Source organism: Lissotriton helveticus, chromosome 9, assembly GCF_964261635.1.
Source record: "Lissotriton helveticus chromosome 9, aLisHel1.1, whole genome shotgun sequence".
NCBI classification, from domain to species: domain Eukaryota; kingdom Metazoa; phylum Chordata; class Amphibia; order Caudata; family Salamandridae; genus Lissotriton; species Lissotriton helveticus.
The window spans coordinates 63,676,891-63,748,979 of record NC_136070.1 but is presented as its reverse complement, the minus strand read 5'-3'; the positions used below and the strand labels follow the sequence as shown (position 1 = coordinate 63,748,979).

General features: G+C 46.5%; 2 protein-coding genes across 5 annotated transcripts; both read right to left on the bottom strand.

Moving 5' to 3' along the window:
* Nucleotides 1–24,653: 24,653 nt before the first annotated feature.
* On the bottom strand, nucleotides 24,654–54,282 carry ERH (ERH mRNA splicing and mitosis factor). 4 transcript variants are annotated; one of them, XM_078659455.1, is made up of 4 exons: nucleotides 54,067–54,282; nucleotides 30,902–30,989; nucleotides 28,070–28,190; nucleotides 24,654–25,181 (listed from the first exon to the last, which is right to left on the bottom strand). In XM_078659455.1, exons 1-4 carry the CDS (start codon nucleotides 54,250–54,252, stop codon nucleotides 25,079–25,081), a joined length of 498 nt encoding a protein of 165 aa, XP_078515581.1. In that variant the 5' UTR covers nucleotides 54,253–54,282; the 3' UTR covers nucleotides 24,654–25,078. The 4 variants fall into 4 exon arrangements, with proteins under 4 accessions (XP_078515581.1, XP_078515583.1, XP_078515582.1 ...); XM_078659457.1 differs by lacking the exon at nucleotides 54,067–54,282 and adding an exon at nucleotides 41,636–41,734; XM_078659456.1 differs by lacking the exon at nucleotides 54,067–54,282 and adding an exon at nucleotides 40,242–40,402.
* Nucleotides 54,283–59,050: 4,768 nt separating this feature from the next.
* LOC144782624 (uncharacterized) lies at nucleotides 59,051–65,062 on the bottom strand. Its single transcript, XM_078661984.1, has 2 exons — nucleotides 63,020–65,062; nucleotides 59,051–59,835 (listed from the first exon to the last, which is right to left on the bottom strand). The coding sequence occupies exons 1-2, from the start codon at nucleotides 64,055–64,057 to the stop codon at nucleotides 59,629–59,631; spliced, it is 1,245 nt and encodes a 414-aa protein (XP_078518110.1). The 5' UTR covers nucleotides 64,058–65,062; the 3' UTR covers nucleotides 59,051–59,628.
* Between the last annotated feature and the right edge of the window lie 7,027 nt (nucleotides 65,063–72,089).

The window sequence follows — 72,089 nt, the reverse complement described above, 5'->3', positions numbered from 1 at the left end:
TAATTGCCGGTGCATCGTGCATTTAGTTGGAAAGGCCCACCACTGGAATATACCTGTGTGCTTGTTATCACTCGATGCTGAAAAAGCATTTGAACGGGTGGATTGGGCCTTCCTCCAGGCAGTCCTGCATAAGATAGGACTGGGACCCCAAATGATTGCCAGGATTATGGCTCCCTACCTCTCCCCCCAAGCCCAGGTCCGAGTCAATGGTCAACTTACGGGCCCGTTTTCTATTCATAGAGGCACCCGATAGGTGTGTCCTCTATCCCCTCTGTTGTTTGCCCTCATTGTTGAGCCCCTAGCCATCATGATACGTCAGTCCCCTGACATCACAGGCATAGTTCACGGAGGTGTGGACCATAAAATTGCACTGTTCGCAGATGACCTCCTCCTTACAATCTCTAACCCACACTCCTCATTACCTGCTCTCCATGGGCTGCTTCAGTCTTTCGAATGGACCTCTGGCCTCAAAATCAACCACGCTAAATCCTGGGCCTTGAATCTCACAATCCCTGACTCTGAGCTCAACGTACTTCAATCCCTGGTCCCGTACCAATGGGCGTCTCACTCCATTCGGTACCTAGGTCTCAACTTGACCCCTACCCTCAACACGTGGTCGCAAGCCAATTGACAAGACTGTAAAAAGGCCGATATAGAGGAGTTGCGAACGTGTAAATCCCTCCCTCTTTTATGGCTGGGCCGCCTGAATGCGGTTAAAATGTCGGTGCTCCCAAAAAGCCTACATTTACTTCAAACTCTGCCCACGCCCATACCACAGCATCAGATCCGGAATCTCCAGCGCAAACTTACCAACTTCATATGGGGGGTGGAGTTGGGAGGGGGGGGCGGAGGGACAACAGCCCGCTTCTACAATAAAATACTTATGCTCCCGAGGGACGGGGGGGTTGGCATGCCCTAATTTGATAGAATACTACTGGGCCTCCCACCTTCGATCTATATCAGAATGACCTGCATGGGAAAGTGAGAAGGTTTGGTTCCACATGGATAGGGCGGTGGCCTGCAGATTCATATGGGATCTCGCCTGGCTTTCGTGGGAGGCTCGGCCTCGCAGTGCCTATATGGCCATCCCAACAAAAACCGTGCTGGGCATTTGGGACAAGCTCGCACTGTCCAGGGATCTTCCCTCTTTCCCTTCCCCTCACACATCTATAACACACAACCCACACTTCACGCCTGCCCTGCATTCACACGGATTTTCGGCCTGGCCGGAGGGGGGATGCCGGACACTCCGGGACCTTTTTCAGGGGGATATATTCAAATCCTTTGAACAATGTAAAAAAGACTTTAATCTTCCAGAGGGAACTAGGCTTCAATATCTCCAACTCTAATACTGGGTACAGGCGCCATCGTCCATACAGGCAGCCACTCGTCCTTTTACCCCCTTTGAACGGCAGGTGCGCTCTTTCGATGACTCCAGGGGCCTGATTTCTCGCAAGCCGCAGGTGCTCCAACACGTCCCCCCTGTTACCCCACACACCTAGCAGTCACGATGGCAATCCGACACCTCCACAGACATTATGCCTTAAAAATTGTACCACCTGTGGCATGACATCCTGAGGGTCTTCGGTAGCATCTCTCAGAGGGAAACTGTGTACAAGGTCTTGACGCAATGGTACTACACCCCCCACAAGCCGCACAAAATGTTTCCCAGATCTTCCCCTACCTGTTTGCGCTGCACGAGCGCCAATGGGGGCTTTCTTCATATTTGGTGGCACTGTCAGCTCTTGTCCACGTACTGGAAAGAAGTTCTTAGCCATATTAAACAGGTGCTTGGTTACCCATTGCCCGCAGCCCCGTCCACGGTCGTCCTAGGCCTCAGGCCAGTGAACTTACTCGCCATGACACGCAGGGATTGGCATCTAAGCCTATCCATGCTCGGCACTGCTAAACAGACCATCACATTATATTGAAAGAAGGCTGTTTGGTTCATTCAACAGTGGCATATCATGGCCATGGAGTTACTCATTACACGATTACAGCTTCGTAATATCAAATTTACTAAAAATTGGCAACCATTGATCGATTATTTTAACAAACTTGCACATGCCCATCTCTTCGGGCTTTACACCTATTTGAAGACAACGTACTCCACGCTGACCCGGACAGTCTCTGGGGGCCCAATAGAAATGCTGACTAATGCCTATACTACATGGGGCTTTCCTTCTAAGATCTCACACCTCTTCCCACATATGCTCACTCCACTTCGCAGGGGGTTGTATCATGGTCCCGGGATGTCTGGTCCCTCGCACCTACACGTCACATAACCCCCCTCCCCTGGGGGGCGCTGCACCATCCAAGTGCCTCACACAAGCGGGTCAACAACTCTCCCTCATTACGGCAATTTTCTTAAACAATGATAGCCTTATAAGGCACCACTGCTTTGATTTGGATGTATTTATTCGCGATCCTCTGGAATGTTTTCTGATGTGCTAATCTTCCTCCTCTTCTCCTCCCTTGGTCTCTTCCTCCTTTTTCTCCTCCTTCTCTTTTACTATCCTTTATTATCTTGATTTTTGTACTGTTTTTGTTTTGATTTGTATGCTCTATAAACAGATAAAAAAACAGACCTCTGTATTTGAATGCACAGCAAATATGACAATATAAGAGCAAGATTTACAGGCCTGTTTACAACAGAGCTCTGTAAACCACAAGCATTGGTTTCCAGTGCTCCAGCTTTGAGAAAGAAATAGTGCTTACAAACTCTGAGTAACAACACATGTAACAGGGGAGTCCTTGAAAATGGGAGGAGCTTTTAAAGCCCATATCCTGAATACAGCATGTCTCGCAGAGACAGCGCAAGCGCTGCATAGGCGAGACCTAAAAAGAGGGAGGGAGAAGGGTGCACAATAGGCAAGTGTAAAAGAAATGTGGAAGGGAGAAAGAAGAGTGTGAGAGAGAAGAGTGTGAGATGAATGAGCTTTAGAGATGATTGTGCAAGGGAAAGGATGGTCTGTGGGAGGTGAAGGTGGTAATCGTGAGATCATGTTAGAGAGGAGGTGTGGCGAGTGCAAGAGAGAGGGTGGGTAAGAGGAAACCGAGTGGAAGGAGGGTGGGAATATGTCTGTAACAGAACGGAGAATATGAAAAAAGTTGTCAACTAGATGTTAGAGCAAGTTAGGAGGCAGTCACAGTGGGTTAAGATAATTACAGTAAAAAGGGGAAGAGGTTGAGTGAGAGGAATGTAGCCACACAGGTGGAAGAGTGGAGAGTGTGACAGAGGCTTGTGTTTGGAAGATGAAGGTGTAAGAGAAAAGGATCTAGAGAGTGTGTAGGGTACAGGTATGAGAGAAGTGGGTCAGTGAGAAAGAGAAAGATGCAGGTGAAGATATCAGAGAAGGGACATCTGACAGACGAACGTGTGCTAGACTCAGAGTGCGAAAAAGGACAATGAATAAACACCTGTTGCGACACAGGGATGTATGTGAAAGGACTGTGTGGGAGTGGAAGACACAAGAAAAGGACAGGAAGAGATGAGGAGGTAAAATATTTGATAATTTAGTAAATATTTAAGTAAAGGTCACACGTGTCATGGCGGAGTGAGAGACATGTTTCTTGATAGAGGTGTTATTGGTCGGAAGCTCTTCCTCAGGTACTTTAAAGTCACTTTGAATTCAATAAAATGGGCTCAATTCAGAAAGAAATGTGAACATCTACACTATGTAGTTTACAACTATATTGGGGTGCTCCTTTTTCAATTTTTGGAACTCTAGAATGTTGCACGGGTAGGTCAGGGAAGTTGAGGCAGTCACAGATTCCCATGAGTACTCTAGAAATATTTTTGAGAAACCAGTTTTTGTTAATTCGTTACCACATAACTTATAGGGCACCTTTTATTCTTGATTCTTCAGGGGGAAAATATATTATTTGTGCACAACTCCATTGCCTTACACCATCATCAATGTTGTGGGTGTTCCTTGGCCACTCTCTCCCCACCCAAAAAAAAAACCATTTATTATCCCTTCCCTTGACAGGAGTAATGCTCCAACCATTCCCAGGACAGGAATGCTCTGAGAAAAGTAGATCAGTAACACAAACTTAACAAGTGTGTGGGTGAGCACCAACTTTCCGTTGTTCCGTTGCATCCTTGTCGAACACCCACTCCCCACATAAGTAAGTAGATATATGCCCATGTCATATTACAGTATAATGCAGTGATATTACATACATAAATAGATTTACAAGTGTACATTCACATTACCCATGTTGCCTTAGTTACTAGGTGCAGTAAACACCTTCTCTTCCAAGTAAGATAGATAGGAATGAGGCATAACATGTCTCCTGGATGAAGCCTGGCAGAAATGTGTGAAGACAATTTTCAATTGTGAAAAACACTTTCCCCTTGCATAAGCCCTTTCTCTTTGCTGCCAATGAAACATATCGCATGTAAATACTTTTTTCTTTCTCTCCATGAAAAGACCTATTCGAACGCAGAAATAACCTTCAAAATACTTGCAAATACCTTTAAATGTTGGTTTGTGGGTGTTCACCAGCTGTTTCATGACAACCGGGAATGATACCTCTGTTCCCACTTCTTCAAACAATACTGTATCTCACATTGTATATACCTCTCTTGTTTATGTACAGAGTACCACAGCCCCTCGCTGGGTTCATGTTATATAAAAACACATGCAAGGGCTGCTCAGAGGTTTACCCCAGTGGACAATCCGCCAACCTGGCAAATTGACCACAGGAGTAGATCTGATCTGTGGATGGAAATGTCAGCTGATTCGGATTCTGTGATTTATTAATAGTGAATGCCCACATGCAAGCCACGGTTTTGCACATGTAAAATCATCTTACATGCACAGAAACTCTTTGTGAACCCGATCCTTTGCATCAGAGATGTTTAAGCAGCGGCGGATCCTCCGTTAAGACGGAGGAGCGTCTCTCCACTGCTCTCTGAGCAGTGCAAAAAGAAAATTATAATAAAACAATGTTATTATCATTTAATTTTTCAGTACTGAGACAGTTTAGGGTGGGGCTGGGCTGTTGTCACGTAGGGAGGAGGAGTGGTGGGCACCATAAGAGCGTATGACCATTTGGCTGGCTGTCGTAGGAGGGCCAAGCCAACATGAGCACTTCGCATTTCTCTACCCGGCTGTGTTGCACACAGTACAGTGGAGTACAGTCCCAGGCTCACAGGCACTGTCCGAGTGGCAAATCAGGCCACTCAGACCAATCACGACGCTGCGGTCATACTGGTAATTCTATTGCCAGCATAACAGCAGCGTTGTGATTGGCTTAGGGGAGCATGTGTGCTGCTGGAAGTCCGGAACAGAAGAGGATGAAGGAGAGACAGCGGCCAGCAGGTAAGTGATCTTCATTTTTTTCTCCCCCAGACCTACCACCCCTTGCTGCCCCACATCTTCTGTTCATTTGCAGCTGCCATAGGCAAAGCAGACAATTTCCAAGGGGTACCTGGGAAAGAACTTTTTCTCTTACTTCAGACTAATTCTCTAGATCAGCCTTTAACCTATAATTCAATATTATGTGGCATAATGGGGCTTGACCAAGCTGGCTCCGGCCAGACCATACGCATCTATGGAGTATAGCTTGCTGGGGTTGGGCCCTACTGAAAAGAAAAAAAGCGTAGCAACACGATTTGCCGATCTGGCACTGCTGCTTGCCAAGAGAACCATAACTATGCGGTGGAAGTCGGCTAGGCCCCCAGACCCAGATGTGTGGCGGGGAGAAGTAGTGCGATGGGGGAAGGCAGAGGGTACGGCGCTGCAGCGTGAAGAGCGTAGAGGCCTCAGGAGGGCTCCGATATCCCTAGATTGGAATGCTATGGTTGGGGCTTTTGAATCCGGTAACGATGATAGTATGTCTTTGTCCTCTATGGGCGATTAGAATGGGGGTCTACGTGGCTAGCGAGAGGGGAATGCTCGTTCACTACACGATACCCCATGTACCACGGAGCGAGCACGGATCCAGGTTTGGATGAGTATGTTCGATACATATTGGACGTAGAACTGTGGATGAAGATGGCAGAGTGATGTCTGGGGGACAGACATGGACTAATGGGATCACGTACCAAGTGTAAATGAAATGTTAAAGTGCTAAGGCGGAAGCGGTGGGGGGGGGGAGTTAGTGTGGGAGTAGTTGATAAGATACCGGAAAACTTGAAAATGCCAATATATGTAATATTATATGTGATATATATGGACTTTCTGTATAAGAATAATACGATATGCAATGAACCCATTTGTATACGTCCATGTTTAATGCTGATAATAAAAAGATTTTCACACAAAAAATGTGGCATAATGGGGCTTATATTAGCTGAAAATGTAAAGTTGTTCCGACCAGGGATGCCCAATATACTTTTTGCCTTGTGTACCCAAAACCCTTACGGCAATACTGCTTTGGATGGCTGTGGTGTATCAGCAAGCTAGGACGCAAGACTTTTTGCCACCTATCCTTATACGGTATTTAAAGAAACTGACTGCTGGTATGGATGTGGGATTAGACATAACTTCAAGGTATGTTGTGTTGTAATTCAACAAATCCTTCACAAATGAGGCAGTTTATCCCAGGTATGCAGAGAATATTTTTCTATCCTTAAGAATAAAGGTCAGCTCGCCGCAGAGGAATTTTCAGCAATTCTATTAAAAAAAGAATTAAACTTTGAATCCTAGCCTACAGGTGCAGCTGCCCTTAGGATGTCTCTTTCCCTGCCGCATGTGCTTTTGGAAGATTCAGGAGGAAAATGGCATGCAGCGAGTCATAAAATATTTCCAGGCAGTGGCCTCATTTAACCAAAATTATAGGGCTTGTAAAAGTAAAATCCCATGCCCTTTCACACCAATGACATTTTAGGAAAGGACTTCACGTGCCATTTGACCCAGAAAACATCTGAGGAAGTGACATCACTTAACAGCTAACCCACAATAGCATTAGAGCTTTTTTTCAAACACTGGTTTACAATGATTAAGGATCCCGTCTCATGTTTAAAACAGGTGTACCAAAGCTAGCAAAACGAACCCTCGCATTGGCTCCCCGGAGTGGCGGCTCCTCTGCAATGGCGGATGAGCGTCGCCTCACTGCCTGGCGCAGAGCCAGCAAACGAAAAATAAAATGATGCTTGCGCAGGGAGGAGTGGGCATGGGGAGGAGGAGTGCTTGTGCACTCACTAAGTATGCATATGTGTTTGGCCGGCCATCTCAGGCCGACCAAAACACACATGCGCACTTGGGTTTCTCCAGTCCGACTGCATGTAGCAGCCAGGCTGGAGAAACCCACAGACTCAACCTGAGCAGAGCGTCCTTCCTGCCCGCTCAGGCCAACCCCCGCACTGCTCTTCAGCACGGGCGTTGGATGGGAGTCTGTGCCCAGGGGCTGTAGCGAGCAGAAAGGCCAGCAGGAGCGATGCTAGGGGCGTCCAGCAGCTTCAGGTAACTTTTTTATTATCATCATCAACAGGCCTCCCCCACCACCCTCTGTTAGTGGCGGCCACCAGTCTCCACATCTCCCTGACCTTCGTCCCTTCCTTCTCTCATCACTCCTTCTCTGACTTCCCAATCACTATGACTCACTATAACTTCTCTGACTTCACTTAATTTACTCCTCATTCTCCACCTCCCTCAAACCCTGTAAAATCTTTATGGAGCCTGCTAGAGTTTGAACATGGCCTTACCTTCCCTGGCTCTCCTTACATGAATCCACACTCCTACAAACCACTGAAATCTATTTAAGAGCTACCCTGCAGACTTCTCAATGCTAGATCAAGGACTGGTAGCCATCTAAACATCTACGAGCTTCGTCGCCGACACCTGGTTAATCCATGAAGAAGAATCCTAAGAATGGTGAAGGTCTGGGCATGGGCTGGGCATGAAGTCTGCCTCAGCTAACATCACTGAAGTGACTGAGAACAATCCTATCAACTGGACAGGCCATGTTCAACCACCACAGTCAACTCCCAAATTGCAACCCACCCAAAACGTCAGACCACCTTGGAAGAAACTGGGTCGGTCATCCTTTTCCTGCTTGTTATCTACTTGGCCAATCACCACTCTGACAAATATAGTTCTGCTGCAGACAGACAACAGTCTTTGACAGACAACATCATGCCACTAAAATCCCCTATGCACTGTGCCTGTCAGGAAATCTGTCTGGGGCCAACTTTTGAATAAAAATTCACCACAACCCCTTGACTGGGCCGCATTGACCCTGGACGGACTCGCTGTCTGAGGGTGCTCTTCTTCAATGCCCACATCGGCGCAGCAGTAAGAGGCACCAACTACGCGCTTAAAGCGTTGCCTCCCTTACCGTGAGCGGGGTGGCAAGGCCCGTCCTGCGCCAGTCAGCAACAGGCAGGGGCAGGGCCAAGCCGCCTTGGCCCCACGGCGAGATTAATAGTACGGTAAATACTTGGGGCAGATTTACAAGTCCCTTGCAACACTTTTACGCTGACGTTGCGTCACTTTTGTGATGCAGCGGCGGTGAAAACAATGCGGCCAATTTACAATGTGACACATCTAGGGACATGCATCACATTGTAAAGTCCTGCGTCACATGTAATTGTATTTATATAGCGCTTACTACCCCAGATGAGGCGTCGATAATGTATGCAGGGTGGGTATTTCCATGCAGGAAAATGACAGTGAAATCTACTAGATTTCACGGTGTCACTTCACAGACGCCACTGAGTCAAAACCTTACGCCTGAAGCAATAAGTATAGGCCTCAACATGCATTGCTGGAGTTGCATCGTGCTTGCGACCAGACTCCAGCAATGCGTGTCTTTTGGGCCAAAAGATGCGTCAGAATTTCGACGCATCTGTCAATCCTTGCGCCATGGTGCACCATATTGTAAATACGGCGCATCCATGGTTGTGCACGGATATCGCAGGCTGGCGCAGAGAAACTAATGCATCTCTACAAAAGCGTCAGTTTCTTGTAAATCTGCCCCTGGCAGCGTAATGGGACTGTTGTTCTGTGCGCCCCCTTCAAGGAGTGCACTATTGTACGGGCCTGTTGAACTATCGAGAAAGAGGTGCTGTGTTTGGCCGAGTTATACTGCGCTAGGAAGGTCTCGTGCCCGTTTTCACATGATGCTGCTTTTGCCTGGGTCTCGCGTTGATTAAATTGCAAAGGCTTTGGGAGACTGGCCCAGGCAACTGTTATGGAGGCGATAACTGGGGCTATTATTCCAATGTAATGCTTATTTTATTCCTTTATACTTTTATTCATATGTTAAGGCAGCAATTGCACATTTTAATTGCAGAATTGTAGTGATTTTAACTATACGTTATCATCTTTTGCTGTTATTACATTTAGTGCTGTAGAGCGAGTTTGTATTTATATACAACACCTCCCTTTTTTATTTGACCCATTGGTTAGCTAATTAGACCTTAACCAACGACAAGTGTCTGCAGTATACAAATTGGTTAATCTGGGGTACACTTAGCGGAGAGTCACAGTTGGCATATATCAGAGGGGCGTGCGCGAGGGTGCCGGGTGGATTTATAATATTTTTCCTTTCTCATCTCCCACGCTCTTGTTTTCTTTACACGTAACTCCATTTTGAGGGAGGGTGTTGCATTTTGGGACACTATAATTTAAAATGTAAAACACAAAGCAAGTGATAAAACCTCTGATCTAGGGAAGGCAAAGGAACAACCTAGGCGCTCCCCTGATAATTCCACCCTACATTAGATTAATGAGCTAATCCACCCTACATTAGATTAATGAGCTAATCCACCCTAGATGAGATTAATGAGCGAATCCACCCTAGATGAGATTAATGAGCTAATCCATCCTAGATGAGATTAATGAGCTAATCCACCCTAGATTAGATTAATGAGCTAATCCACTCTAGATGAGACTAGACTAATGAGCTAATCCACTCTAGATGCGATTAATTAGCTAATCCACCCTAGATGAGATTAATTAGCTAATCCACCCTAGATGAGATTGAGCTAATCCATTCTAGATTAATGAGCTAATCCATCCTAGGTTAGATTAATGAGCTAATAGAAGAGGTCAATGACCTTCAGGCTCCAAAAACTATGGGGAAGAAGGTGGTGAGAAAGGATAAAGGGGCTATTACATCATTCTTTACCAAGCCGCCCCTGAATAGCGCTATAATACAGACTAGCACAGAGGTAAACCCACACACATTACCACTCCCCATAAAGAGCCAGCACAGTCGCCAAAAAAATACAGGCATTGGACCTGGCTAGACCCACTGAAGTAGTAAGCGCTGAATGTTCTAGTAGGTTCCACATACTAGAAAGCACTGAGGAATGTATGCCTGCCCTACCAATATTACAAATGTTATAAAGCCTAAAAGTACTCCAGAAGTAGATAATGCAGCTATAAACAAAGTCAATCTCATTAAAAGAGGAGATACTGAATTGAGAAATTACATGGGCAGGCTATCAAAGGTACTTAATGATAAAATAGATAACCTAGTAGGTCTGCTATCTAGTATAACTGACTCAGTCGAAGGTGAAAATGGATTGTGCGCAGAATAGCACAGAGGCTAGAAGGAGAAATAGGGCAATTTTTTAGCCTCCCGTCTCACCCAGCTGCCAGTAACCCAAATAGGGATACGCTGGCTAGAATCAGATCTAATGGGGATATTGTTGGCCTGTTACAGCAAGTGGACAGGCATGTAGAGAGTTTTCAGGGGACCGAAACGAGGTCTGTTCAATCCAACGGGACCTTAGGAGTTTTATCCGCTAGACAACATCAGCCACTTATAAAGCTTGTGGACGAAAGGACAGAGTTGTATCAAATTTCACCCCAAGATTTTTGACTAACTCTACTGTGTTAGGGGGATTGGGATGTCTGGCGGCCACCAGCGACTAGGGGTGAAAGTATTAGATTTGCCTAGTAGCAGGATTTCTGTTTTTTAGTGTTACACTTCAAGAGGTCATGCTTCATCCAGTGAATGACCTCTGTGAGACACGTTGGAAGTTCTCTTCTGCGCTTTGGAGTGTTAATCTAACACTAGGGCCAACTGAGTGTCATCAGCATAAGAGTTGGCTTCCATATTAAATGGTATCAATTCTATGAGGAGGGACCATAAATACATTGCACAATACTGGACTTAGTGTGGAACCCTGCGGAACACCTGTGGGCAAGGGCTTCTCGGCTGACTGATAAGTGTCTAATGGTCTACGTTTTGTCGGAAATTATTTCAGCCAGACCAGGGCCAGATGGGAGAAGCCACAGGCCTTAAGGCGGTATAATAGGATGTCATGGGAGATGGTATCAAAGGCGACTGATAAATCTAAAAGAATTGGCACTGCTTTTTTCCCCTTCATCCAGAGCAAATTTGAGGGTCTCCGAAGTTTGTAGAAGTGCCGATTCTGTGGAGTGCAAAGGCCTGAAACCCAATTGGATCAGATGCAGAGTATTAGTGTCTTCTAAGAAAGTCGTCTATTGACTAATTTCTCAGTGAATTTACTTAGGCAGGGTTATAGGGGGATGTGCCCGAGGTTAGAAAGAGTGGTAGGATCAGGTAGTTGCTTTTTCTGAACAGCTTGACTGTCGCGATTTTCCAATCCGGGGGTGCTTCGGCTAATGAAAGTGGAGTTAATTATGCTGTTAATGAGGGGGTGAACGGTGTCAATAACTGCGTGCAGTACCTCCGGAGGGCAGGGATCGAAAGGGGATCCTGACTTGCAGGAAAGAATGGCTAGGCAGGATTGTTCCATATCAATCATATGAAAACAATGGAGGTTAGAACCCTTGTTCTGTGGTTCTGATAGTAGTTCTATGGCAAGGGGGTATCCCTTTGAAGTCAATTTGTAAGTTTTGTATTCGACAAAGTCAGCTATTTGGTTGCAGTCTGTGAATGAGGGATACCATGTTCGAGTGGTTTAGGGTGCGTGAATGATTTCACAATTTTGAAGAGTTTTTTGGTCAAAATCAGCTAGCTTGAGTAGTTTAGTGTAATATACTTTCTTTTCCAATCTAATTTGATAGCGATCGGCTTTAAGGGCCTGTTTGAACATGGTAAGTTCCTCTGGTAAATAGTCACTTCAACCTCTGCTGTATACTTGTAGGTGTAGATTTATCAGCTTTTGAGTGTACCCAAGGGATGAGACTTTGGTGAAGAGTTTCTTTTTTAGAGCGATAGGAGGAGGAGGGGGGGGGGGCATTCTGTGTGTCCAGAATAGGTTCCCCTGATATTTTTGGGTCCGAGATCCAATGCATTATTCTTGAGATCTGGATCATTTTGCTCCATTTCTCCACCATTTTGGGGGCATTATGGGTGGGACCCAGAATGGTGTTAGCGCACTTGCGTTTAATCTCAAATGGAATGAACCTGTGATCTGACCGTGACATGGGCAATGGGCATTAACCTTTAGGGAGCAGAGATTTGAGCAGATACCGTCCAAGGTAGGTCCAGCGCTGTGTGTGGAGGAACATACCAACTGCCCCAGTCCCAAGGTTTCTTCGAAGATACTATTTGCCAATGCTAATCAGTATACGGGGGGGGGGGGGGCTTTCTGCTGATATTGTGCAGCATCGGGGGGGGGGGGGGAAGAGAGAGAAACAGCTATGATGTGCATATGCCCACAAGCAAAATGCCATCAAGCACAGAGAAGAGAGCCAGTTGCTGAAAGTGGCTGGCTCATTAGTTCATGCTCTATATTGTGGTGGGGGGATCCATGTGAAATCCAACACCACTTAAACATACCAACAGATGAAGATAGTCAAACAAAGCCCCTTTATGAAAATGTAATTATTTTTATTTTAGTAAACATTAGGCATGAAAAATGCTGCCTCTAAGCCAGACCTAAAAAACGTTCTTTTTTTGCTACACTGCAGCTATTTTAAGGTTGACAAGAGGATCATTCTGTGAATGTAATTGTTAATGATCTGAGCACACATTACCTCACTTTAACATTGAAAGAGTCTGCAGCTTCCTATTAAGTGCATGTATGGGAACGTTTCGAACACCAGCAACACCTTCATCTCGCGGACCAAAGTTGATCATTGTAGTGCATTGTGGCACAGAGGTAAAAATGAAAGAAATATCGGCGAACATTAATCTGTCCCCCCTGCCCAGGATCAGATGGAACTTCAGCGAGGTTGGCAGTGGTATCAATAGATGAAGATATCGGTGTAAAGCGCAGTGAAGTCCTGAGATCAGATACATACCACTCATGTGGGCAGTAAGCAATTTGGAATTCGTCAGAGGATGTTAATTGAAGACATGAACAGCGAGGTTTTTTTAGTTCCTGCTGTGAGGCCAATTTAATTACATGTTAACTGCAGTGATTTACATCTTTGTTTTGTTGGTTTACAGAGGAAACATCTGTGCTGATCAGCTGCGAACACATCAAAATGAATCATGCTGGGAGCCATGTTGGTGTGGTGGTGAAAAGGCAGAATTTCATCCAGATGCGTAGAGTTGCAGACTTGAGATAAGCGGTTTACCAGTACCTGTGATAGGTCATTTAGCATATTAAAGAAAAAGTAATGTATCAAGTTTGCCTGTGCTCCCTGAAGATGCTTCGGAGTTTTCTTTCACATTGGCAGACATGACATGTTCAGCATCAGCCAGTCAATTAGCTTGTTTTTCAAGCAGGGGAATATTTGTCGTGAGACCAACTAACACAAAGCAATGGGATTTCGGGGGGAAAAGTACACGAATAGAGAAACAAAGAATGCAGGGGCATTTACTGAGCACAAGAAGGAGCAAAGGAGAGCTGTTAAGCACTCCATAAGAATGCATGTTTATAAGCCAAAAAAGACAAACCGTTTCATAAAAGCAAGCAGTGAAAGATCTGGAGCTAGCCAATCCGAGAATTGGTAAAGAGGCTATGCTCCGGGGCATACACAAACCAAAGACAGATAGACTGAAACAAGGAATGCTAGCAAACAGGAAGCAACACAGTAAGAGTCACGGTAAAGTCAGCCAATGGTAAGCAATGGGCAGGCTCCAAGGCCCTTCATGTTCTTGGTAAGCCAACAAATTGTCTTTCAACCACACACTTTGGATTGTCTGGTAGGCTCGACTTAAAAATAAAAACAAGCGTTGAAACAGCTTTCGCCTTTGATTAAGTTAAAGCCATTTGCTTTGCTAATGGTATTGTATAACAAATGGCTTTAACTTAATAAAAGGCGAGACCTATTGCGTTTGTAATGCTCGTTTTATGTCGGTCACTGCCAGATAAGAGCTGATCCATGAAGTTCTGAATGATTCTTTGACAGAATTCAACATTAAAAATTTAATATATAAGACATGGCAAAACACCGGGGACTGACGTCTTGCTAACAGAATATTATTCAGCATTTGCATACATTTTAGCAACTAAACTGGTCAATTTGTATTGAGATGCATGGGAAAAAGGCCACTTATTTGACACATCCAAATAAGCTTCAATTGTCTCTCTCCCAAAGCTTCATTGTGATACCCTTCACTTGTGTAATTTTATGTGTCCTTTGTGAGACTAGTATGCCGTACACGTGGAGTTTTGGCGTAAGCGGTGTTTATAGTGAATATTTTCCATTGCGGTTGTCCTCCGTTTCGCAGCTGGGACAGAAGAAAGACATTCCTGGGAGTCTGCCGCCCTCTGCGGGTGCCAATGTGGCTAAAAATAGAATCTCTCACATTTTGTTATGGTCATAGCGGTGAACTGACAAGAGGCCTTCTAAACTACGCAGTGTACCTCTGGGACCCTTAATACGCAGCAGACCTCTGTAAAGGCTGCGGAGAAGGTCCATCATCCCCTTTGGTATCGCTTTGTTCGCTCTAAGTTGGCAGGGTATGCCCAGACGTGGATCCCTTGCTCACTCTACCACTGGATTCAAGATAGGCTGATGAGGATTATGAATCCGAAACCGGTCCCATGATGCTTGTTTCCGGTCCAGTGAAGACATGGCTTGGCAGTTCGGGCTGGATTGTTCCCATGAGGCACAGGGTCAGACTGATTTGCATTTGGCCAGGTCTGAACTTGGGTGGTGGAGTGAGCTAAAGAATGGTGATGGATTAAACCCAGATCAGTTGACTGGGGGTGAGTGTTTGATTTGCTCAAACGCTCCGTCCATCATCCCCTTTGGTATTGAGAAGGCTCGCGAAAGCTGTTCTTTGGAGCAGAGGCCACCCGTTGATAACTGTGCCACTGCTTCGAAAGGAATCTTTGAGTGACATCTTTTACGGGATTAGTGTGAGAGGCTCAGTTAGATTTAGTAACGTGGTCCTGAAGAGTTTACTTCTGGCAAAAATAAATTTTGAATATAGATACTCAAGGCGTGGAAGTGGCGTAACACAGGCCCCCCACAGCCCAGTCCAGTGGAGGGGAAATTGAGTCACATTGTAAGAGGCCTCTAGCGCCTCCGGCTTCAAAGCTCCTTGTGATATAGAATAAAATTGAGGCAGTTGAAGGATGAGAAAGGAAGCGGATGGCGGTTAATACGGACGGAGGGCGAGAGCGCACTTTTTAAAAGCAATAAAAAATCAAGCGCAGCCTATTAAGTTGTCGGGGTACTGCCGCCAGTAAAAGATCCAGTTCTGGTGGGCAGGGACAAAAGTGGATAGGGTGGCAACAAGGGACTAAAAAGCCTCCTTAACAATCGAATGCCAGCGTTTAGCCTAAGCTATGACGCGAGCCAATGGGAAGAGGGGACGGGGTTTCTAGTTCCCTTCCTCAACCGTATTGATTTCAAGAAGCTCTCGAATGCCGAGAGCAGTGCATGCGCGCTGCTATCGCCACCAGAGACCTAAAAAGCACAAGGACTTTAACCCTTTGCACAGCTGCAGTAGGAGGCGTTACAGGGAGGCAACAGAGATCCCACTTGGAGAGATGGGCCTTACACCAGGACAAAAAGGCCCCCTTCTGCACTCTATAAGCACACTCCAGCAGACATGGGAGTGGAAAATAGAAGGGGCAGTGGATTCGGTCCAAAAGAATCACTTTAGGGGCTCAAAGTGAAAACTGAAGCAAGGGCTGGACACGACAGGCCCAAGATAAATGCCATACAATGAGGCAAGTAAAAAAAAAATACAGTGAAAGACCTAGTGAGTTTTAAGACTTGCTCTGTGGCTCAGAGTCTTAGTTTTCTTCTCTCTCTGCCTTTATGCAGTCTGATAACGAAAAGTTAATAAAAAAATGCTCTGTGGTTGTATTATGCGATTACGTTTATGTGGAAATTATGACTTTTATGATTTGCATTAGTTTCATCTATAGAGGCAAACCAAATTGACAGTTTTCTGGAAACAGCTTAAAACCAGTTTACTCAGTAGTCTGAGGCTGTGTCTAGCTCTGGTAGTGTCACACCTCCAGGGCATCACTCACTTCCACAAAGTAATCAAAAATATATATATAGTCAGAATGCATGAGGTTCCACGATTGGCTCCTCAAAAAAAAAAAAAAAAGATGTGAACCCAAAACATACCTGAAACCGGCACTGTCAGTATGGTACATGGAAAAATAACTAAATTGCTAATCTTCTGAACAGTTGAAAACTATGAACGGGGACAACGTCCACAGACCAGGCTGACCACGACCTTCATAAGTAACATCTTAAGAATGCCATACAACAAACACACCAACCATCAACCATCAACACTACCAAGAAAACTACTCAACATAAATGCGGTTTGTACACTCCCAGATTGCTATGAAACTTCACTGGAGTAAACTATGAACTATTGCCTCACAACATATCTAGCCGTCCTTTCTGACTTTCCTACCCATTGCCTGGAGCACCTTGTACTCGAATGACACTTACTCATGAACACCAAAAGGCAATCAGGCAATGAAAGATGGGTAGCCATAACACATGGATATGGCATCCTCCACCGCTTGCATCACATTTAAGTAGATGGAAAGCTGCAAGGCAATAAGAGAATCGCTCATCGTACAAATTTAACATCAAAATAATCATCAGTTACTGCCGCTTAAGGCCCAGATAACAGCTTTACAAACTACCCCAGATAACAGCTTTACAAACTACCCCCAGATAACAGCTTTATAGACTACTTCTGCCCCTATACATACTTATTCCTCGCCGACAAATACATATTAATTGCAGAAGATTTCAAGATCTGTTTGATGGTAATACCACTCCATTATCAAAAGAATTGAACACGTCTGATGGCCTCCAACATGTAATACTCACTGATTGCCAAAAAAGGCCACTGCACATATACAGTGCTTCAGCGTGAGCTACAAACTACTCATCACTTCTACAACCAATATTATTGACCAAGTCATCTTCCATTCCATATCATCTGGCACACCACTGGTTAAAAGCAAAACCACCATCACCCATGCCCTATTCAGGACATAATTACTCGTCATGCCCACTGTAGAGGACAACCTTCATGCCACCCCCCACCCCGGATAACCTTTGTACGCTATTAGCACAGACTTTCATTCCCCTCTTACAAATTCTCCATGGTTCACGGACCATCGAAAAACCTCAAATTATTCTGCAGCAAACATAAAATGACCTGTAAACATAAAACTCCAGATGCACTTTCGTCTCACATAATCAATTATTATTTCTACAGCGCGCTACATACCCCGTGAGGGTCTCAAGGCGCGGGGAGAGGGGGCTACTGATCGAAGAGCCAGGTCTTGAGGAGTCTTCTGAATGCCAGTAGGTCCTGAGTGTCGTAAGTAGGTTTGGAGGGTGTTCCAGGTCTTGGCAGCGAGGTAGGAGAAGGATCTTCCACCAGCTGTAGTTTTCCGGATGCGAGGGACTGTGGCGAGGCGAGGTGAGGTTGGCTGAGCGGAGGATTCGGGAGGGGGTGTGGAAGCGGAGTCGGTTGTTGAAGTAGGTAGGTCCGGTGTTGTGAAGTGCTTTGTGTGCGTGGATGAGGAGCTTGAAGGTTATCCTCTTGTTGACGGGGAGCCAGTGCAGGCCTCTCAGGTGGGGTGTGATGTGGCTGCGGCGGGGGAAGTCGAGGATCAGTAGAGCTGAGGCGTTCTGGACTCGTAGTCGTCTTAGGAGCTGGTTTGTTCCTGAGTAGAGGGCGTTCCCGTACTCGAGTCGGCTGGTGACGAGGGGCTGGGTGACGGTCTTTGTGTCGATAGGGATCCATTTAAAGATTCTGCGAAGCATTCGGGGGGTGTTGAAGCAGGATGCGGAGACGGCGTTGACTGGCCTGGTCATGGAGAGGGTGGAGTCTAGGATGACCCTTGGTTGTGGAGGTCTTGAGAGGGGCGAGGGTGTTGGCGCAGTCGTTGATCCACTGTGTGAAGTTGGTTGCGGCGGTGTCTGGGTTGGTGGGTGGTCTCCGGGTGAGGGTGGTCATCAGTTGGTCCTCAGTAACCTTGCCCCAGCAGCGGTGCGGCAGCTGTTGGGTGCGGTGGGTTTCCTAATGGTGAAGTGGACGCATCTGTGGTCGGTCCAGTGGGGTTCGGTGGTGCAGTTGAAGGAGACTTAGGGGCTTGCAGAGAAGATGGGGTTCAGTGTGTGTCCGGCGGCGTGGGTGGGTGTCGTCACGAGCTGCTTGAGTCCGAGGTTGGCGAGGTTGTCAATCAGGGCGGTGGAGTTGGCGTCGTTGTTTGAGGTGGAAGTTCAGGTCCCCGAGGAGGATGTAGTCCGTGGAGGCGAGGTCGTGGGTGCTGATTAGGTCGGTGATGGTGTAGCTAAACTGTGGTCGGGGTCCGGGAGGTCTGTAGATGAGTGTTCCTCTAAGGGTGGTGTTGGGGTCGGTGTGAATCTGGAAGTGCATGTGCTCGGCGGGGGTGTGGGTGTCGTCGGTGTTAGTTGAGATTTTGATGGAGTCTTTGTGGACGATCGAGATTCCCCCTCCTACTCCTTTATCGCGGTCTTTGTGGGAGATCTTGTAGCCCTGTGGGATGGCTATGGCGATGTCGGGTGCTGAGGTGGCGTTCAGCCAGGTCTCCATCAGGAAGGCGACGTCAGGGGCGGTGGAGTCTAGGAGGTCCAAGAGTTCGATGGCGTGCTTGCGAGCGGAGCGGGTGTTGAGGAGAATGCAGCGGAGGTGGTTGGGTTCTTTGGCTGGTGTTTTGGTGGGCTGGGTGCTGGTGTAGCTGCAGTTGCGGCAGGTGAAGGGTCCTTGGCTGCGTTTCGGGGTAGCTCGGTAGCAGGGGTGGGCTTGTCCGGTGTTGAGTGCACGGAGGGTGCTGGAGTCGTAGACATACCAAAATACCTTCAACAAGCTCTGTATCTACATACCTTCAAGATATATGTATATTGTTAAATGGAGTTAAGTAACGTAAACCTATACTTACCTTTTATTAACTTACGGTCTTTATATTTTGTCCATGATATTTTAGTAAAATTATATTTCTGTTGTCGATATTTCTACATACAATCATCCAAAGAAACTGTTTACGATACCAATGAATAGCTTTATTAACAGATGCGTGTGAGAAAGCAAGGTTCCAGACAAAAGTATTCACACATCCCATTACTTAAAAAGATAATGGCCTTCATAGATCCAAACAACTGTCACACTTTTTGTGCAGATCTTCCGTGATCCCAAAATCCTTGAGAGAAAAAAACACTAACTCTAAAAGTTAAATGAAACAAACAGCACCATTAAAAACAGCAGTGAGATTTTATGCCCAAACACATAACTAAAACCATTCCAGTATTTATGTAGGTTAGCAAAACACAGGAACCCTATGTGAAGGGTCCGGAGACCTGGTAGGTATTGTGTGGTTACTGCTTACTAAGTCAGTGTGTACCAAATCATGTAAGAAAGAAAAATTTCTTTCTAGAGTCCCCTCACTCACCGGGGTTGCCCCACGGTGACATGCTTCATCATTGGGGCCATCCCAGTTCTCTACGAAAAGGGGCGTGCTGCGACAAGGCGACTACGCTGGAGCACTGGTTTTGTGAGATGACTAAGTGTGGTGATGGTGGAGTGGGTGTGAAATTAAAAATACCGTGCTAGTGGGCCTCAACAATTTATTTTGCTCCTAGTGTGGTATAAAAAATTAAAAAGGGGTAACACTGTGTTCTAACTTTTACTGAGCTAGATCTAGCTCAGTAAAAGTTAGAACACACAAAACCAGTGCTCCAGCGTAGTCGCCTTGTCGCAGCACGCCCCTTTTCGTAGAGAACTGGGATGGCCCCAATGATGAAGCATGTCACCGTGGGGCAACCCCGGTGAGTGAGGGGACTCTAGAAAGAAATTTTTCTTTCTTACATGATTTGGTACACACTGACTTAGTAAGCAGTAACCACACAATACCTACCAGGTCTCCGGACCCTTCACATAGGGTTCCTGTATTGCAAATACTGACTGGAGGCCGACCTGGTTGGGTTTAACCTCCCTCTCCCTCTATTTTTTGGTTAGCAAAATACCACAAGGCGTCCCAATGAAAGGACTCTTTATTGGTCCATTATGGTGAATAGCAGCAACTTTCAAATAGCCACCACCTAGGATAGTGACCTGGGCAGAGTAAGTATTGTGAACTTATTGAGGGGGAGAAAATGATTTGGATCATACAGGTTCACTTTTCTTGACTATGGAGATGTATCAGTCATAGAAACCATGTCCCTTCTTCCACAACTCTGATGAGGATGTGTCTCTCTCAATCTCCATGAGATGTTATGTGGACACTGGGGCAGATGACCCTGAGAGTTGATGAGGAGGTAAGAAATCCATTCCCCACCACTTAGAGCACCCAGGAGCGGTCAGCCAGGAAGCAATGTTTCATACTATTCCAAGCCGTGAGCACGTGAGGCTGCCTGCGTCGGCCCAGAGAGGCCTTGCAGTGCAATGTTAGCCAAGGAGAGAGAGAGAGAGCGTCTGATGTTGGTTGGTCCGCAGGCACAGCAACCGGACCGCTCCATACGAGTAATTATAATTAGTTTTTATAGTGCATGTGAAAGTGCCTGTGGTATCAAAGCACAGCAGAGAACACACAATTACCAAGGTCAAAGATAGCGCTTTTCACCACCAGAACCACACGGCTCTTTTTTGTTCCGTAAATGTCTTCCGTGGTAATAGCGCAGTGGCTGATGTGATTCATGCGGCTTCTCGTGGTCCCAACACTTGATGGCAAACACCCCCGTCAAAGACAAGGCGTTGAGCCTCTCGGGGCTCTTTGTTATGGTTGAGGTCTATAAAGACCACGCCATTCACCGAAGTTTCTTGTCCCTGTTAAGACCCGTCAGTCAAGCAATTGTGCAGTGAGTATCATTTGTTAGGTCTGAGATGACTTTCTGTAGATTAAAAAGGTACGTTTTCAATATTTACCTGAATAAAAGCAAGGGAAATTTACCGCGTAAATGAAAGGGGACGGTATTCCACATTTTTGCTGCTGGAATGAAGAAAGCTTTATATCCATAAGTAGAAGTCAGTGCCCTAGTAATTTGAAGCAGACCTTTTGTTTGAGTCGTAATTGTCTGGCTGAGGGTCGCCAACGTTCTCCGTCATAAGACCTACTTAATTACGTTCAGTGAAATTCATCTTAGGCTACTAATAAGTGTTGTAATAGTGACCCCCTCAGACAAGATTACATTAGCAGCCACCCTATGCCAGATCACCCACCATCAATGGTCACCTCAGCGCATCAGACAGGTTTGCCAGCAGTATTGTAAAACAAGCATTTGCAATGCAATAGGTCTCGCATATACGCAAGTTTAAGCTATTGGCATTGTAAATGGCAATGCGTTTTATTTAGGTTTCAAAAACATCAATAAAAGGCATTGTCATTTACTTTATTTATTTAATTTATTTATTTTGAAAGTTTTATATAGCGCGAACAAGATCTTTGCAGATATCAGAGCGCTTTACAAAGCCGGGAATACCAACAAGCGAGTGAATTTAAACATAATAAGTGGGAGGGGTAGGTACGTGAGGGAGCAAATTAGTACAGCAAATCAATAATAAAAATATAACAGTTAAAAGTGTGCATAGCTGGTCAGTAGCGTCAATAATACAGGTGAAATACATAGTCATCGAGTTCGAACATAATAATACAGGTCGGTGTAGAGTCTTTATAGATCCATGCTCATAGGTCAGGTGTATTTGGCCATAAAAATAGCTTTCACTTCTTTTTTAAAAAGTGTAGTGGAGGAGATGAGCCTAGTTTCAGGAGGGAGTGAGTTCCAGATCCTGGGTGCCATTCCTGAGAAAGAGCGTTTATAAGTTTTTTCCTTCCGGAATCTTCGAGGTTTTAGCAGAAGATTGTTTGTGCCTCTGGTGTTTCTAGAGCCGCCAGAGATTGACAGCTTCTGAGTGAGGTATCCGGGAGAGCTCAGGTGTAGAGCCGTGTGTGTCAGGCAGGCGATTTTCAGATGTATTCTGGCTTCAAAAGGCAGCCAGTCTAGTGATTTCAGGTCAGGGGAGATATGAGAGTGCTTTTTTGATCCAGTGATGAGTCTCGCTGCAGCGTTTAGAGAGGCTCTTAGGGGTGCAGTAGTGGTTAACGGGAGACCGCAGAGGGCGGTGCTGCCGTATTCAATTCGCGGGATGACCAGTGCTTGTACTGCAGTTTGGAAGTCTTTGGCTGGTAGGAAGGGTTTAAGTTTCCTTAGGGTATTGATTTGGAAGTTCGCTCACTTAGTAACCTTGCTGATATGGTGCTGCATGTTGAGATTGGAGTCAAGAGTTATGCCTAGGGATTTCGCTTAATCCACTATGGTGGGTTGGACATTGAGTGCAGTTAGCTGTTTAAGCCAGGTTTGAGTGGTAGAGATCTTAGCTGGAGGTGAGATCAGCAGGAATTCTGTTTTCAGAGCATTGAGTTCGAGATGATGATCAGCAAGCCAGGATTGGGTGCTTCTGATCGTAGAGTTCAGGAGTACGATGTCATTGAGGGATTGTAATTTGAGATATAGTTGAGTGTCATCTGCGTACATGTGAAAAACATGTACAATGTCAATAGCTCAAACTTGTGTGAATGCGAGACCTGTTGCATTGCAAATGCTTGGTATACTAAACCCTACACTTGGTCAGTACATACCTAAATTTAAGACCATGTCTGTGTGGCCCTTTCACAATTACACTCATCTTCATTTTAATCTGCACTTAGTAGCACTTTACTTCTCTTGCTTTTGAGAGTGGCTTCCTCATACTAAATATTTATCTAGATCTCCAGCTATACTTTAGTAGCACTCTGTCGATTCAGAGATGCATCAGTGTAGTATTTGTGTGAATCGATTTGGCAGCTATTTATATATTTACATTAACTCTCGCCTATTCCCATTTTAGCAGATATATATATTTGATCCCTTTGCTTATTTGTTTTACTTGTATTATCGACTTACCTGATTGTCTATGCTCCCTCTTATTTGTACTATGTATATTATTGACTTACCTGTTTGACTATGCTCCCTCATGTACCTACCCTACCCCATTTTTTACCTACAATTTCGCTATGCCCAAATGCCTGTTATGCACTCTCCTGTTCTTACCCCCTGTCTTTGTAAAGCGCTCTGATATCTGCAAAGATCTTGTTTGCGCTATATAAAACTTTCAAAATAAAAATAAATAAATAAATATATATTTTAACTTGTATGGGCGGATTGATTTTTATGTCCTAAGCCTTACATGTCGAAGTTACGTTTTACGACAGCTGAGTTTTTAAGTAGAATTTAAACAATGTTTTATGCCATTTCCACTTTAATAGACGTGCGTGTCTAAATAAAGTAGGACATTAATACTGGACCGGAAAGACTAATATCCAGATTAGACCAACTCTTAAACCATGACTCCATAATAAGGTCAGAGTGGCGACCAGAGAGGAACTCCTAAATCTGCACATTGACAAGCATGTAAGGTACTCTGGAAAGGGTTAGAGCAGCTTTCGATAGCTACAAAACCTGATGAAAACGGGAGGCCAAAGCTGTGCGATATAAGCTGCCCACTTCCAAGAAAATATCACAAACGCACACTTTTCTTTTTAGGCATGAGCTAGGACAGACAACTTTAGAAAGACTATAAAGTGTCACAAATTGGGAAGCTTAGAGTTTCACTCCTAGGCGGTTGAGTAGCTGAGGAATGCACGATTTGTCCCTAAACCGGAATGGGGGGTGGCACTGGGCACACGCAGATGGGCTTGCCCTTGATGCATCCATGCTGCAAGTGTCTCTATAAGCTCAGTCTTCCACTCCAATCCCACCTCCCTTGGAACAACTAGACCACCAACGAACCAAAATGGAGTCTAGTACATGACTTAATCGCAATAGCCACTAAAAGACTCGCCCGAGTAATAAACAAATGAGGCACAACAAACAAGGACGTTAAAGCAAAAATAAAAAATGGGCTGATAAATTCAAAGTAGATTCAGACTCAATGCAAAGTACACAAAGGTCTTTAGAAACAATACGAAAGTGCAGCATAAATTAGCAAACAGAATTGCATTCAACAGAGGAGATCTGTGTTGTAGAATACAAATTAAACACTAAAGTGCCACGCCCCCATAAAAAGCAACGTCACATTTTATCAGTACCTGGACCAATGAAGTTCAGCAAAAGCAGCATCTTCTTTCGGTCTGCCACAGGACGAGGATGTTCAGATTTTGATGGTATCCCACAGGTCTGCTCGTACGGACGATACGTTATAAAGTCTTACCATTGGGGTTTTAACTTACCAAGAGAGTAGTAGTTTAGAAAAAAAAATGGATTGCAAGGCAACCAGATGAGGTGGATGGCTTGGAGTGGGAAACAGTGCATTCACTGTGTGAAGCCGTACATCGATAATTAAAAAACAAAAAAGGACCACATATGCACCTGTAAGGTTTTAAGTGGGTGTTTTTATTATTCTTTACCCAGAAAACATCTTCTGCAACACGTTTCAAGAGGTGCACTCGGAGGATGACAAATTACAAAACAGAGACCCTTTACTCAGGTGTGAGGGCATAGAGGCAAGGTGTTGGCAAACCAAATAAAAGCCAGCTGCTCAAAATCCTCAGACAAACCTGGAACATGCTGCAACTTTAAACCCTTTTTTTGCTTTTAAATATAGAAAGATAAAATGGAACAAAACAATCATTCATCACCCTCCCCTTAAAAAAAAAAAAGTCAGTCGTGGGCGAGAACAAAATGGAAACTGTACTGCTATAATACAAAACTGGCTACTACACGCTGTACATACCGGCTCAACCTCCCACCCAAAGCCTCCCCCCTCCCATTGGACGCGAGTGGTGCTGTCCTCCAGGTCATTTGCCCGCCTGTTGGGCCTGTCTGCGCAGGAGCACGTAGATCTTCTCTTTGATCCAGTCTTTGTTGTATGGTTGGTACGTCTGGGTGTCCGCACGGTAACTAGAAGAGAAGGCAGAGGGTGCAGAGTTAGGCACCATGACACAAGGGAGGGTTTGTACTCATCTACAGTCTTGCCATAGGGTTAGGCGCCTAGAAGTCAACCATTTAGTGGAAAGGGGACCATCCAGGTACACAGGTAACTAAAGAGGAAGGTGCAGTGCTGAAAAGCGTGGCATGAGGGAGGGCACGCAAACTTTTAAAAAAAAGTCAGTGGCCTAGAAGTCAACCATTCACTTCCAAGGGGTTCTATACAGGGCACACTGCCAGGTGCGTGTTCTTCTAGTCTTCCAGGTTGAAACAAATAATTAAAGACTGGTGCATGGTCTAAAAAGAATTAATGTCAGTTACTGCGGGAGAACACAAGGTAGTATGAATGAAGCAATATAGCTTGGAGATCAAGAGGTTCACTCGCTGCAGGTCCACCCTGCCTTAAATCAGAAAACAAAGGTGAACCGCAAACTTAGGCAGCACAGCACCCATCGGAAGCACCAATGAGAGGGTGGCCTATCCAAGTACACGAATTATTAAAATCAGGTACATTTCTTGCCTGCAATAGGCTCGGATGGCCAAGCAGGCAAAAAAAATAAAAAACACGATATTTAGAAGGAAAAAAAAAAAAAAACAATGGGCCATTGTACTACCTGAAAACACTTTATAGCCTCGCCTGGTGTGGGTGATTTTATTTTTTTGCAAAGTAGGCAGTCTTCTAAACAGAAGGGCACGCAGATTTAACCACCCTGAAACGTTCACTCGTGTTCGACATCCCCCACTAGTCTGTGCTCCCAGGTGGACAGCAACACCGACGTCCACTATAGTCTTCTGGGCACTACAAGGCCACAATAGTGCACCCCCTCGATACTGGTGATGTGCAGCATGCAATAGGACAATTATGCAGTCCCTTATACGGCACTATTATTTCGCCTTCTTGTAATTTCAACACTAATATCTGGGCGAACGTTGAATCCAATTAGCAGCAGGTTAACAACTGGGTACAGCCATCAGAAAGGGAACGGCAGGTAGTTAACAAAGGATCGCGGCACCACGTGTGGCTTTTTCCCCAACTTGAGTTGGAGCTGAAATATGGAATATTTAAATCTACAGTGGGTGGTTCATTGTGGGGGACGTGCATTAAATCTATTCCACAGAACGCCAGAGCGGTAGATCACAATGGCAGTGGCATTACCCAAGCGCGGATTGACTAACTAGACAATACATTCCGCCACAGGCACTGACGGGTTAGCACAGAAATATCGGTCTCTAACACACGCAGCGAGTGCTTACTTTTTTATTTTTTATTTTTAATGAATACGCCTGTATTTTTGGATGTACGGATTTCTAGTAACTGGGTAAATGAACAATTCATGAATCACGAGAACAATCAATACTTAAAATATCCAGATGCTACATTTCATTCGGCCACGATCTAATTTTAACGAGCAAGAATATAAGGCTACAGTGCCACCAAGTGGTCACCGTTCGAAAGTACGTCTTGACAGTAAGCAAAGTGCTGAATATTGCACTGCCATTGCGGCCCGCCGAATCGGACCAATACATACCCCACTAGGAACTTTAGACAGCATCATTCAGAAGTCCCATGTCAATGCCAAACCTCATGCTTACGCATATTCCTCATGTGATGTAAAATCTTTAAGTGATTCCCACTGGACACCAGACGTACCATCACACCAGTCCTAATCACAAACAGATTGGACTACAGCAACGCCTAGACCTCCCACGCTGAAGCCATATTACACATCCGAGCTTCACTGGCTCCCTATCCAGAAGCTCTTCCAGTTCAAACTTCTCATAAGTGCTCAAGTCACTACTCAGCACAGGTTGGTGGAAGTGAAGCTGGTCATTGAGGTATGCGGGACGCCTCAATCAGTAGCTTCACTTCCACCAACCCATCAAAAATCTTCGCTCAGAATCATGGAAGCATCAAGAAGCATGGTTTTATGCACTTTCAACAACAAAAAAGCAAAGCTAGACTATTTAAAAAAAATACCACCTGAACTTATCAATGCAAGTACAGAAGGAGAGTTTTACTAAAGTTTGCTACACAATGGTGAAACACCACATTGTACTGAAGGTAAAGGTGATGGCACTGAGCTGCCAGAATTGTCCTGTACGTGTACAACATTGGCTGACAGAACAGACAGGGGTGGAAAATAGGGCCGCTGCAGCACTCTCAAAATAACCATGCTGAGGTTTAGAAGGTGAATGAAAAATCAAGATGCATTGGTATATGGTCATTTCCTGTCTGTTCAAAGAGGTCAGATGTTAAGCTTCGCCTTCTGACAAGCAGCTGCTCATTCTTTTAACATGCAGATTGGTGGACACTTTTCTTTCTGACTAAAGTGAGAATTTTGTAAAGTGAACTATGTGACAATCTGGATAGCGTGGAAGGAAAGACTGTAGGATTATTTTTTAACACCACTAAATGTATATATTTGTAAACAAACTGTAATGTGATGGAAACAGATGCTACCAGCATCAAGACACTTTACGTGCAAGTTACATTCACTGAAACAAAATATGTTCCCACATTATCTTCGTGTGCTACATGTCTGCACAAATTTAGTCGCCATGTTAATGGAAAATGTGAAGTCTATAAATGGCAGTGCACTACCCTACCATGCTTCAGTAACATACTTGCACCAGTGTACGCCATAATGCAGAGCCAGCTATATACCCTCTCCTGCTGAATGAAGGTGGCTCACTTGCTGTACATTATTTTTGTGTAATACTTATATTGGTCACAATCCATATAACTTCAGTGATGTAACATTGATTGCAGCATCCCTATTCTAAAAAAAAAAAAAAAAAAAAAAAAAAAAAAAAAAGGCAGCCAAGTAAGGCCAGAGTTCTTTGTTCAACAGGATACTTACACAAGACAGCTGAGATCAGCCAAGTCGTCGATGAAGTCAAACAGTTGACTGATGTCGTAGGTTATGGATGGGCTGTTGGGGTTCATTCTCTTCAGATGCTCTTCATACATTTTGCAGACCCCTGCGGAGACAAAAGCAACCATTGCAGCAAACTACACGAAATGCAACAGAACATAACGCATCTCCACTCCCCCATCTCGCACCAATACAAGCCATCTCAGTGGTATTCTCTCGTTGCAGCCTTTCAATGAAAAGTATTCACACCAGCAAGCTGGGCACTGCTGAACGTTCCCAAATCTCCAGGTCCAGTTTACTGAAACCAAGAGTGAACATGCAGCGTGGGGCAAACATCCTGCAGGATTAAACCACAACGTGCACAGTGCCCAGTACGTGGCTCTTTCAAGAAACACTGCTTCAGTCTAGTTCTGTTGGGCCAGTATCCACTGCTTCCAAACCAGAACCTCACTGTACAGGCTACACCCCAGAATAAATCACAATGTATAAATTGTCACGAGTAAAACTGTGGTGAAAAGAACTGTGTGAAATGCCTTCTTTGCCGCCGACTATCCTCAACGAGCTGCACATGCGCATTACTACATGCAAGAGATCTCCGCTTAGAGTTGGATGACCCTGTAGTAACGTCACACCTAGGATCGCAGTGGTCTTGGTGAGAAGCAGAAGTTTAAGGAAGAAACATCCCAGAACTGCGTCCCCTCTTTATTGTATGTTGTCCAAAATAACTAAACTGCTTCTAAGCAACCACCACACTTCCATACCCACGGCAAGCAGTTTGGATGCGGCCGGCTCAGTGATAGGTACGGGAAACAAGTGGTCCTAGACCATAGGTTTAGTGATCAATAAATGAAAAACATCAGTTACTTAGTCAACACATGCGGTTACTACCTGCAAAAGAAAGAACACGCCAAATGCATTCACATATATCAAGCAGTACCCATGGTAAAGTTTGTCCGCCAAAAAGTCTTCAGAAGATTGCTTAATGGCAGTTTTATTTTCAAAATTATTTTATGAACACAATTTTCAGTTTATTCACCTGGTTACAGTCAAGTGGTGAATAAAGAAGTGCAAAGAAAGTGCTCGTGTAAAGAAGCAGAAGTGTAGGGGGGAACATTCAAAAATAGATCAATTTTAATCATTAGATAAACCAAGTCTAGATTAGACTTGTTGATACTGGAGGCTTGCCCCCGACGTTAGTTAGAGCCAAATTATTGTTCCTTTTCAACATAACAGTGAACTCATCAGCCGTGAGGTTTCCAAAATTTACAGGGGATGGGGGGCGAACAACAACGGGGTGCAGGCCCAGGGTGGGTTGAAGATGTGCAGATGGACAAAATAGGCAGTGAAAAAGAGGATACAAATCTAAAAAAAGCACAAATAAGAAATCATTGTTGTTACTCATTTATCCTAAACCGCTGACACCCAGTGACAAAACCAATCATACTGACAGGCTTTAGGTGTATGTCAGTTGTTGTGCCATTTATCTGGATAAAATTACATCTGAGAGAGAAACCAAAATACCTGTCAGGTGGCACACTATGGGAATCATAGAAATTTATTTGACAAGTTCCTTTATAGAGAGAACCCACATTTTATCATCTCACTTAAAGACCTGTTGGCACATTGTTCTATATGTGACTGGTTACAGTCTGCATCTGTGGGTGCTTCTTGAAGTCTTGTTACAGCATATTTTTCCAAAGGTAATGCTGCATGCAGTGCAAGAGACTGGGCAAGCATACATTTTAAAGGGTTATGGTGGTCATGCTGAACAATTTACACATTACAGTTGAACAAATTCTGCAGGAAGATATGGTGCAGTTTTTAATTTGTAATATTTCAAGACTATACGTTCCCACTGCTTAATAAGCCTTGATTTATTGCTACATTAATTGGTTATAAAATGCACCATTTGCCTTGTTCACATCGCTCGCAATATAAAAGTCATGCCCAATGTTTTCGCCTCACCACTTCCAAATATCACCAGCCACCACTGCACTGGGATGCTACAGCACTTAAAATCCTGAAATTCAAGTCTGACAGCCGAGCATTCATCTACATACGAGCAAAACAGTAGAAGTCTCAGCCTATCTAAATCATACCAAATTCAATGCTCTTCAAGAAGTCTAAAGGACCAAGGACCTTCGCTGCATCCCCTCTTACTCCCTTTTCAAAAGTGAACTCAAAGCACTTCTCCGCAACAAATATTGGGGTATATAACAATACTGTCACTGAGCTTGTCCACTCTTCTCTCCTCTCTTATTCCCCCTTCCATTCTGAATGCAACTTTTTATCACTTTTAGCTGTTTTCGCCTTTTTGTAAGTTTACCTTCCTTTTATTCCCCCCTTTTAAATGACGTATTGCAATACTGTATCACGTTGCTAATTTTGCACCTATTGTTATCCTATATTTTGTTGTTCTACCTTGTTGTAAAGCGCTCTGATACTCCAGGGTCCAGCAGCGCTATATAAAACCCTCGAAATAAATAGAGAAAACTATGGCTAAAACCTCTGTCACAAGACTACGCAGACATCACCTCCATAGACCAAGCGTATAACCACTTCAGGCCCTTGTTTGATTAGCTCACTTAGACTCAAAATAGTTAAAAGAATAGGTAAAGCAAAAAAAGAAAGTGGGCATGCTGCATTCTAATAAAGCAGAATAGAGTCTTCTGGGCTCAAATTTTGAAACATGGGTTCTGGGATATCAAAGGGGTTTAACCCATTCTTTGTCTAGGGGGAAATGCTCATGCCGCCTTAATGGTTTCAAATAGAAACCACCATTTATTATAATTCTTACAGCCTATGGGGAGCACATACCTTCCATGCACTCATTGACCGATTCATAGTCTGCATATGTTCTTCCTTCTGGCCTCTTGGTGGGCTGAACAAGAAGAATTGTGTGAGACTGTAAGGAAAGAGAGCGATTACATTTCAGCAGATGCAATGGTATGAACACATGAAAATGATAGTACAATACAAAACAGGTGCCCAAAAAAGGGGCACTCAAAAAGGACAACACACATTGAGAAAATTCCATGTCATTATCAGAGGCACAATCAACACTTCTTCTGAAGACCAGCCAAAATCGTAGTAGTTTTAGAGCGATTTGAGCGACGCCCTGGTCATTGATGATCAAGATCCACCTTCCCATATAGAGTATGAGATACTTCCGTATCCCAACTACCACCAGCCCTTGTTGAGTCCTACAAGATCAGTTGTTGCTAGTGCCCACTGACCTCTATACCACAAGGCCACAAGCTCTCAGGCGCCCGTGCCCAACAATAAAGAAAGCTCAAAAGGACTGTAGGAGATGGAAGGTACTGTTCATAGGTGGCTAGGTTGCTCTAGGGCAAGGTGTACTACAAGTTCAAAGATGAACTGAGCAGGATACGGCTTGGCAGGGCTCTGCAACTGAAGAGGGTGGTGCCTTGGGGGCAGACACCAATGTACCAAACACTGCATATCTAGGGAGGTAAAACGTAATCCATCTATGCGTAGGATACAACCAAGGAAATTGTGGTTAGCTCTCCAGGAAGTTCCAAAAGAGCACTTAAGGATTCCTGAATGGAGGAGCGTGGCAGTCACATTACCTGGCCTCTACACTACACTGACAACTACCTTCCTCCCTCATGGGGGAGAGAAATGGACAATGAGCCAAATCAGTTAAGCTCAAGGTATATTATAGGGCTCATAAGAGACTGCACATTGGTGGGGATAATTCAAGTCAACATGTATTAATGTAGAGGTTGAGATAAATTACAAAGTGAATAAGCAGCAAGGGGGCTAAATGCTAAGCCATCAATGAAATGCCACGTAAACCAGTAACGTTACACCACCCCTCCCCAGAAAGGAAGCAGATCTCCCCAAACTAAGCTCGACACACTGTGTGAAATTAATCTTTGTCCTCCGCCTCTGGGAATAAGGGCTAAGCAACTCTGCCCTCATTTTGGGTGGACGTGCCAAGAGGGAGGTGACCATGCAGTGATCTCAGGACCAGGTTCCCATCAACTTACTTTATGAAGAGTGGCAGACCTCCTTAGCTTGCATTAAAGGAGCAGGTGCAGTGTTCTCTGGCTCTAGTCATATCATACCCCCACCAACCTTTAGTTATAATATCAGCTAATCCATGGTCCTATAAAACCAGAAGTTGAACATAGAAGGTTCTGCGCCATGAACAAACCAGCGTTGGCAAAGCAAAAAGGACTGACACTTGCTGCTCTTTTTTGGCCAAAGCCATCAGCCCGCTGTGCCACTGAAATAGAAAGAAGTTAATTACAGTGGGCAAGGAAGGTAAAGAAAAAAATTGGAGGACATTGCAGGTAACCTAAAACTAGAATAAAAAATAGCTGAAGCCTCAATCTCTAAAGCAGAATTAAAATTGGACTAAAAGAATCTAGATTGGCGGACTTGAAATATGTAAGGAACAAACCTTCTGCAAAATACGTTAGATTCATGGGAAAATATAAACGTATTCCCGCATTTATCTGCATTCCCAGATGCCTGGTTACGAATACTACTAATAAAGTTCCAGTCAGGATTAAATGTGCGTTATTTAAGAGCTGAGAAATTTGAAACCCATCTTGAGAATAACTGCACATGTGGACTGCCGTTTCATAACCTCAATGTTCATGTTTTAATTGATGATAGCCATTTTTATAGGCAACGTGGCTTGAATTTAAAACCTCGTAAAAAAATATATTGTTGAAATTATGCACTAGAACTTCTCTTAAGAATGGAATTCTTTGATGTGGCTTGTGCACTGGCTAAGTTTCTTGTATGGCCAGCTGAATGAGCAGCGCCTCCTACTATTTGACACGCCCAACACTGACATTGTAGATAGGAGAGAAATGGTATCTGAATCAGCTACGGCCTCCATATAAAAATTAAAGTCACCCAAAACTGTAAGATTACTAAGCAGAATGTACGCTTCTAAGAGACTGCCCGTCGTTTGGGCAAATCTAGTGTGTTGCCCTGGAGGCAGTACAAAAGAATTCCTTTTAGAACCTGCTTCAATAGTTTGAGTTCCCAATGGCCAACCTGAGCTCTATCAAGAAATTCATGACCGAGGAACTTTGTAAGCCAGTTGGCCAGTGCTGCTCCAGGATTGAAGATAGCGCTAAAGAGAGATTTTTTAGTTATGTTAGACTCTAAGCTACATATACAGCCTGAAAGCTCCTGTTAGGGCTCCATTATCTTTTTATAACTCTACACCCCAAGCTTCACCCAGGAAACAGACATCAACATTCCTTGTATGATCACACCCTGAGCTTCCTTTAGCGTGACCACTACCCCAAACAAGTAGACACATGTCCCATTTCTTTACACAAAGGAACAACCTAGACCTGCCAAATTACTACATCTTTTTCCCTTAAATTAAGGATAGATATTCAAATAATGCAACAATGATGCAGAAACAAGACAAACTTGCCCTTTCTTCCACAACCAACGCCCACAAGAGCAAGGTACCCCATAACACCCAAAGGAGCAGCTAGACACCCACCACACACAACAACCAGGCACACTAAGTGGCCAAACCAATAGGACCACATGCCAGGTAAAAGAAAGCACCTAAATTGCACAATAACAACAGCTACCCAACGAGCACAGAAATAAAATTACTAGCACAGCAAAACCAAACTAAAAGTGCAATACAGCCCTGAAAAAACAAGCATTGGCATAGCCAATAGGTCTCGCTTGTGGGAGAAAGGCAGTCTTTGCCTTGCAGCAGGCAGATGCGAGTGGAGCGCGCACTGGAGAGGGAGGGGGTGGGAGGACTAGGCAGCGGGAGAGGGAGAAAGGGGCGCGAGAGCCCAAGGCAATGGGCAGTAGTGATACATGAAGCAAAAATTACAAGTGAGCATGTTACAAAAGCAAACGGTACGTTACATGAGGCAATAGTGACAGTTGTGCAAGTATCAAGAGCAACAAAATACAAGAGGTAGCAAACGAATAGCATATCTGAGGGAACACGGCCTGGGGGAAGCTGGCTGGGGAGGGGGAGGAGAAATGAAAGGAAGGCTGTGTGTGGCGTAATTAGGGGAGGAGAAGCCGCAGAGCGCACGCTGGGCGAAGTCCTTTGATGTGCTGTGCGGCAAATGGAGGGAGGCTGATGCGCGTTCATGTTTGAACACGTGGTTCACATGAACTTCATGAAAACGCCAGCAAAAAGCTGGTGGTTTCATGATGTTTTCGCCGCTTGAATTCTCGCTCCGCTCGATGCGCATGCACGCATCGATAGGTCGCGAGACCTAAAAACAAAGAAACAGTTCAGTAAACACCAGTCCGCATCATAAGATGAAGCCTCCATACACCACAGGTAGGCCAGATACAAGAATTCAGACACATACCAGCAGCTGTCACTCGCGCTCTAACCACCAGCAACTTGGCCTACGGAACCACCCTCTACACCAGGATCACCAATCAATTCCCTGGAAGACTACAAACCATTCCGAACTCTGCATCTAGATTTATCCCCGACCTCCCACACAGAACTCATTACAATGCACCTCAGAAGCTCCAGATACACAAACGCACTAGTTGCAAACTCCACACAATCACAACACAACTCAGGCCCTACCTACCATTGTCTTATCTCCTTCCATCAACCAGACCAGACACCTCTGCTACCCAGGACTTCTACTCACACACATCCCATACATACACAGAACCACATTAGGTCAGGCCATTTCTTGCATTGCTCCTTAAGTGTGCAACAGCCTCCCACTCCACATCAGAGCCTTCTCTTATCTTCTTGAATTCCGCAAGAATCATAAGATAACCGACCACCATGGCGGCCGCTGCAAGACAGGTTGAGCTAGATCTCTGACCTCCTGGCCAGGGAACTCTGCTCTCCCCTGGCACAGGTCAGTCGTTGCGCCGCTGCCCCCAGCACCTCATCACAGGTAGGTGTTAGAGGCCTTCCTACACCCGCAGGCTCCCGCCTGCGCCTCATCCCTGGTGGTACAGTGGGAGAGCCTTGCTCTTCTGCTGGTCCACTCTGCCAGCCTCGTCTGTCTGCCTGTCTCCTGCTTTTCTACCCAGTTTGTGCTCTGCTGCCTTTTTGTCTGTTTTGTGCATTGTGCTTTTGCCTCTGTCTATTTATGCCTGTAGTGTCCTTTTTCCTCGTATTGCGCCCTTTTTTTCAGTTTTCCTGTTGCTGCTGCCCTCCCCCCTTGCCAGTTCCTGCTCCCACCTCCGCAACCTCCCATGCCCCCTACTTAATGACAGCTGCTGCACCAAAGGCAAGCCATGTGCGCTTGTCCGTGACCAGCGACCCTGGTTCTCTCACCTCCCACCACTAGGACTCTGCTGCCCTCCACACATTGAACCCTGGAATAAACAACTGCCAGCTATCGATATCGAACGCCACCCACAGCCAGTTCTCCTGCCGACACCGCACCTTCAACCACCTTACCATCACAGCTACCACCCACCGGACGCCAGCTCACCCAGACCGCAGAGCTGCATCCTCCTCCAAGCTCCCTGCACAGACATGCAGTAGAAATCTGGGACCTCCTTGACACCCTGTCACTAGACATCGCCTTCCTCACAGATACTTGGACCAACGCCACCTCCGCCATTGCTACCATCATCCCCAGATACAAGATCGAGAGGAGGGACCGCCTCAACTACCTGAGAGGAGGACTTGCCATCGCCCACATCCAGCACAAACGACTCCTCGGCCGCAACAGAACACCTCCATTTCCAGATCCAGACCAACCATATGCGACACCCTTGCCTACAGACCTCCCCGACCACGAACTGCGTTCGCTGCAACCATCACTGACCTCATTGTGCCCCACGCCATCGGCTTCATGGACTACATACTGCTCGACACCTGAATTTTGACCTTGCCAACTCCAGCGAACCCAACTCCATCCCCCTCCTGGACAACCTCACCAACATCAGACTGAAACAGCTCTTTATCACTCCTACCCACAAAGTAGGACACACCCTCAACCCCATGTTCATGGAGGGAACAACATCCATGTCAGCCACAATACACAACCTCGCGGAACGGACCACCATTGAATACACTTCTCTAAAACCACTGCACACAAAGTGACACCAAGCCCCTGCGCAGGAATTGCGCAAGGTCTCCCAAGAACACCCTCAACCACGCCATGACCAACATTAACTCTACAGCCCACGAAGTACACAGACGGGTCACCGACTGCGCAGACAAGCTCGGAAACCACCTGGTTCACCACCAACCTCAGAGAATACAGATGCACATGCAGACGTCTGGAGAAACAGCTAAACCCCGTAAGCACGGACCTGCTACAAGAACACCAAGACAGTATACACCCAGAGCATCAGATCCACCAAGAGGAATTTATCCAGGACACAATCCTCACCAACTCCAGCAACCCGAAGGAACTCTTCAGCGTCACAGGAATTGACTGTACCCCCCAGCAAAGCCCCAGACATCTCGCCCTCCCATGACCGTTGCAACAAACTCAGCTCCTACTTCCATCTCAAGATCAAGGCCCTCTATGACAACTTCAACAAACAGATACCAGACTCCGAAACCTCTCCCACCTCCAGCAACGCCAGCCAACCTACCATCTGCGCCTGGACCCCAGTCACTACAGAAGAAACCACCACGAACATGGAGAGCATTCACTCAGGAGCCTGCCCGCCACACATCGTCCAAAGAGCAGCTGCATCCACAGCACTCAAACTAAGACTCACCATCAACTCAACCGTTGAAACCGGCACGTTCCCTGGCGGCTGGAAACACAGAAGTCAAGCCCCTCCTCAAGAAGCCCTCCGCTAACCCAACAGACCTCTCTCTCTCTCTCCCCCCTTCGCAGCTAAAGTAACTGAGAATATAGTCAACATCCAGCTCACGAACTTCATCAAAGCCAACTCCATCCTCGACACCTCCCAATCTAGATTATGCCGCAACCACAGCACCGAGACCGCCCTCTTAGCCGCCACAGACTACATTCACACTGTCCTTGACCAGGGCCACACAGCGGCCCTCATCCTACTAGACCTCTCTGCAGGCTTTGAAACCACCAGACTCCAGGACGCAGGTATACAGAGAACCACCCTTGACTGGATACGCTTTTCGTCACCAGCTGAGCCCAATGAAGCACTCCCACCCTACCTCTTCGAACCCACAGAGATCAGCTGCAGAGTAACCCAAGGATCATCGCTCCGCCTCACGGTTTTCAAGATCTGCATGGCCCCCTTCGCCACAATTGTCAGACAGTATGGACTCAAACTAGTACCCTACACTTTGTAGCTGGCTAACACCCCATAACCAGGGAACACGGAGGACCTGGATTTCAAGCCAGGACTTGACTGACCTCTATTGTGAGGTGATTACCCAGGCTACACTACCACTAAGGATCTTTGTGAATACTCTACTAGATCAACTAAGCCCTGATGAAGTTCCTTATGCAAAAGGAACAAAACGCGTTGGCTGATTTTATGTCAATCATAACTAAAGAAGGATAATGGACTAAAACGTGCTATCCCGACTTCATTTCTGGTGCACCTTCCATTCCAAAGTATCTTGTTCTTTCTGGATGCCAGTGGCTCTAAACGGCGACGAGTGCCGGAAGCAGATGCACAGGACAACTAATTTAATGCAACAGGGATTGATGTGCAGAGCCTGTGGTCAGCCTGTGACTATGGTCTATTATTGTAAAATATCCTATGCTGACGACACCCAGCTCATACTCTTCACAAAGGAACCCGGCGCCACCATACTCAGCTTCCTGGAAAAAATAAGAGACTCCGCTTCCTGGATGAGCAGCAGCTGTCTGAAGCTCAACTCAGAATACAGAAGTTCTCTGACCAACACCCACCGCAGGGGGGCAACACCTGATGGTGCACTGCCCTCGGCAAACCCCTACACCGGACCACACCTGCAACCTCGGCATCACACTCGACTCATCCCCCACCATGACCCAACAGGTCATCGCCCTCTCCTCAACCCTCCACACCATCTGCAAGACCTTCAAATGAATCTCCCCCTAATCCAAAAAGACTGTCACCTACACACTCAACCAGCAGACTTGACTACGGAAACACCCTCTGCGCAGGAACCAACAAAACCATGCTCCAAAAATTCCAGACCACCCAGAACACCGCCGCCAGACTCGCCCTCGGCTTCCCTCGACAAGAACACATCACCCAGCACCTACGAGACCCCCACTGGCTCTCAGTCGAGAAGTGTGACCTGCAAGCTACTCACGCCTACAAATCTCTCCACAACACCAGACCCTAGTACTGCAGCAAAAGTCTTTCTACACACCCAAGAGAAGCCTCCGCAGACCTCGCATCCGCCACAGAGCCAGAATGGGCGGAAGAGCCCACTCCTACAAAGCGGGAAAGACCTGGAACAAACTCCTGCTATTCAGATGTTCCCCCACTCTGCATGCTTTCAAGAGCCTCAAGACCTGGCTCTTTGGGTAAGACAGCTGCACGATTCCCCCACCCCTGCACCTTGAGGGCTGAGTAGCGCGCTTCAAAAATCCCCGATTGATTGGCCATATGCAGGGTCTATGCACATACAACTGCTCAGCGCCGGGATACCCTGGCAGGTGATAGCAACTTTAAAAACACACAAGATTACAATCACTGACAAACGCTTATGGTAGTACTATAAACCCGATACATCTTCCCATTTGTACAAAATGATTATACGTCCCAGAGCAGACCAGTAAAAGAAAAACATGCAGCACTATACCTCACTGTTGTAATTTTGCTCCAGTACAGTGCAGGCGTTGAAACTTTCCATTCTTACAATGACAATCTTATAACACACTAGACTAACTTGCGGCCACAAGATACTGAGTAGTACACGTTCACACATTTTCTCATGCAACAGGGTACTACTCTTCCCTAGCTTTAAACATCCCACGGTACTCCAACATGCACTCTCACGCGACAGGGATGCAGCGATTCCTCCCCATAGAGCAATCACACCTCCTATACAGACCCAGAGGGCTGGAACAAGTGGGGGGCAACGATGTTACAGATGTAAAGGGAGACCACAGCCTTGCAGTGAGTATACAAAATTAGGAGATTCGAATTTTAGGCTTGGGGTATCAGATAAGCCACGACTTCAGTCAGAAGAGAACTGCATAGTACAGGTGGGCTCTTTACCCTCACAATTAACTCAGGAGGTACCTCGAAAGTACTTGTAAGCATCTGTTAGCTGTGGGATAAAGGGTGCCTTGTCACAGAAATTGTGACTGTGCGCTGGCAGAGACACTAGCAAGGGGAACCTTAACGCACTCAAGAGGTGATCGTTTAAAAATGAATGCACTAGCAAATGCAGATCTGACCAAATGCAAGGAGAAATGGTAATGTTTCACCTGTTTTTTATGTTGCTTTAAATTCAGATGCGTTAGCACTACTTTCTCTCAATATATTCCAATATCAGTGACTTTAAGTCCTCCCCGCCAGAGGTCTGCAACCCTTATATCCCATTTCAGTTTGGAAGACAGCTGCCATTGACTATCTCCCTCGGGAAAACACCCCATCACGAGCTCCCTAAAACTCCAGATTGAGGGAAGAATGCGCTGTAGGTCTTCTCTCACGGGTCCCACCAACCCTGCTCGACGGATCACAATCTACCTAAGGAATGAGCGCCACCAAATCCGTAGTCAATATGTCTACGCTGGCAGAGAGTGGCAAAGCTTCGTACTTAAAGCGCCGTGGTCCTCTACTGCCATTCCCGACCACTATAAACTAGAAGTATTACCAACACCCACATCATTGGGATGAGAAAGCGAGCTGGCCCTGCGAGGATTCGAACTCGTGATCCGTAAGCCACAACAGATGTCAGCAGCGAGCGTTAACTAACCGTGCCCTTGATCGGGTTAGAAAAGCGGATGTTCGATAAAGCACACATCGGAGGTACAGCTCACGGGGAGTAAACTCGAACACACACCACCCTCAGCCTTGGAAAAAGAATCCACTCGGAGCACGAAGCGTGCTCCAACCGGCGGAGGACTCTAGGCCGCAGACAGAACGCGGAGCAACCGCCAGCAACAACCCCTAAGCTGGAAGATTCCAGGTGCTGGAACCCGCCTCCATCTCACGCGGCAGGAGGAGTCCCGCGACCCTCACGCGCAGCGCCCCCTGCCCCGCGGCCCATCTCCCGCGCCCGGACCGCCGACGCGGCCCCGCTCACCATGGTGCGCAGCTCGCCGTCGTTGGTATCAGACGCGCAGAAATCACTAACGGAAACGACGATCTCCAAACAGGAAGTGATATCACTGCCCGCCTTGAAAACACAGAAAGAAACGAAGGATACCGTGGCCATCTGTGAAAGACATAGAAGAAAGCTGTCCAATCAGCGCGCACCTCTGGCAAAGATAAGGTGGCGGCCATTGCAGAACTAGAATGGAGATTTACCTACAACCGGGCTGCAAACCTGCGTTCAGCCAACCAGCGATAGAACGTTATTGCTTATTGATGTATATACAAAATGGTGCCCAAGGGTAACGTTAACACCGTGAAGAGCGGCGTTGTTCTAAAATCTTTAACATTTAATAAGTAGAACAAAGATTGGCAATTCTGCGTCAGGACCAGAAGCTCTGATTATTCTTCTTAGCCCTTTTTACTATTCACTAATTATAAATCCATGGGTCTAAAACTACAGACCACACGGTTAAGGTCCACCAATAAAGTCCATAACAATACCATATAATAGTTACAGAAATTCCTGTGATTCTCTTTCTTTGCTACTCACAGCAGCACAAGCTTAGTGCCTCTACTTATTACCTTACCTATTTTATTTTATTAGCATTTACATAGTACTTCCAACTCGGATGGTATCACTGTGCGACGTAATAATAGCTCCCATCACATGGTCACTAGGTGAGGAGCTGATATCATACGGTTTGCTTACAATTAGCTGGAAGCCTCTGCAGAGAGCAGATTTCCATCTAATTGTTTGGATGCTCTGCTCAGTCTTTTATTTATTTTAATTTACAGAGTTTTATACAGCGCAAACTTGACCCGAAGGTATCGGATATCAGAGCACTTTACATAGCACCAGTTTCGTTACATGAGGACACATTGATATCTGTTAGGCACGGGGAGATTAAGTGATTTGCCCAGAATCACAGGATGTTCAGCGTCATTACCGAGACGCGAACCCGGTTCCCCAAATACGAGGTCGCCCGCCCTAGCCGTTGGGCCAACTCCTTTCCCCAGTCAATGCCCAATATGAGAAAACCTCCTCAGTATACCTCAAAACTTAGTTTTAGGTGTTGGCTGGCGGTACGGTGTTTGGTTTGGGGGTAGGCATTGAATACATTTTTTTCTAGCTATTAAGGACACAGAGGCGAGGATTATGCTTCTCTTTACTGAGAAAATCACAGTAGCCAATCAAAACACTTAAAACTTTAACCAGCATATCCCATGAACCCCATCAGCCCAATGTCTCATCCAATCATAGGGGTCATGTTTCCCTAGACATATATTGTTTAAACCATAGCCCATCCTCTTTCTCTGAAAACATCAAAGTAATGCCTCAAAAACATGAGTCCAACAAGAAACTTCCGCCAAACACCCACATACCCAATCGACAGGAAGAACCAAATCTGACAGGTGTAGATGAACTTTCTTCGCAGCGATATAACCGATCAGCAACCTGCAACACATTAGGCAGCTTCCAACTGATTTAGCATCCGTTCCTGAACAAAAAAAATATTGATAATAATATCGAATCCCTTAAAGATATCATAATCAAACAGGGGTGGTAAAATGAGATAGCAATAAAGCAATGCATCACAAGAAACAGCAATAACGTAGAAATAACAGGCAAACAGTTAAACAGAGTTTATTTCAGAGGGTGTAATAATCCTCGCCTCCATGTCCTTAATAGAATTGAACATTTTTGACGCGTCAGTTAGAATTTTTTGTATTTTATGGCATGACCGGAGTCTTTGAGTTATGCTAATTTAAAGTTGAGGCACCACCATCAATGCAACATCCACAATAGGTTGATGAAAAAACACCTTAAAAGTGGAATCTAAAGATCAGTCTGCGGCAGCCAGAATGTCCTCCAAATGAGAACTAGTAGAAAATGCTTTAGAGAGTATAGTCCCTCTCACAGAGTGTGCCCCAAAAAGGGATACATCAATACCAGCTTCAGCCAAAAGCCATTTAACCCCGTGGTCTAACGTTGCAGGCGTAAAGATTTCTGTAGAGAAATGAGCAATTGCCCTGCGGAATCTCTCTGTAACTCACATGCACACTACTCATAAGATTTAAGACATTTGACCACACACAACTATGATGGAAAGCAGAATAATGAATACATCGTAATGCAGTTTTAGTATGCCTTGAGATAGAGAAAGACACCCTGGAGGGAGTAAATAGTCTACCTGCTAAATCATAGGCCCTCACATTCGAAACAAGTCTACATGAAATGTGACACAGAAGAAGCGTCAGCTTTGCTAACTGTTTGCAAGAGGAATCTTAGTTTGCTGGCCAGGTTCTCAAAAGCACACAACAACATCCCATAAAATGGAATATTTCAGTTGAGGGCGACAAATCAACCGAATACCCCTAAGCAATTTGCATACTAAAGGATGCTCACCCACCGGTTTGCCATCCAGATGAGTATGTCCAGCAGTAATAAAAGAACGGAAGATGTTTATCGTCCTATACGCTAAGCCCTGACTACCAGGGTCAGATACAAAATTAACAACCATATGGATACCTTCCTCCAAGGGATCCACACTCCGTTCACTACACCAACACACCCAATCGGCGCCCGGCCGTCTCATATTATTTATGCGTAAAGGGTGCCAAAGACTGTGACAAGAAGAACATAGCTTCATGCAAAACTCCCAGCACTTGCCAGCTTCACTTGACAGTCTCCACGCCATGAGGTACAAGTGCTCCTGATCCACCAATGGGTATGAGAGGCCCATCAAGTCAGAGAGAAGATCCGGAAAGGAGAGAATCCTCACCAGTGGTGCATCAGACAACGTTATCGCTACAGGAAATGAAGACTGGGCTTCCAACTAGGGGTCACTAGGACCAACTCTGCCATCTGCTGACTCACCTGTGAGAGCACTCTCTGGATCATAGAAAAGGGAGGGAACGCAAAGATGGCTTGGTCCATGTGGTGCAATACCAGGACATCTCCATCCTGCCTTCCTCCGACAACACTATTCACTCCAAATAGTAAAATCCTTTCCGAAGGTGTAAGATCTTCAAACTCTGAAGGGCCCGATAATGAAGTGGTCCCAGGATTATCGCTTGGATGGTTGACGTCAAAATACGTACTAGGCGAGCCAAGATCTTCAATGATATAGTTGGAGAGGCATGGGTTCTTTTCATCTCTTTCTTGATAGACATCCATTTCTTTAACAGCAACTGGAGCTCGGCCTTGACAGAGTCTACCTGAACCCCCAGGCATTTCAGAGTCTGAGAAGGAACTAAGATCAATTTCTCTGAGTTGATGACAAACCCTAGATCCTAAAGGAGTTGGATATCCCAAGAGGTGTAGGAGAACTGTGTCTCTGCTCTGCGCCATGACGAGAATATTGTCCAGATATATAATAATACTTACTCCCCGCTCCCTGTGATACTGGACTACTGGTCGCAGCAACTTGTTGAAACACCAGGGAGCTGATAAAAGATCAAATGGCATGGCGGTAAACTCATACCAGTGAAGTTGCCTACAAAACTGGAGAAACCTCTGGTTGGGAGCAAAGATGGGGATTGCCAAGTAAGCATCCTTGAGGTCGAGACCGACCATCCAATCCCCCTCCTGTAGAAGATCCCAAAGCAAGTGTATGCTCTCCATTTTGAAGCGGCGATACACGATCTAAGAGTTGAAATGTTTGAGATTTAGAAGCAAACAAAAACCCTGGTCCTTCTTCTGGACCAAGACTATTGTGCTGACAAATCTTTGCGGTTTGGTGAAGACCTTACCACCTCCCCTTTTAAGAGCAGCAAACGAATCTTACCATCTAGAAACCACTCTCTACTGGGGAAAAAAGAAGAGTGGGATGCTTCTTTTGTCGAGAGGGGGACTGAAATCCAGTCTGAACCCCTTAACCATCTGGAACACCCAAGGGTCTTGTGTGAAAGTCCTTCAATTGTGCAGATACAACTGTTTCCTTCCCCCCACCACTGCCTCTGAAGATGAGATAACTCTTACCTGAATAAGTGGTATTGGCAGCATTGTTTCCGCCCCTATACCAGCATTGCTGGGCACGGCCACAACGTCCTCTGTTGAAGGTATTGTAGAAGTTGGTGGAGCCAGAGGGGGCACCTTTGCCCCTTTGTGAATAGCCTCGGGAAGCCTGGTTGAAACAACAGCCTGGTGCTCTGCCTCAAAATAGCGCCCGTCCCTGACTAAAAGTCCACTTTTAAAGACTTTTTTCATGGACGTTTGGGCCTTATCCAAGGTGGAGAACATGGAAAAATACTTGCTGAGGTCCTTTACGAATTTGTGTATGAATAGTAAACCATTAGCCATATTGCCTGCCTCTGTAGATGCCACCTCTGCAAGCTTCAGGTCAATCTGCATGAGGAAAGACTTAGAGTATTATGTGGGCATTACACAATTAGCATTGCAGAGAAGGCACAACACCCGCTGAGCCCATTAAAGGACCTCCCACTGATCCATCTGCAAATTTGCCTCCTTCACCTGGACGACCAAATCTAGGATCTTGGCAAGTGGACTGGAAAGATTTAATAGTTTATCTTGGCATCCTCACCATACCCTATCTGGACCTTTTTGGGGTATTTTGCAAACTTTTTAAGGAAAGTGGCCACATTGGGGTCCAATTCTGATGCATCCACAACTTTGCCAAGGAGAGAGGGCCAAGGGCATTTAGATCTCAAGGTGTTACGCACTACACATTCAAAACCTTTGCGCAATCTGTTCTGGACGTAATGCACCACTTTCATACAAGGTACCCTCTTGGTGGAACGTAGATGAACAATATTCTGTGGGTCATATAGTGGATTTTTATTGGTTGGTATTTCCGGTGCAGAATGTTGTGTTTTATGCTTGCATTTTGCCGCTGGTTGCTGAGCCCCTTGAGGAGCTTCATAATCAGATGAGGGGGGAGATGACACTAAGGACAAATTCACCACGAGGCCACTGAGACAGTGGAAACCCCAGAAGGGCCCTTAGGAGGGGTGCTCCCATATTCATGGTCCGGGAAGACCTAAGTAGCAATTTGGGAGAGGACTGTCATCAAGGAAGACCCCTCGAAGAGGCTGTCTGGGCAGAGCCCAGATATTGGTCGCAATATCATTAGAGATTCCCCAGAGAGCCCCACTAACTCACGCCACCCATAATGGGAAAATTATTGTGTAAATTACCTCAGAGCACTAATCAGGGCTTGATTAACGGAACCCTTCATTTTTTTTTGTCAAATCTGTTTATTGGCATTTGTGCTATTGAGCATACAATAGGTACAACATTTGTGTATCACATCTGAACTGATATATCAAACAATTGTACATAGGCGAAGTAACATGTCATTCAGACGCTGCAGCTGTTCATAGAGGTGTCACAAGGTGTGTGTTAAAGAGTATGCTCCTGAATGCTTCCACAACATAGGGGAGACAGGGCTCCCCAGCCCTGTGTACAGAGATGATATTCATATTACAACCGTAGAGAATCAAATCGAATCAAAACAAACAAACAGCGGCATGAGCACAGATATAGCGTGTGTATTGACCCCCTCCCCTCTGCCCCTCCCTGCGTGCGCGCGCCTCCAGTCTCATCCACTCCTGTGCTATGGAGCTGTGCGTCGCACCATACAAGAGGCGCAACTATTAGCCAGGTGTACTGCCCGCGGTGCACCCCCTCGCCCGGTGTGCCTATCTAGTCCTCTGCTACCCCTGCACTCGCAGTTCTATCTACTGGTTGCAGGGCATTAAGCATGTGCTCCGAACGCTCCGCAATGAGTTCCTTGCGAAGCCGCACCACCTCATCCCGTCTTATGGCAGTCCATTCCGCCCGGGCCCATGCCTGTAGGGACAGGGTCCACGCCTGTACGCTGGGCGGGTCACGCGCCTTCCACCTCTTCGTGAGGAGGCGTGTCGCCACCACCATCCCCAGATCCAGGAAGCGGGACGACACCTTATCTGTGGGCGGTCTCTTGAAATGGTGTAGAAGGTATTCAGGGGATGATTTGCCCGGTACATTGCCTGAGTAGCTCGCTAATGTCTCTCCAATAAGTGCCCAGCCCTGGATAGTTCCACAAGATATGGAGAAGATCCGCATCCGTCTCGGCGCATCTGGGGCAGAACGCGTCAGACCTGTGGAAGTATTTGTTAATTAGGTCTGGGGTGAGATAGGCCCTGTGAACAATATAAAGTTGGATTTGGCGAAAGCGCAGGTTTCTGGGGATGCGCACTGGGATCTTAAGGATTTTCTCCCATTCCATGTCGTCAAGTGCTCACCCCAGGTCTCGCTCCCATTTGCCTCGAAGTGGGGCTAAATCCAGTTCCGTGTGTGTCCTCAAGGACGCAGCAAACCATCTAATTAGGCGCCGGCCCCTGCCCATGACGTGGAGGTATTGCATGGTCAGGTGCTGCTTAAGCTCCACCGTTACATCCCCCCACCTAGCCGTCATGTGCTCTATAAGGGAGCGATGCAAAAGGAACCCTCCAGGGGGAACCCCGTCCTCAGCAACCAGTGACGCATAAGGTATCAGTGTTCCATCTCTGTATAAGTCACCCAGCGTCTGGATATCCGCCTCGTGCCAGTGCTCTAGCAGATGGCGTGTGAGGACCCCTCTAGCCCTCCAAAGGCACCGCAGGTGCATAGGGGAGCACCCCCCGCGTGAGAAACATCGCTCTGCTGAAGCATTTGTATGCCACCTCCAGTAGCAGCGGGGCGGGTCGCGCCGTCTCTGCCAGTGGATGGAAAAGTGTATGGAGGCTCGCTCGTGGCGGTGTCCTCCCTCCCCCTGTCCGCTAGCCAGCGAGCAACCCATTGAAGCTGCGCAGCCAGATAGTAGTGCTCGAAACAGGGGGTGGCTAGTCCGCCCCTGTCCGTGGGCAGGAACAGTTTCTTAAGCGCCAGCCGGTGCCGAGACGTGCCCCATATGAAATCGCGCAAGATCGCGTTAAGCTTGACGAAAAAGGAGGCCGGTACAAAAAGGGGGAGATTGGCAAAATAGTACAGAAGGCGGGCGAGCATGACCATTTTGGCAAGGGCCACCTTGCCTGTGGGGGTTAGTGGGAGTGTGGACCAGAAATAGACCTGGGACCTGAGCGCTGCCACCGCTCGCCCCAGGTTCCCATCGAAGAGATTGGCCGGCTGACGGTAGATCTGGATCCCCAGGTACTTAAAGGTGTCTGCGTTCCATTGGACTCTGGTGCCATGAAGGCAGTAGGCGGGGTCGTCTACCCCGCTGCTGAAAGCGTAGAGGCAGTTCACCAGGAGCCCCGAGATCGCGGCAAAGCGACTCAGTAAGTGGGCCAGTTGCTCCGGTATGCGTCCCACATCCCTGACGAACACCAGCAGGTTGTCCGCGTATAGGGAGACCTGATGAGTGGCAGCGCCGAAGGGGATGCCATCACCCAAGGTGTGTCTCATGGCCGCGGATAGGGGCTCCATAGCCAGCGCGAAGAGCAGTGGCAATAGAGGGCACCCCTTTACGGGTGCCCCTACCCACCGCCCCGCCACCGCCTCCGAGACATAGGGCCCCAGTCTCACGTGGACCACCGGATTGCGATATAAGAGGTCAACCATCTGCAGAAAGTCCACGTCCAGCTCATATCTCTCCAGCACTGACGACAGATAACCCCACTCCAGACAGTCAAAAGCCTTCTCTAGGTCTAGCACCAGGCATCCTGCTCTAGGCCATTCCCGCGTCGCCTCAGCCGCCAGCCTAAAATATCTCCTAAGGTTCAGGGATGTGGACCGCGCCGGCACAAAACCATTTTGATCCGAGTGAATTAAGTGAGGGACCACTGGCGCCAGGCGCTCTGCGAGTATTTTGGCAAAGACTTTATAGTCAATGTTAAGCATTGCCAGTGGGCGGTAGGAGCCTAGAGCAGTTTGGTCTCTGCCCGGTTTGGGCAGTGAAACCAGAAATGCCTCTCGCATGGATGGCGGGAACAAACCTGCATCTATCGCTGCGTTGTACAGCTGTAGGAGACGGGGCACTAGGATGTCCCTGTTTGCTTTATAGTATTCAGCTGGCAGGCCGTCCGGCCCAGGGGTTTTCCCGGTCGCCAGTGCCTGTATCACGTCTCCCACTTACTCCAGGGTGAGCGGGTCATTAAGCGCGTCTCTATGTGCTTCAGAGGCAGTGAGCAACGTAACCGAGTCCAAGAACTCTACCATTGCGTGCCTAGGGCCAGTGCCTCGGGCCGTGTACAGCTGCCGGTAATGGTCCGTCAGCGCCTGATGTATTTCACGCTGCGTGTAGACCAGCTCCCCACCCCTCGCGTGGGTGGCACCTATCGGGGTACCACAGCTTTCCTTTTGCACCAGCCAGGCCAGCAGCCGGCCGGCTCTATCCGCCTTGGCATGAGTCCTGGCCGTGTGCACCGCATAATTGTGACATCGCAGCCTTTCCAGAAGAACCGCGTGCTCACCGTGGAGGTCGCTGAGCTTGGATGAGTATCGGCCAGTCCCCTCTCCTTCCCTCTCGTATGTCAAGAGCTCAGCCTCCAAGTGCGCCAGGGAAGCAGACACTGTTTTGCGGATGTTCCAAGTGGCCCCCATACAATGCCCATGAATGGTCACTTTGTGGGCATCCCATTCTGTCCTGGGATCATTCACCGTCCCTGCATTTTCCTCAAAATAGGCTAGGATGGCTGTGCCCAAGGAAGAGCGGAACTCAGCGTCTTCAAGCGCAGCTAGCTGTAGCCGCCACGTGGGTACGGGAGGTCAGTCCGCCCCCCAACTAATTTGGAACCATAGGGGGTTGTGATCAGAGTGTGTCCTGCCCAGGTATTCCGACCTAACCAGGAGTGGGAGCAGCGATTGGGAACCGACTATCCAGTCTAAACGGACATGTAGGTCATGAACTGGCGAGTAGTAGGAATATATTTTATCTGCAGGGTGTTGCACTCGCCATAGATCATGGATCCCCCAGTGCGAGAGCCATTCCTGAAACGCCTGCGCATTTGACGCTAATGCTGCAGCTCGGAGGGGGGAAAGGATCTGTCCATATGTGTGTCTAGAACCATGTTAAAGTCTCCCCCAAGTAAACATGTGAGGCCTGCATAGGGATGAAGGATTTGATTTAGGCTTGCCAAGGAAGGAGGTCTGATCCATGTTAGGTGCGTACACTGACCCCAGCAGGACCTCCTGACCGTTCAACCGCCCCCTCGCTAGAGAGTACCCCCCCTCCGGATCCACCTGTGTGGTTTCGCAAGTAAACGGGACACCGGCCCGTACCCAAATCAGCGTGCCACGCACATGCGCATGCACAGAGAAGGTTGTGCCGTAGATTTGCCCTCTTCAGCGTCTGCGGAGCCGGGTGAGTTCTGTCTGGGTCATGTGTGTCTCCTGAAGGAGTGCAATCCCCACCCTGTGTCGCTGCAGATAGGAGAAGACTGAGTAGCGGCGCGATGGGGTGTGCATACCGCGGATGTTCCAGGTCATTATGTTAGTGCACGCCATATGGTGAGTCGCAGCACTGCCTTCCGAGGCCATGGGGGGCGTTGCAAGCGGGGCCTATGGGCAGCCTCCCGGGGGAGGGAATGGGGGGGAATCAGTGTGCCGCTGCTGGAACATGTAAACTATAACCAACCGTGTAACAGAGTGGGCGAGTTCCCAACGGGGCATACGTCCAAACCAGAAACGGAGCTACTACATAGTGATGTGTTGACTCAGCGCAATGTGTACATGGTGGAGCAGGGAGCCAACAATCGAGCCAAGGTATACCCCTATCGAAGGCCCTTAGACAGCTTAGAGGTGCCTGAATAATGCTAGGATGAAAAACGCGCGGAGCCAATGTGAGCTACCCATAGGGGGACACTGCCCGTGCCGGGCACCTAGCGTCTCCCAACTGCGGGTCTGGGAGCGCTTCTGCATACTCTAGGCTGTACATGCGCTATAGGCAGCGTCTGCAGAGGTGACTAATGACGCATTCTGGCAGCGCACTTCGTAGCATTTTGACAAAGGATATAAGGAACAGAGCATTTAGGAACAGAGTCTGCAGGCCAGCCACCATAGTTCATCATCCAGTCACATAATGTGGTCAGCTGTCTGGGGGGTCACCACGGGCAGGCCCGCATCCTCTGACAGCACAGTGGAGGGGGTGGATGAAGTGCTCATGTCCAAGTCAATTAACGGAACGCTTCATGTGGGTATACAGTACTTCCACCAACCTCTCTTCCATTTGGTACTCATAGGGCACTTCTGCATATTCCATGTGCTTTCCTCTTCTTCAGCGTAGTAGGCCATTCTGATGAAGATTAATTAATCAGTGAGAACCTGGAAGATGTTCGGGGGGAAAACAGCCCCAAAAAGCTGGTGCCCAAAGTTTCTATCGAGACAAGTAGGGGCAGGAAACTGCCCGAGCCAGATAAAATTAAATGTGGAAGGAGTTACCTGACGATATATCTAGGCAAAGCCCTCGTCACGTTTATGCTCCCTGCCGGGCATTCACTGGGGACAGGAGCCAAAAAACTTCTCTCTGCACAGTGCATGAAGCCGAATGGGCGAACAAAGTGCCCAAATCAGCCTTGCACGCAAGTGTGGAGGTAGAAATTGAAAGAGCACTTGTCCTTACTCCTAGTGGCAGGAACTCTTTAAATCTCCACTCCCACGCCACTCTGGCCAACGAAACGAGGGCAAACAACAAGTCCTCTTTTGAGCGGAATGCGCTCTGTTGCCAAATACAAATACCACAAAGCATAAAAGCGAAACAATGCACACAAAGCATAGGCTCTGTAATAAAGAATAAATTGCACTTATCTCAGCAGCAGCAAAGTAAGAAGGTGGACTATGGTCATAAATATATATAGATAGGGAGGCATGACCCCTATGATTGGATGATACATTGGGCTGTTGGGGCTCATGAGATATGTAGTTTAAAGTTTTAAGTGTTTTGATTGGCTGCTGTCATTTTCTCAGTAAAGACAGAGAAACAGAATAATCTAAAGCCTCCAGTCCTGCCATGGAATTTAAAAGTGCCTCGGGCTGTGCCCAGCACTAAGCCTCGCCCTTTCATGGGCCCTGTCCTCTTCTCACACAATAAAAAAGTTCCACAAGTGGGAAGGTCTGCATAGTACTTACTATTCCTGATGAAGTGTGAAGTACTTTGTGGAAATTGCCTCTGCATCAATAGAAGTCAATGGGAAAAATACATTCCCCCAATGTCATTTCAAAATCTCCCATTTTCCTGTTCTAAAATGTTGGCATGTATGTTATTTGTAGTTCTTTGTTAGTTATTGGAATTAGTCTTCTGCTATCAAGAAATTATTTCATGCATTTATTAACTCTGGTTTATTTGAATTAGGTTAATAGAAGCTAGGTTTGCTTATTTTTGTATTAGCATTTTACTGATGCATACAAAAATGATGTGTTAGCTTTTGTTTACAGAAGCTGTGCATTTATTGCCATGGAGAGTGAAGGGAGAGAGGGAGGGAAGAGAGATTCATTGGTACATGTGAGGACAGTGATGCCAAATTACATGTTAGGGAGAGTGAAGTGAAAGAGATTCATAGGTACATGTAAGGAGAGTGATGGCAGATGACTTGCTAGGCAGAGTGATGGGAGAGGGATTCATAGGCACATGCAAGAAGGAGTGACAGAAGAGGATATTCATGTGGAAAATCAGAGGTATTCTTATGCAGGGTGCCAATTTTTACAGGTTGTTTAGAGTTGGCTGGATTGGTTCTCTTTGAAGTGTATGAGGTATTGATTGTGGAATGTGTGAGTTCCTTTGTTATCCTTGGTGGTTTAAGAGCTGATGGAGAGAGCTCATTGATGACAATGCCGTTGGTATTTGCTTTGTACCGTTTTACTACTGTATTTTTATTTTTGTAAGTGAGTTCAAAGTATTGTTTCTGGGGGCTATGTTGAGATAGCCTACTCTTAACCCATGTTCTAATACTTAAGGTGTTACTCATTTGCTCCTATCTTTGGTGTATGGAAGTTCCTAATTTGGCAACTTGTACATATAGGAGCCAGAACCCCTTTCAAACCGCCACGGGGCACGCAGGAGTGATTGGGCCCAAACGTGGGGATTGAGGCTTTTTACTACTGATTTCCCAGGGTTCAGACCTACTATTGATTCTGAGCAAGTGGGTCATGTACCCCATCTGCACTTGATTCCCAGTGTTAGCGTCGTCTGAACAGTCCAAGACTCCCCTGGGATAGCGGGGCTGGGTGGGGGCGGGGCGTTGGATACAGGGTAGAGAACACAAGCTCACAACTCAAAATGAACACCACAGCAGCAATAAATCCTTGTCCAGCCAAATACTCACTTTTATGAAAAAAGAAAAGTATTTTATTTCTATTGCTGCTAACTTAACACAAAGTAGGAATACAATATTCACAAACAATTACACAGCCCCACTGAGGGTGGGGGCTCTAGTGTTTCTTTGGCAGTTCCCTGTCCCACTCTCTACTCGCTGTAGCGATAATTCCCCATTCACTATTGGTGACATCCAGGGTATTTTAGAACACAGAATGAGAGGCAAAAACAGTACAAAGTGTAACAAACAATAACTTAAGCAAAGTACTGAAGGAAGGAAGATGAGTCAGTCACTGTTTGTGATTTTTCCCTTTTTATTCCATTCCTTTTCAGCAAGCGCAGCCAACTCTTTTCACCTAAACACAGGCTTCCTCAAGGCTGCAAACATGCAAAAACATACAACAAACATAAGTGTATTTGAAAACCAAAAACATGACAGTTAGACAAAAAACACAAATATGTTTCACATTATATCATAAGTGTTTCCAACTATTTAAACATTAAGTACATTCAATGTCACAAACAAACATTTAATAACAACAACTAGGAACTTAAGGAAGCCATAATCACAGATACTTACACATACCGACCATCATATTAAAAAATACATCTAAAACCTATTTTTTTTTTAAAGAATCTAAAAACGTATATCTCACATATTATACATCAACAATAAACACACAACTCACATGGTCCAGTAAGGTCGGAAAGGAAAACAACATTTGTATCCACACCAAAACACTAGGGACCATATCTTCAACCACATCACATGGGTAAAAGAGGAAGGAAAAAGACAGACGGATGTGAAAAGCAGGTGCACAACTCACAGCACAACACCCTCATTGGTTACCCCGGCACACACAAAACACAAAAACAGATACTTCTCGTATTAAAGACACAGGAAAACCAATTATGGCATAACACTTCATATACAAAACAATGCACACAAATCCATCATCCAGAAACTCCATGTTTATGGTCAATAGCAAATCCATCCACAAGGTGAGGAAAGCCATAAAATAAAATCAAAAGAAGTCCAACATTGAAGTGAACAGCCAAACAATAGAAAGGGAGCAAGGAAGAGACAGAAGTGAGAGACACCTTAAGTGCCAGTCGCTCAAACAATGCCAGATAGTGCCCCATCACAACATACAATGAGACATCAAACTAGTACTGTGACTTGTGTGGCTGCCTTTCACACTCGTCTGCCTCTTCCCTTCCTCTTTCTTTTATCCACGTGGTTTGGTTGAAGATGTGGTTCCTACTGTTTGGGTGCGGATACAAATGTTTGTTTTCCTTTCACTCTTTCCTGGACTATGTGAGTTGTGTGTTTTTTTTTATTCAGATAGACCGAAAGGGAGTCCAGAATTCATATCTCTTTCTCATCTGATCCGAAGTATCCAACTTAGCAATGCATTTCATTGATTGCAGCCAGCCACACTCCTCTGGGGAAGCAGGAGATACCCACAATTTACATACCTCTCTATGAGCCAAGAGTATAGCATACAATGCTAGCTTTGCACCGTCCTTAGTAACGCTGCATTGCAGATCTAATCTCCCAAATATTATCAGCTCAACACTTACCTTGATCTGCACTTTCAGGATATTAGACAGGCAATTACTCATGACCTCCCAAAAGGACTGGATCTTCGAGCAATGTACAAACATGTGAAGGTCATCTTCATTTGGACTGCCACACTTAGGACACACCACCACTCCTCCTGACCCAAATTTCGACAGCTTTCGTGGAGTCCAGTAGGCCCTGTGCATGGTAAAGAAATGGTTCCGCCTGAAATACGCAGATTTGACTATTTTCAATAAATTCAGGAAGTTAGGAAAGCTGTGAGAAGGAGAGGGAGGAAATAATCAATTTGAAAGCAATTCTGTCAGGAGTTTTAAGGGAAAGAGTCAAGGAGAGGTTGGAAGCTAGCCAGTTGGCACATTACGAATATGGGGAGGGCTGTAGCAAACTACTAGCCTGGAAGGCAAAAAGCGATCAGGTCAGAAATCTGATTAAAGAAATTAGATGTGAAGGGTCAGATGCAGTTCTAAGTGATAGCAGTGGAATAGCTTTAGCTTTTTATAAGTATTTTGGAAAAGTATATAAGGAAGATCTGGTGGTTACGGAGAGGGATGTGCTGACTTGGTTAGACTACATGGAGCCGTTATCAGAAGAAGATATGGGGGCATTGATTAAGGAGATTTCTGTTGAGGAATTGGCGGAGGCTATTAGGGGTGGTAAGAAGGGAAAGGCTCCAGGGCCGGATGGCCTTCCAGTGGAGGTGTATAAAGCATTAACTAGTGAGTTAATACCTTTACTGAGGCAGCTTTTTAATGCTGCTTTTCTGTTTGATTTTGAGCTACCGGAGTCTTGGAAAGAGGCTATTATAACAATAATCTCATACCCTGTCAAGTCATTAAAAAATGTAGAATCGTATCGGCCTATTTCTCTTTTAAATGCCGATTATAAGCTCTGTGCGAAGATGATAGCAGTAAGGTTAAATGTGCTAATGCCCTACTTAGTCCACAAGGATCAGAAGGACTTTATTAAAAGTAGAACTCTGATGGCGCTGACATATTGTCTGATAGGATCTATAAATATGCCCACGGCCTACAATCTTCCCTTGGCAATAATAGCGCTCGATGCTGCTAAGGAGTTTGATCGCGTAAATTGGGTATACCTTCAGACATTGGCATAGTGCCTTAATTTGGGTGCAAACTTTTGTAAAATAATAAAAGCCATATATAAGGCTCCGAATGCTAGAGTGCTAGTTAATGGAGTACGGACACAACCGGCGCAGATTGAGCGGGAAACTAGGCAGGGATGCCCTTTGTCCCTACTTTTGTTCGACCTTTATATTGAACCCTTGGCCAGAAAAATTAGGAGTAGTCAGGGTATATTGCCCTTTGAAATTCATGGCTGGAATAAAAAGATTTGACTCTATGCTGACAATATTTTAATTTTCACAACAAATTTACAACAATCGATGGGGTGTCTGTTGGGTATAACGAATGAGTTAGGAAAAATCTCGGGGTATGGCATCAACAAGCAGAAAACTGAAGTTATGGCTTGGAATATGGAGACAAAGGGGATGGAATATAAAAAAGAAATAAGATATTTGGGGGTCAGGGTTACCCAGTATATTGCAGATCTTACCAAGGTAAACTTTAATAAAGTTAAGAAGGAGAATAGTGTGGCTTTAGGAGGATGGATGCATCTCCCACTCACATTATATGGTCGAGCGAATTTAGTGAAAATTATGGTTTTGCCGAAGATAACTTTTTTGTTTGAAACAATCCCGTTAACTTTTCGGAAAGAGTGGTTCATAAAACTGCAGAGCGAAATCAGTTCATTTATTTGGGCGTCAAAATGACCACAGCTTTCCTGGAAAAAATTAAGAAGGAGGCTGATCAAGGGGGGTTTAGCTCTGCTGGATTAGTTATTTTATTCTTGGGCATTTCTGTTGAAGAATGGAAGGATGTTATTAGATTCCCCGACAAATACAGTGATAGGTAGGATGTTTTAAGAAATGCTGATAGAAGAAGAGGGAGCAGAAATGGGATTTATGTTCAAATTTGCGGATCCGAAGTATTTAAAAAAAAGTCAGATTAAAGGTGTTAAAAGCTATGGCTGAAACATGGTACAGAATTAGAAGAATTCAAAAAATTCTGTACTTAAGTTGGTCAGCCCCGATTTGGGCTGCGCCAGGCTCTCCAATGTGGACGAAGAATTTCTTGGCTCAACCACTTAAAGAGGCAGGTATTTTAAGGTGGAAGCAGCTGTTTCCAGATGGTCACCTAGTTTCGTGGGCCTGGTGTGAGCAGGAGTTGGGTTCAAGATTCTCAAGATTTAAATACCTGCAGATCCAGAGTTGGTACATGGCGTAGGGTGAAGAAATAGGTGGTTTAAATGAACTTGAGGAAAAGCTTCTGTCCAGTGCCGTGTTTAAGAAAGAAATTGCACTTTGGTACTGGCTGCTGCTTGAGACGGAGGAGGGTGCTGTCACGTTACTGGAAGATTTGTGAGAAAGATGCTTGCAAGAGACTGGGCTGGAAGACCAATGGCAAGTATCTATGTCTATGCTTCACAAAGTTTTGTGTTTACTGTTGACGTATAATATGTTGGTTAATCTTTTTTTAAATGCTTTTTATTACAATAGGTTTTAGATGTATTTTATAACACTATTGCAAGTATGTATAAGTGTCTGGGATTATGGGTTCCTTAAGTCCCTACTTGTTTTTCTTAAATATTTGTATGTGACTTAATGTTTGTATAGTTGTAAACACTTGTGACATAATGTGGGACATATTTGTGTTTCTTTTCTAACTCTCATGTTTTTTGTTTTCAGATACACTTATGTTTGTGATATGTTTTTGCATGTGGGCAGCCCAGAGGAAGCCTATGTTTAGGCGCTTGCAGAAAAGGAATGAATAAAAACGAAAAAAGTGACTGGCTCATCTTGCTTCCTTCAGTACTGTGCTTGAGTTGTTGTTTGTTACACTTTGCACTGTTTTTGCCTCTCATTCGATGTTCTAAAGTGTCTAATACATGGCCAATTGGTAGCTGGTCATTTTTAGGTCTCAGCTAGCGTGGTTGCGCACAAGCGCAGCTCGCTCGGCGAGATTTTATGTTTTTAGGTCTGTTTCAGTAAAGGGCTTTAAGCCCCACCCCTCTTTTCCATTGGCTGGCGTCGCCGTTTATGCTAAAGGGTGGCCAGCCATTGGAAATGAGCTTTTCATGACGTAGACTTTTCTCTTTTTCAGATGGACCACTTGGACGGGCTCGCCTGATTTCAGTTTGTCGCAAACGATTTCTTATCTTTATGGGGCCATGTGTTTACACACATGGCCCCATAAAGACAAGAGATTGTTTGCAACAAACGGAAAGCGCAGTCCTCTTTCACTTTCGGGACGCGCATGCCTGCCCGTCTCACTGTTTATCTCGTGTGGCGTCGTAACGTTCTCAGGACCAAGTGTTCACCGTCGCGGTGAGTTTTGGGGATGGCCCTTGTTTAGACGTTATCAACCAAAGAAATTGATTCAAAAATTAATCTTATATTGTGAAAGGCAGCGAGTCTTTTAAGACTCTCAATGCTGCCCGGTGCAGGGTTTCACCTCTAATTCACTTTGGGTTCGCTATCAAAATAATGAGGCAAGCGCTGGATACTGGAAGACAAGAAAAGGTGTATTTCTCATGAGGAGATCACGTCAACTGCAGACACCGGGATATCTGAGGAAGGTGTTCTGCTGATAACTCCTTTGGCTCTTCCTTTTATACAGGTTTTACACAATGCATTTGGTTCATCAACATGGTTACACAAGCTTGGAGTCCCCGCCCCGGGCAGTTTGCCACACAAGCCCAACAGTAATTCTCTTCCCACCCAGGTCAAACAGACAATCTTATCTTGCAGCTGGACCCTGCTTCAGGTTCTAAAACTTGTGAGACCGGCCAGATCTAAGAGTCCGTTCTGTTGATAAAAACAGGTCCCATTGTTGGTAAAAACAAGTCTTGCTGTTTGCAGTGCAATAAATCATGTTTGCAAGGGTCTTTTTGGTATTTGGAACCTGTTTGTGTAACTAGTTGCAGTGAGAGGTAGAGTGTCCAAGGGTTTGCTTGTAAACAGAGATGAGAGGAAAAACGAGTTTGTGGCAGCATGTGGCGCTGAGGTTTGTCGTGACAATAGAGTTTATAGCCCCCAGCACACATACCAGGTCGGTCAAAGGGATGCTAGTAAGGGCAGGGTGAAACAAAGGTGACAACAGAGTACAAAATAGTTGCAATCGATTAAAATGACTGCAGCTTATGTGCACATAGAAATTTTCACCAGACAAGATGGTGCAGGTAATGTTCACGATTGTCATTTCGCTTTTAACAATATCACTGTGCCCCTACTTCCAAATGAATCCTCACTGTTCCTCACTATAAAAACCGGTATTCTGCACATACCTCTTGGGCGGAGCCTGCTTCACTCCTTTCCAGTTTTTAACCTGGTTATTAATATTGCGGCAACACCCTTCATAAATTGGGTCTGAAAACCAAAAAAACTGGATGTTCTTGTTACCCTGTGTCACAAGCAATACTGTATACCTATTCGGGTCCAAAGAAGGTTCTATACCATCTATCCTTCCTAAATGCTAAGGGACATGGCATACTCACCCGTCAGCGCAGCCCTGAGTCTTGTATTTTCGCTTGTATGTGCGGTTAACAACTCACCAGGTCTGAGGTTCTATTTTATGTACCCTAGCTGTAAGCCACGTGTTTGTAATTCTTCTATCCTTCATCGTTTACTGTCGAATTGCTGATTGAAAAACCCCTCCGCTTCCATTTCTGGTTATCAAAAATAAAAATTGAAGCAGGGTATAGGTTTCCTTCTATGCGCTGGTTCCCAAAGGCTTGTCGCCATCTTGGAGTATGTCGAAGTTCTTTGCCTACTCTATCTTATTCTAAAAACATAATCTAATTCCTGATTTATGATTTCTTTACTTATGGCGGAATTCTGTTAACTCGGGAGTGTCTATTGTTGAGAACAATGCACAGGTTATTCAATTGCACTAACCTGCTTCCTCCTTTACCAATGCTAGTGTAAACACTCATATGTGTTGTAGCGGGGTGGGTGACACAGGGGAAGGAAGTGAATCGGAATGCTGGAAAAGTGCTTTTAACGAAGGCTTTATTTTTAGGTAGGCTTTCTTTCGCCTGCTGGATTGTCTTATACGGGCAAATTCGTCGGTGTCCGTCCTGACACCTTTGGGGAACACGGATATGTCCAGGGTGGCTCTGCGACGTGCAGGTGTTGTGGCCTCCAGAACGTCGGGGTAGTCGTCGACCTCCAGCCGTAGTCCGGGAGTCAGGAAGGCGCCACCGGAAAATGAAGGGAGAAAAAAGAGGATTCAGGTGGAGTGTTTGATTCACACTCGAGAAGGGAGAGGGAGTGAGGATTTCCGTGCGACAGTGCTATATACAGGTCGAGGTGACGGAGTGCCCGTGAGGAAGGGGTGCAGGGAGACGTATTGCGGATACAGTGAGCGGTTCACCCGCTCCAACCCGCCCAGCCCGCTACCTTGCCCCGTACCTTTGTCAGCCACGCCCCTCCAGTGGGTGCGTGGCAGGGCGATACGTGAAAACGTTGGCCTCCTGGCTTGTCGTCAGCGGGGGTCTCGTCTCTTCTCCAACCCGTCTCCGGCTGTCTCCCGGGTTCCTCCTTCTTTTGTCGTGACGTGCTCCTCCCTGGGCGGAGACTCCGCAGTGTAGCTGTCGGCATTAAAGGTACAGAGTCCCGGCACAGTCTCTTCACCCCATGGGTATGCAAACTCCGGGTTGGCCCACTCCTCTTCAGGCACCGTGGCGTGTGGCTGGAGGGGGTGAGAAAAGGGCAACATAGGTACCGCAGTCCACCAGTCAGGCGTTGGCCTTCCCTTGTCCATGTCATCATCACAGGGACGACCCGCCCCGTCACATACCTCCCCCCCTGGCATCTCCCGTTCGGGGAGGGGAAAGGCACGGGAGAGGTAGTCCGCGTTGCCATGCTCAGTGCCCTTCTTGTGCAGTACCTGAAAGGAATAGGGCTGAAGGGATAGGAACCAGCGTAGCACCCTGGCGTTCGTGGCTCTATTGCTATGCATCCATCTCAAGGGGGCATGATCAGTCAGTAAGACGAATGGTTTCCCCTCTAGATAGTATCTTAGCTTTTCGATGGCCCACTTTATGGCTAAACACTCACGTTCGACTGTGGAATAGCGGCACTCCCTGGGGAACAGCTTCCGGCTAACATAGAGTATGGGATGTTCCACTCCGTCCACCCCTTTTTGGGAGAGTACCGCTCCTAGGCCGATGCTCGAGGCGTCTGTAGCCAGGATGAAGGTTTTGTTGAAGTCTGGTGATTCCAAAACCGGGGCCCCTGTTATGATTTGCTTCAGCTTCACAAACGCCTCTTGTGCCTCTTGGGACGGGGACAAGAGTTCCTTCGGTTTCACGCTTTTCCTCAACAGGTCCGTGAGTGGCGCAGCGACGGCAGCAAAGTTGGGAATAAAACGTCGGTAATAACCGATTAAGCCTAGGAAGGCCCTTACCTCTCTTTTGTCCTTTGGGAATGGGGTTAGCTTGATGGCCTTGATCTTTTCGGATTGAGGGGCTATGGTTCCCTTGCCCAGGACATATCCCAGGTAGTTGGCTCTGGTGAAAGCGATTCGTGATTTCTTCGAGTTGACGTGTAAGCTCGCGGTCTGCAGTGCGGACAGGATGGTGTATACATGTAGCAAGTGATCCTCCCACGTTCTACTAAAGATCACGATATCGTCTAAGTATGCTGAGCTAAAGGAACCATACGGCTGCAGAACCCGGTTCATAAGCCGCTGAAAAGTGGCAGGGGCTCCGTGCAATCCAAACGGTAGGACCGTAAACTCAAACAGGCCGTCCTCTGTGCTGAAGGCCGTCTTCTTCCGATCGGCTTCACGCAAGGGTACCTGCCAGTAGCCCTTGGTGAGATCCAAGGTGGTGATGAAGGTGGCGTCGCCCAGTTTTTCGACCAACTCGTCGACCCTCGGTATGGGGTAGGCGTCGAAGGAAGAGATGGAGTTCAGGGCACGAAAGTCCATACAAAATCTTTTTGACCCGTCTGGCTTCGGGACCATTACGATCGGGGACGACCATTCGCTTCTCGACGGTCGTATTACCCCTAAGTCTAACATGTCTTGGACTTCTTTTCTGACGTCCTTTCGTCGGGCTGCGGGGATCCGGTAGGGTCTTTGCTTCACCGTCTTGCCGGGTATGGTGTCTATACAATGTTCCACCAAGTCGGTTTTTCCGGGAAGGTCAGAGAAGATGGATGACAAAGGATGAAGTACCCTATCGAGGTCCGCTTTTCGTTCCTCCGTCAACTCCGGGTTGACCACCAGGTCCTGCAGGGAGGAAAGGCTTTCGGGTCTTTCTGGGAGAGTCAAAGAGTTGGTCCTTGGTATGGGTCCGATCCATTTTTTTTAGCAGGTTGATGTGGTAGCTCTGTCTTTTTGTCGGGGAGAGTTTCAGTCTGTAAGTGGTGGCGCCTATGGTGTCCACCACCTCATATGGCCCCATCCACTCTTTCTTTTGAGCCAGGGTGGGTAGAAGAACAAGAGCCCAGTCTCCGATCTTGAGAGACCTCAATTTAGTACCACGGTCGTACGCCTGTTTTTGTCTTCCTTGTTGTTTTTCCAAGTTCGTTTCTGCCAAGTCTCTCAGCTTCCCTAGTCTGGCTTTTAGCTGTGTTGTGTAGTCCAGGAGGGATCTCTGGTCGTCGGCCTCCTGTGATTCCCATGCTTCTTTCGTGATGTCTAACAGGGACCTGGGTACCCTTCCGTACACCAATTCGAACGCAGAACACCCGAGACTGGTTTGTTTTTGCGCTCTTAACACATAGAGCGCTAGGGGAAGCAACCGATCCCATGCGGGGCCTTCGGTGGTCAACATTTTCTTCAGGGCTGCTTTCAGGGATTGGTTGTAGCGCTCCACCAGACCATCGGTCTGTGGGTGGTAAACCGATGTCTTCAGGTGTTGTATGTCGAGAGTTTTGCAGACCTCCTTCATCAGGCGAGAAGTGAACGGAGTCCCTTGGTCGGTCAGGATTTCTTTTGGGAATCCGACCCGGGAAAAGAGTTCGATCAGTCTTTCAGAGACATTGGCTGTTGTTGGGGCTCGAAGGGGAAACGCTTCGATGAAGCGGGTGGCGTAATCCACAAGGACCAGCGCATACAGGTGTCCCCTCGGGGTTTTTGGTAGGGGTCCTATCAGGTCCATTCCCACCCTCTCAAAGGGCACCCCGACAATGGGCATGGGCTGTAGCGGCGCCGAGGGAGGGCGGTGTGTGTTCTTTCTCTGGCAGACGTCACACTTCTTGCAGTACTCCTCCACGTCCCTATAGATACCAGGCCAAAAGAAATGGCGAATGATGGAGTCCGTGGTTTTTTCTTTACCGGAGTGACCTGCCGTTAAGTGTGCATGGGCGAAGAACATGACCTGTTCTCTGAAGGATGTAGGGACAAGAAGTTGGGGCACGCTTCCCGCCTTTGGTTCTCGATACAGTAGGTTCTTGTGAATCACGAACCTAGGAAACGGTGGGTCCTCGTTCTCGTGTGCGGAGTGAGCAGCCTCCCAGGCGTTGTACAACGACCTGTCTTCTGTCTGGGCGTATTTGAAGTTGCGGTCCATGATCCACGGGTCAGATGTTATCAGAGCAGGCTGGGGGTTATCAGCGGTCCCTGCCCTGACGGACAACTCCTTTCGGAACAAAGCGAGAAACTCGGGGTTATCGACCCCCAATATGACGTCCTCTGGGAGAGTATCTACCACCCCTACTCTTACTACACAAGCGGGTTTGTCTGTAGGGCGGATCGTGGCCTGGGCAAGGGGGTAGGGCTTTACATCTCCATGGACGCAACGTATGTGCACCCTTGTTTTAGGGACATATTGATTAGGGTTTACCAGGCGGGTTTGGACCACGGACTGCCTACACCCAGAGTCTAATAAGGCTCTTACCATGTAGTCATTTAGTCGTATACTCACGTAGAAGGAGGGCCCCATCTCGGCGGAGTACAGAACGGTTCTCGGGAGATAGCCCACTTCCATCGGTTCCTCCGCTGGGTGCTTCCTGGGACAGAGGCGGGCGATGTGGCCCCATTCACCGCACTCGAAACACTGCGGTCCTCGAGCCATCGGAGCTTCAGTTCTCCATAGTTTGAGTTTGTGGTGCTCTACCAGGACGAAAGGGGTTTCTGTTCTCCATGGTTTGGGTTTGTGGTGTTCCACAGGGACGAACGGTTTCCTATCAGGTTTGCTTTGTGGTACCGGCTTCTCAGTCTTCAGGGGTGTTGACTGTTTGTGGGGCCTCTCATGTTCCCAACCCAACCCACGGGGTTGCGCTCTGGCGTAGTTGGCAGCCATCTCTATGGCTTGTTCTATGGTCAGTCCCGAATGCTGTCTTAACCACCGCTGGGACCCATAGGGGAGAGCCTCCATGAACTGTTCGAGATATATTCGAGCAAGGATCTCTTCCTTGGTACTGGACTCCGATTGCAGCCACTTGTCCGCCATCATTTTGAGCCGGAAGAACAGGGTCTTTGGGTTCTCCCCTGGCGTTCCTTTCTCCCTTCGGAAGCGAACCCTGTACGCTTCGGGGTCCAACCCCAAATGGTCCAGTATGATAGCCTTGACATGGGGATAGGGGGCGTTTCCTGCCGGGTTAGCCACCTGGTACGCGAACTGAGCCTCACCGGTCAACAGGGGGGCGAGGAAACAAGGCCACTTCTCTTCGGGCCACCCTAGGGCTCTCGCCGCCCTTTCAAAGTTAATCAGGAAGGCGTCGGGATCGTCCCCTGGAACATATTTTTGCAGAGCTATGCCTGAGGGGTGCAGCGTATGTCCACGGGGTTCCATCTGCACGACCCCGGCTGTTGGCGGTCCCGCTCTCTGGATGCTGTCTAGTTGGGCCATGACTGTGTTTTTAAACAGGTTTCTATCGGCCTGAGCTGCGTTCCATTGCCTTTCCACAGCCCACTCTAGCTTCTCCTGCCCCTTTATCAGGTGTTGGATAACGGCGTCCATCTTGGGATCACAGACGGACTGTGGTGGAGATCCAACTTCTGACACCACTTGTAGCGGGGTGGGTGACACAGGGGAAGGAAGTGAGTCGGAATGCTGGAAAAGTGCTTTTAACGAAGGCTTTATTTTTAGGTAGGCTTTCTTTCGCCTGCTGGATTGTCTTATACGGGCAAATTCGTCGGTGTCCGTCCTGACACCTTTGGGGAACACGGATATGTCCAGGGTGGCTCTGCGACGTGCAGGTGTTGTGGCCTCCAGAACGTCGGGGTAGTCGTCGACCTCCAGCCGTAGTCCGGGAGTCAGGAAGGCGCCACCGGAAAATGAAGGGAGAAAAAAGAGGATTCAGGTGGAGTGTTTGATTCACACTCGAGAAGGGAGAGGGAGTGAGGATTTCCGTGCGACAGTGCTATATACAGGTCGAGGTGACGGAGTGCCCGTGAGGAAGGGGTGCAGGGAGACGTATTGCGGATACAGTGAGCGGTTCACCCGCTCCAACCCGCCCAGCCCGCTACCTTGCCCCGTACCTTTGTCAGCCACGCCCCTCCAGTGGGTGCGTGGCAGGGCGATACGTGAAAACGTTGGCCTCCTGGCTTGTCGTCAGCGGGGGTCTCGTCTCTTCTCCAACCCGTCTCCGGCTGTCTCCCGGGTTCCTCCTTCTTTTGTCGTGACGTGCTCCTCCCTGGGCGGAGACTCCGCAGTGTAGCTGTCGGCATTAAAGGTACAGAGTCCCGGCACAGTCTCTTCACCCCATGGGTATGCAAACTCCGGGTTGGCCCACTCCTCTTCAGGCACCGTGGCGTGTGGCTGGAGGGGGTGAGAAAAGGGCAACATAGGTACCGCAGTCCACCAGTCAGGCGTTGGCCTTCCCTTGTCCATGTCATCGTCACAGGGACGACCCGCCCCGTCACATGTGTATAATCATATAGGGAACTTATCAGTGTCTCTAGGTGGTGTATATTATATGCTGCATGGTGAGCCACAGTGCACATGGCACACCACTGACATTTGTGTGTGACATTCCACAAGAGGCAGCTGCACATTATAGACAAGCATTTGCAATGCAATAGGTCTCGCATTTGCGAGAGTTTAAGCTATTGACATTGTAAACGACAATGCCTTTTATTTATGTTTTAAAAACCAACACGTAAATAAAAGGCATTGTCATTTACAATGCCAACAGCTCAAACTCTCGCAAATGCGAGACGTACTGCATTGCAAATGCTTGTTTAGGGGGGCAACCTGGTTTGATAAATTGGTGATTACTTCAGATGGTGGGTGCAGTGATAGATCTCCTGGCTGCCAATATTTGTTTCAACATCCAGGGTATACCTCACTAGCAGACTGAGTCTCAAGAGTCCCTATTTATTCACATTGTATGTTATTACAATGTAATAAACATTTCCGGACTGACGCTGCTGTTTTATTTTACCGCTTCTGTTGCCGGATCACTGGCTGTGGATCATCTGGTGTCGCTGTTTGCTGAGCTCTCCACGTATGAGGCCGAAGTGAGTGGCGCTGCTCTACTATTCCGACCTTTGATCCATGGCCTGAGGTTTGCGCTTCCAGCGTTCCACTCTACTGCTGTTGCAGGCTTCTCAGGCGGTGCTGTGATCTCCTGGCCTGGGTGCACCACTTGTCTTGTTTGGCCCAGCTTGCTCCTTTTGCTGCTCCGGCTCCACCAGCCTGGTAGTACTGGTGCTCTCTGCATTGTTGCTCCAGTTCCGTGTATCCAGCTTAGCCGCTGCTTCACTGCAGGCACAGACTGGCTATTTGCAGTGCATTTGCATCAGGTCCACTGTGCTTTACTACGGACCGGTTTTTGCTGCGTTTTGTGGTGCCTTGTCATGATGAAGTATTTTTACTACTCCTCTAGGTTTCTGAGTTTGACCCCCTTACCTGGATCTGCCCCTAGCTCTCTCTTTTTTTTAAAGACTTGGTGGGCGCCATTTCAGGATCCCTCCCAGCCGGAAAGCCTGTCATTAAGATGGTGGTCCTATCAAACTCGAAATCGTAGAAGGACTAATCTCTAGCAGTCCCTGTGTAAAAGAAACTGGAAAAGGACTTTTTTTAATTTAATTTAATTTCTGCCCGTGTCCACTTTTTGTATGATCTGCACTTTTTCGTCCCCTTTCTTGTTCCTTCTCTTTCCCTATCCACCCCAGCCACTCACCCACTTCATCTCCTTGCTTAGTCTGGCACCTGGCTAATCTAATATTTCCTCATCCTATCTTCCTAGCTCCCCTAGGATCACACCTCCCCTATTCTCCCGTTATCTTTCTGGCACCACCTGGACATTCTACTTGCGCTCTTCCTTGAGTTAACTCCTCTACTAGGGCACTTCACTCATGAGTATCTTAGCTGTGACCCTTATTTCCTCCTTACTCTAGCTTCCTCGTGTTCACTATGGACACTAATCTTTGTAGAGCCAACCCTTCTCACTTGGAGCCTTCAGCCTTCAATGCCTACAAAATCATATATTCACCCAACTTGTCTTAGAACTCATGTAAAAACTTTAAACATAGACTCCTTAAATCCCTACCAGAAACTCATATCTTTGATCCTTTCTTCTGCATAAAAAGAGGCGCCTTATTCTGTGATTTTATCTTCTATACAAAAAAACGCACCAAGTAGAGGAACGCTCTATACTCCTTACTCACAATCACCACATCCCAAACATCTCCTCATGGCTTAAGAGTCACGGTTGCCCACTCACCTATTTATAAGTTTGAAGCTAGTATCTCACTTTACAATAAAGGAACTCTCCTTAAATTGTTTGAATATTTTTCCCCCACCATCAAAAATTTGGTGAAGAATACTAAATCTACCCCCTTCCGAAATCATCCTACCTACACCCTCAGCTGATCCCATGGCCCTTCACCCTACCTTGATTCCCAACCAAGATGGCTTTGTTGACTCTTCCCTCTCCAGCCCTCCTACCTCCAATGATATCTTCAAACTCAATACTAACCCATCATCACCATCTACCGAGCCAGAGCAGCTCCCCTTCTTGGCCAAACCAGTCCTCACACTCACTGCTCCCACAGAGGAGCCAGCCCTGAGCTACACACCTCCAATATTCTCACAATTACCCCTGTCCTATTACAACACTATTGATAATTCTGTCAACGTGTCCCAAAACCCCATCACAGACTCACTGTCCTCACAACCTGTTACGGAACCTCTTACCATGGCCAACAGTCTGGCCCCTCACACTTCTGAATCCTCATGTAGCCACTTACTGTGCCCTCCTCTATTGCCCATCAAAACTTGCTTCACTTACGACCCTTCCAAGCCCCAACTAGATCTCACTTCTAACTCCTCACTTGTCTCTAAGCTGAATGAGATCACCCTGGCCATCCAACAACTCAAGTCTGATGTTAAAAGCATTCTACCCCTCACCTCTAATTTGGCAAAAAAGGGGCATCTGCAGAACTGGGCCAGGCTGGGGATAATGGTTGCTAAACGCAATATTGCTCAAAAACGGGGGGCGACGGAGGTGCCATCTCTGGCCGCCTGGTGCAAGGACATGGACACGGCTATGGTGGCTGAAAGGACAGTGTTTATTAGTCTTGGCTGCCCCCGGAAATGGAGTAAGGTGTGGGGAGCGTGGAACAAATCTAGGGGGAGACATTTGTGAACCGTAGCCGGAACAAAATGAGGACAGTTCGGAGGAGGAACATTAAAGATAGTAACATGGGCTATATGGGAGGATTGATTGTAGACGATGATGATCTACACGAGAATTTGTACATATTTTCTACATTACTGATATGGGAATGTGGAATGATGTGTTACAATATGATTGTATTTCACCTGAAGATTTTTGGCTACGCTGATATTGAAAATAATAAAAAATAAATAAATTAAAAAAAGGGGCGTCTAAGCAATTCTTTCGATATGAACAACCACAACCACGCCTTTCCCATATACCACTGCTATAGGCCTCCTTCTCACCTTCCTCCCTCTATGCTCTCTCTAAATCTGAATCCCCCTGACCCCAAATGGAAAATCTTACCCCTTCCCAATGAACCTACTCATCCTATTAGATTCATCCCCTGACTGACAAGGATATCCTCCTGCTTCTATGCTTCTACAACCCAACCTTCGCTGACAAGACACCCATCACTGTCATATTGAGGCAATTCAAGCCAACCCGCACAGAGAACCCAGGGCTAACCCTTGAGCCTTAAATAAAAATGACCTCACACTAGTCCCCACTTTTCACAAGTCTCCTGCCAACGCCATCTCGAAGCTCAAATGCATCCTTCTCAATTGTAGATCTGCTGTAAAACACGCAGCAGATATTGCTGCCCGCATTCTTTACCATGAGCCTGATCTCCTAATGTTGACCGAAACCTGGTTAAATGTCTCTTCTGTTCCAATCCTTGACCTTCTTGTCCCACCTAGCTATGACATTATTATGTTAGACAGATCCTGTGGGCAAGGACGAGGTATTATCTGCATCTACCGTAACAGTCTAGTGGTTAAACAACTTAATTCTGCTGCTCTCCCTGCATGTGAATACCTATGCATCAATGTCGCCTGCAATACCAGACAAGTCTGCAATTTTACCTGTTCTATCATGCCCCCCAGAGACAACCTTTCCGACATCGAACAGATTATGGAAATTATCTCATCCAACGCTGATCATCACGGCACTCTGACCTTTCTGTAGATAGACTCAAATCTATCCTTAGTGACTTTGATCTAACCCAGATATGTGACAGCCCCACGCACATCAAAGGAGGTACCCTAGACCTAATCATTGGCAATCCGAATACTGTTCAGTTGGATTCTATAGTCCCTTGTGACTGGTCAGACCACCACTGCATCACCTTCCTCATCTCTGAATCTGTTGGTATGAGCAAAACTCAACCAAGAAAAACCAAACATTGGCAGAGAAAATTACAAAACATTAACCTTGATGCCTTGACAACAATCAGTAATAACATATTACCCCCACCAAAGGCAATGACTGACATCCACAATCTCACTGAACACTACAATGGGTCCATGACAAACATTCTGGACATGATCGCCCCCTTACAATTTAAAAAGTATACCTTCGAAAGTCTCCAAACCATGGTACAATGGCAGTCTTAACGCTGAGAGAAGAAACCTAAGACTAGTAGAAAGATTGTGGAGATCCTCGCCGTCCCTTCACCTTCTCACACATCTGAGATCACTAAGGAAAATTTATAATAAAAGCATAAGAATCTGCAAAGCACATTTTTTCACAAGTCAACTGAACCAAGCTAAAAACCAACCAAACAAAACTTTGAGATTGCTAAATCTCAATCGAACGGCATACTCAACCCCCTCCCCCCCCAATCGGATCACTCCTGTTGCTGAATTGTAAAGATTTCTCCACTTTCTTCATCAGAAAGACAACGGAGCTTGATTTGCAGACTGCTTTGGACGTCAAGTCAATATTACGCATCCCCACAATCTTTGACACTATCGATCATTTCAGGTTCTACCCCTAAGAACAATGCATCCTGGAGCACTTTCGATACCTTGAAAGATAATACCATTCTCAAAACGCTCACAGCATTGAAATCTTCCAACCACTTCAATGACCCTCTGCCATCAAATTTCTTCAAGGAGATCAGACTATCCCTACTCCCACTTTGGGCTAAGATAGTCAATGCCTCACTGACTCAAGGCTATATCCCAGACTGTCTTCAAGCAGGTCAGGTTACCCCCATTCCTTTTTTATTTTTTAGTTTTATATAGCGCAAACTAGACCCGAGACATTGTGTATTTTATTACAGAAGGACACATACATTTTTGTTAGGCACAGGGAGATCAAGTGATTTGCCAGAATCACAGGATGTTGAGTGTTGTTGCCGAGACTCGAACCCTGTTCCCCAGCTTCGAGGTCGACCGCTCTGGCCGTAAGGCCAAGCCGACCTAAGCAACTTCCTCCCAATTTCCAACATTCCGATCTTGGACAAGCTCATTGAGAAATGTGTCCACGTTCAGCTTTGCAATCACATTGAACGCTTCCAACTTCTAGACCAATTCCAATCTGGCTTCTGTCACGGTTATAGTACGGAATCAGCTATCACCCATATTCTCGATGATGGGCTCAAAATGCTGGATCAGAACGATTCCTGCCTTCTGATCCTCCTCGACCTATTGTCAGCCTTCAATATAGTCAAACATGATTGCTTACTTGACCTACTGGAGCATAGGATGGAGCTTTCAGGACCTGTCCTAAATTGGTTTGCATCTTTTCTCCACAATAGAACTCAAAGATTCAAGGTCAATCAATCCCTCTCTAACCCTTCTTCAGTCAACCTTAAGGTTCCTCAAGGGTCCACACTCTCTCCAACTCTCTGCAACTTGTTCATGGACCTTTCACTGAAATCTTTAAACTATCCAATGTTCATTATCACATGTATGCCGATGATACCCAACTGTACCTGGAAGTCTCCTCCCCTGACGATATCAGTTCCCTCAACATCGCCCTACCGAAAGCTCAAAACTGGTTGACTTTAAATCATCTCAAACTCAATGCTCTGAAAACGGAATTCCTTTTAATCACCCCACCAAATCATTCATCTGTCATCAGTGAGTGAATGAATCAGCTAACAGCTCTTAACTACATAGCACACATCATTGACTCCACAAGTTCTTGGGGCATAATGCTCGACAAGAGCCTGAGCATGCAAAAACATATTACTGCCCTCACCAAGGGAGCTAACTTCCAAATGAGCATCCCCAGGAAAATTAAACCTTTTCTTCCCACCAATGACTTCAAATCTGCGGTGCAATCTCTGGTGATCTCCAAGTTGGACTATGGAAGTACAACCCTCTCTGGCCTCCCGAGATCGAAGATAGCTCCACTCAGGGCCGGTCTTAATTCGGGTACTAGACTCATCACAGGCTCAATAAGATACCACCATATTACACCGGAGCTGAAATCCCTAATTTGGCTCCCTTATGAAGCAAGGATACAACAAAAAATTGCTTGCACGGATAACAAAGCATTACATTACAAAACCTTACTCTACCTTGCACAAAAAACGTACCCTATCTGATGGCTCCAGATCCTCTAGAAGCACCAGCACCCTTCTGCTGAAACATCAGAAATTCCTGAAAACTAAAACTTATGAAAGAGCTAACTATAACTCGTGCCCCCGCAATGCATTGCTTATGGCCTCACATATTACATCACTCATGACATGGTCAGTGACATCACTGATGACATCTCAAATGACATCACTGAGGACATCATCCACAGAATCACTGACACGCCCACTCACACCCCATAGAACTTTTCATATACCCACTCCCACACAACCATTCACAGACCCATACCAGTACTTACACACCCACTCATTGATTTGTACATCCACACACACATCCACTCACTTACCCATACAGCCACTCATACACCCAGCTACTCACTCACTAATAGAGCCACTTGCATATCCACTCATACACTGAGTCACACACTAGGGGGCATATTTACAAGGAGATAACGCCACTAGAACGTCACTTTTCCAACGTTGTGGTGGCGTTGTCCTTGCCTTATTTACAAGGCAGCATTAAGCCACTTAACGTGGCTTAACTGCGCTTTGTAAATAATGCCCTTATTCATGCAGCATTTAGCAGGAAAGGGGCATGCAATAGGTGTTGCAGTGGGCATTCCGCCGCAACACCATTGCTATTTTGACACTGCCCCCTATTTACAAGGTATGGGGAAGTGCCAAAAATACCGCCAGGGAACACCTGATCTTAAGCAGGTGATAAGAGGAGAGATATTTTATTACTCCTCATATATTGTTTTTACCATGTGTGCGGGATTCTGCAGCACACAAAGAAACAACAACTTGCCTGCAAATATTGTTTATGTTCTGATTGCTCCTGCACATAAACAATCGCCCCTGCAGTGCAGACACCCTTGCAACATGGCACAAGGAGGCCTGCTGCCCGTGCTAGGCAGCTTTTTTTAGTGCTAGGGGAAATGCAGGGGTGCACTGTATTTTGTAAATATGGTACATCCCTGTGTTTTCAAACAGTTGGA

Coding starts and splice junctions, on each gene's coding strand:
- LOC144782624 (XM_078661984.1), bottom strand. CDS start 64,057: ATGGACGCCGTTATCCAACACCTGATAAAGGGGCAGGAGAAGCTAGAG. Junction 59,836..63,019: donor AGATGGGGCCCTCCTTCTAC/GTGAGTATACGA, acceptor CACCCCCTCCAG/CCACACGCCACGGTGCCTGA.
- ERH (XM_078659455.1), bottom strand. CDS start 54,252: ATGCACAGGGCCTACTGGACTCCACGAAAGCTGTCGAAATTTGGGTCA. Junction 30,990..54,066: donor TCCTGAAAGTGCAGATCAAG/GTAAGTGTTGAG, acceptor CTTTCCTTACAG/TCTCACACAATTCTTCTTGT. Junction 28,191..30,901: donor GGTCAATGAGTGCATGGAAG/GTATGTGCTCCC, acceptor TTGTCTCCGCAG/GGGTCTGCAAAATGTATGAA.